The sequence below is a fragment of the Heterocephalus glaber genome, unplaced genomic scaffold (assembly GCF_053883595.1).
Source record: "Heterocephalus glaber isolate CG9 unplaced genomic scaffold, H.glaber_assembly_v1.0 deba00000071, whole genome shotgun sequence".
NCBI classification, from domain to species: Eukaryota; Metazoa; Chordata; class Mammalia; order Rodentia; family Bathyergidae; genus Heterocephalus; species Heterocephalus glaber.
The window spans coordinates 23,543,521-23,615,609 of NW_028258137.1; the positions used below are offsets into that span (position 1 = coordinate 23,543,521).

Sequence of the window (72,089 nt, forward strand, 5' to 3'; positions counted from 1 at the left end):
GCAGCTCCTCTTAATTAATACACTCTCCTCCTTCCTCATGGGTTCTTGAAGTCCTCAAATTTAACCTCAATTTGCATGCTCAGCAGCACACACTGAGTCACTGATCCCACAGTTTTTTTTTAAATCGTATTAACACTCTGCTCTACGTCTCAAATTACATCCCTTTCAAACTTACTAGTTTTTCTCCTGCTCATTTATTAATTTTCACTTGTCTTGTTTTAGGTTTGTTCTTTGCATCTTATGCTATCATTGAATTTTGTTCCTTTTTCTTGTTTGTTAATAGAGTTCAGCCTAGTCCTTCCCTCATATCTAGCCCTCCAGACCATTTTCATGAAGAGTCTTGCAGCTTACTATGCTTTTACATCAGCTATGACTCTCTGTTACCACTCACCCCACCCCCCAAAATTTATTCATTAAACAAACATGTACAGTCAGTCCTTTGTATCTGTGGGTTCTACATCCACAGATTCAACCAATGACAAATCAGAAATACCAGAAAATATTTGTGTTTGTACTGAACATGTACATTTTCCTTTAATAATATAGTAGAGCAACCATTTACATATTATTGACATTGTATTTGGTAGTTTATATAATCCAGAGATGAATGAAAGTATATGTGACGATGAACATGGTTTATGTGCAATACTTAAATGAGGAACCTGAGTATCTTCAAACATCGGTCTATGAGGTGAGGAACTGGGGACATCCTGCAATCATTCCCCAGGACACTGTGGGATGACTGTATTTATCATTAACTTTCTGTTCCATGCTCTATTGGCAGATTTTTTAGATTTCAACTGTAATTTCTCTAGACAACTCTTTAAAATCTCATGTTATCAAGTCAAATAAAGTCTCAAATCATGTCTTTTCATTTATTTACTTTAGGCAATGATAGAATAAATGCTTCAATATGAATGAATGTAACTATGAGTTATTTATGTATTTTCCAGTAGCCTAAACTTGACACTAAAACTTAGCAATGTCTTGTTTATGATCTCACCTGATTTTGACACAAGGCTTATTGTATTTTCAATACAGTTATGGATGTATAAATTATGGGGGCTTATGAAAAATCAATTTATACAAATTGACTCTACACAGTAGAAAACCTTCTTTTCAAAATGTGAGCTCTTCTATAATGTGTATGCATTTACAAAGACATTTAAAGTTTTTTTTTTTTCCAACCCCACCTTTCAAGGCACTCAACCATTACATTCTGAGACAGCTAAGCTCCTGGCTTCTTGGGTCTATACAGGTGTCATATTTGTAACCATTAATATGCAGACAGGAGATGATTAAATGCAGGCCTGATAAAATGTGACACCCCGTAATAAATGAGAATGAAAAAATGAATTTGTAACCATAAATCATGTATTAAAATTTATGTCATAGGCTTACATTGGTGAAGACAATGTAGAAATAAGAAAATATGAGATAGACCTATTTTAAAAAATTGTAATAAAAGACATTTAAATTTTATTCTCTTCTCCACTCTTTATTTAAGTTGAAAATTTGACTTCTTGACCCTGAAGACAGAATGCTTGAACTTCGTATTTTAGAATAAGACATTGGACACTCTCATTATAATGCAAATTTTTAACTTTAAGATTTTAAAATATGAATGCTCCTATGTGTCCAAGACAATGAGATACTACCATCTTTATAGAACAGAAGAAATAAAATGTCTATTTTAAGAGACACGAGATTATTGAAGTTTAGTCTTGCCACACACTTTTCCTCAAAAGAATCTGACTACACTATTGTAGACCCTTTTGTGTAAAGTTTTAGAATGAGTATAAGACCATAATCTCTCAAATGAAATGATATGAAAGCCTTGATTAGAAAAACATTTAAAGCAAAACTGAAGATTTCCAAGAAAATAAAATATAGCCCTGAAATCATTTTAAAAGCTACAACTTTTCCAGGCACAGTGGCCCATACCTGTAATCTCAGCACTCTGGAGGCTGAGGAGGATCACCAACGGTTTGAAACCAGCCTGGGCTACATGATGAGTTCAAGGCCAGCCTGAACTACATGGAGAGACCTTCTCTCAAAAAACAAAACAAAACAAAATACCCTACCATCTCCAGAACATCATTTTCAAACAACAGACTTTGTATTTCAAAAATGTTGCCATAATATTTTAATTTCTCATGGTTGTTTGTAATAATCACCCTTCTATTTCTAGGTAAAAATAGCTGATATGCACAACTTAGAGGGTGAAAGTTATATTTAGCTCATGATATCAGAGGTTTTAATCTATGATTGGCTGTCTCTAATAGCAGAGAAAAAGTGTTTACCTTACTTAAGCAGAGAGATAAAGACCCTAAGAAAAACCAAAGTCAAGCCTCCAATGACATAATGACTCCAACTAGTCCCCACTACCAAATAGATCATTTACAACAAACTTATCAATAGATTAATTCATCCATTAATATCCTGCAAATCCAATCACCTCTCTAGATATCTCTTACATCAAGTTGACAAGACTAATCATCACAGATTCACCGCTTGTCAAACTGATACCCCAACACATCTCTTTAAACCAAGCTTAGTCTTCAAATAAGCACCATCATAAAGTCATGATTCTATTTAAGATGATATAAATATCCCGTCTATAACTAAAAATACAGCCATTTCTTTCCCAAAGTCTCAACAGAACCAGCATTACTTAAAAGTCCAATTGCAAAGCCTACTTAGAGACTCAAGACAAATCTCAGTTAAAATAAAAGAATAAACAAGTAAACCTACAACCAAGATAACATGGCACAGAGTAGACATTTCCATTTCAAAGGAGAAGATTAAGGTAGTAGAAAGAAATCAGACCAAACCAAGACCAAAATCCAGCAGGGCACAGCACATTAAATTCCATGGCTCTATATCCAGCATCCTAGTCAAGCTTTGCTAAGATATGAGTCTCAAAGTGCTCGAGCAGCCCTGCTCTGTGGCCTTGCAAACCACAGGGCCTCTCATTTGTGTTGGCTCCTTTCATTGCCTGCAAAGTGCCTCAGCAGACAGCCCACATTCCTGGCACTTCAGCATTTTTGCTTTTCTTATACCCCAATTAGGAGATTATGAAATTATCCTAATGCTATTGAAATAAATTTGAAAGTCAGTCATATATGTAATAATTTTGCTGTGTTAAAAAGATGAATTCCACTGGGCATTGTGGAGCATTCCAATAATCTCATCTACTAAGGAGGCTGGGCAATTTACCAAGACTCTAACACAAAATGATAAAATTGAAAAAGTTTGGGGATATAGCACATGTGAGGCTATGGTTCAACTCCAAATACTACAAAAGAAAAAATAGATGAATTTCAGAAAAAATAATTTCTTTATGTTGTGAGTAAAGAAATTATTCTTATCCTCACTAATACCTGACTACAAGCCAATTCTTTTCCATATTCCTTGCATCCAAGGGATGTCTGAACTAAATAAATTGGGTTTCACAATATCTAGTGATTTTCTGAAGTTATATTTATTACCTATTATTATAGTTGAAATATAGCCTCACAAAAGATACATTGAAGTCCTAAGTCACAGTTCTTCAGAGTGTGACTTTGTTTGAAGATTCATTAGCGTAGTCAATTAAAAATATCATGTAGTTATAAGGATTAGACTTCTCATTAAGGGGATATTTAGGTACAGTGATAGACATTTATAGAGAGAAGATGATGTTAGCAGACACAAAAGAAAGACAGCCATCTATAAACCATGGCACAATACTTGGAACAACTTTTTCCCTCATAGCTTTCTAAAGGAAAAAACTTTGTTAACCTTGGTTTTCTGTATGTTCATTCTAGAAGTGTGAGACTGTAGCCTACTATTATTTAAGCTAAACTATTTGTGGTGTAGTTGATGCCATGTAACAGCAGGATATGTTTAGGTGATGTCACAATTTTGTGCACATTATTAATTACACTTAGACAAACCTAGATAGTATAATCTACCAAATACCTAAGATAGAAGGTATATATACTGTCTACTGTAGACTGAAACACTGTACAGGACACTATGACTGTACTTCGTTATGGAAGGCCTAAGAACCTCATTTGTCTGCTATGCTGCCCTTATAAACTTCCTTGTCCTTATATTGCTGAAAGAGTCACAGGCTTAAATGGTACATAGTTCAGTTTGGTTGTTACCCACTCAGAGTAACAGATAGTGCTAGAGAACCAGTATGTGTATATTCAATGGATATCTGTTAAACCCAAATATCAACTAAATACCATGAAATTTGAAAGCCAAATATATATCATGGAACACGCTGTATAAACTCTAATCTGTACTTATTGACTATTCAGAGACACAGAATTTAGGAAAGAGGTGTATGTATGTGTGTGTTTTGGGGTGAGTAGTATATATTGTAGTGTTTGTTTTGTTCCTGAGCTCCTATTTCTAGTACATTAATACATGGCTTCTTTTGTTTTCTCCATAGTTAGATATTGCCAACAACCAATTCTTTTCCCTATAAATTGTCGGGAGCAATGCTACATAATTTTAGGGAAAAATCATATGGTTAGCCTAGTTCTCCTGCCTACAGCCCAGCTATGGAATTCTGAGACATAATTGCATTTTGGCCTCTGGTCACAACTGAGACCTCAATGATCCGGTGATGCTGTGATTCTCCAGGACAAGAAATATCCTGGGAGCTGAAAACATCCTGGGAGGAACAAAACATCCACTCATTTCTTCATTGTTCTTGGACCTTTACCATCTTGTTTATGCGGATGTACTGAACTCTCTGCAAGCCATTTGTTACCTTTGTTTCTCCTGATGTACTGAATAAAAGGTGCACTAAACTGGGGGCTTTTGTCTTTGCTGCCCTGAGCAGCACTGATCAGATCCAAAGCTCAGCTTCTTCTCAGTCGCATTTTTTCTACCTTTCCTGTAATTCGCCATGTGCTGCTGTGGCTCACAGGAGACCAGGACTCACTGCAGAGGTTCTGGTAACATCCCCTTCCCGTTCCCTACAATAAATCTCTTAATGTTGTCAAGCATAGAGTTTGAGGTGCAGAGGAGGATTGTATTATATACTCACCATTAGAAAAAAGGCACCTAAACTGAATCATAACTTTTAGTGGACTTTTGCTCACTTTGGTTAGGAGGATTTTCTAAATTTTCTCCTTTCATTTAAAAAAATAGATTTCACACCCCTATTAACTTGTTTGCTTCTCAATTTTTCTATAATCTTATGACTTGATTTTTTCTTTCCTCTTCATTCTTCCAGTGCTGTGGACTGCATTGTCCCTTCCCAAAATCAAATACTAAAACTCTTCACCCTCAATATGATGATGTCTAGGGTGAGACTTTTGGGAGGTAATTTTATTTAGATGAGGTCACGAGGGTTGGGTTTTCGGGTGTTATTAGTGCTCTTATAAGAAGAGACTTGAGCATTATCTTTCTTCCTTTCCATGCACATCCCCCTAGGAAAGCCCACGTACAGGTACAATGGGTCAAAGGCCATCTGCATCAGGAAATGGGCCCTCACCAGAGCCCAGCCATTTGAGCTAGCACCCTGACTTCAGATTTCCAGCTCCAGAAATGTGAGAAAATAAATTTCTACTGACTACAAACCAGCCAGTTCTATGGTATTTTGTCAGAGCAGCCAGAGCTGACTGAGAGCATTTATTGGAAAGTTAGTCCCTTTTAATTTATTTGGTAATAAATTTAGGTACATAATCAACATTGTATCTGCCTATGCAAATTCCAAGAGATAATAAGAAACTCTGATTAAAAATAATGGTCCTCTTTTTTTGGTGTTATCTCTTAGCACTACAGAAAGAAAAAAAGATAACAATGACATCTAATTTTCTATATTCATCTCTAATTCTCTTCAAGGGAAATAAAGAGTACAGCATTGCATGCTATATATTTTTTAACAACATGGACTATTCCACTCTTAAGAGTTAGGAATGATTGGAGTTAAATTGAATTTTAAATAAAAATCAGGCAGGTTGACACACACCTGTAATCTCAGCATTCTGAGAAGTTGATGCAGGATCATTTCAAGTTCAAACATAGCCTGAGCAATTTAGAGACTTGGTAAGATGACCCTGTCTCAAAATAAAAAAAATAAAAAATGAACTGGTGATGTAAGTCAGTAGGAAGGTCCTGGATTTATTTTCCAGTACCACAAACAAAACAAAACGAAAGAACAAAACACAATCTTCTGTTTGCTTATATAATGTGTTACTTGAATGCATGAATTTATAAATAAATAATAATACTAAAAAAAGAAATATGAATAATATAGCCCTGAATTCAAATTCTAATTATGATTATTTACCACCCATATGGCTTCAGAGTAACATTCTCCAAAAATTTTCTTATTTTAAAAATTAAGTTAAAATGTTTCCTCCCAGGATTGCTGTGAATTAAATAACTTATTGCACTGAACCCTGTTTTCTGGCTAGATACAGATGTTCAAAAAGAAATAAAAGGAAAATAGAAGTGTCTGTTACGTTCTCATGAAAAGTCTTGAGTTCTACCACTCTTATTTAGGCTTACATTTTTTTTTTTTATTTTGGTACCGGGGATTGAACTTGGGATCTTGTGCTTGCGAAGTAGGCCCAGTGCCAATGAGCTAAATCTTGGACCTAGGCTTACTTTTAATGCTGATGATTTGAAATAGCCCAAGTGCATGCCTGGACACACACACACACACACACACACACACACAATTTTCTGTCACTTTTTTATTGTTATGAAAATAAATTGTTAGTAAGAGGGATGAAAATTTTAAAAATAATTCAGAACCATGGGCTTATGCTTCTGACTTGCATAAAGGGTGTGGATGAACACATGTACATGAGGAATCTTATGAAATTTAAAGAAGGAAACAATGTTTTCTACTGCTTCTATTTTTAACAGCATGCTGCTAGAGGTGATATTAGTTGAACAAAATAATATTATTTCAGCTACTTGGAAAGCCACTTGACAATAAGGAGTCCCTTGAGGCAAGATTCTTCCCAGCAGCATTGCTCAGTACAATATTTGTTCAAAACTGAGGAGTGATTTGTAAGATGTGTCTCTACAGGAAAAAAGTGATATTGATACCATGCAGCTAATGTACAACCCCCCAAAATAAAACAAAACAAAACAAAACAAAAACCACGAAACCTCAAATATTTTGAACGTATCACTACTTCCCATTTTTCCTTTGAGTGAAAATTTCATTCACATAGCATGTGAAGTAATCCCCAGTGCCATTTAGCTGATATGTAATAGAGAAAAAAATAGAAGAATTCATCTTCATAGAAAGATCTCAGCTAGCATGTGTTACTATTTCTTCAGCATTTTGAGTTCTCTTGGTTCAAAGAGGGTACTTTATTAAAGAGCAGTGCCAAGTCCTGTGTTACACAGGGTAGGAACTATATCCAACCATATTTTCTGCACACCAGTTCAATGAACTGGTTGATGCTTTTCTTAGCTTACTGGAGAGAAGTCAAGGGTCAGATAATTTAAGTGATTTTTTTCCATGCTACAAACTCTTATCACCCACGGAACTTGGTCTAAAGTCTCATCAATGTGTTGTTCTCTTTCAGGTTGCAAAGGTCAGAGGAAGGGAACTATAGCTATTGTGAGTATAAGTGAAGAGCACAAGGAAATGTTTGGTCTTGAGGGCTCTAGCAGAACATGTCCAAATTCATGGCAGGAGGCAATGCTGCGGCATGGGCAAGAGGAGGGACTCTGGAGATGGACTACTTGTGACCCAGGGTAGGCTCTTCTATGCACTCATTCTTTGTTGTTTTCAGTTGTTGTTCTTGTTTTATATTTTAGTTTTATTTATTTAATTTTCTTTTCTGAGACAGTCTCACTATGTAGTTCAGGCTGGCCTTAAACTCAGTGTATACCCCAGGCTAGCCTAGAATTCAGTTATCCTCCTGCCTCAGCCTCCTTAGCTGTGGGATTACGGGAATGTACCACTTTGCCTAGATTGTCGCTGTTTTAGCAGCATTGGAGATTGAACCCAAGATCTCCCCGCTGTGCTACCCAGTTTTTCTTTTTCTTCTTTTTTTTTTTTGAGATAGGGCCTAATTCTGTGAGTTGTGCCTGCTGAGCTCGAACTTGCGATCCTCCTGCCTCAGCTTTTCAGAGCGCTGGGATTACAGGTGTGTGCCACCACATCCAGTTTCCCTGCGTTCCTGTGTGTACTGCCATATCACTGTATGTATACTTGGAATGATGAAGTAAGACTGCAAGCTTCATAGCTTCTCTGAAATAGATTAGCTAAATTAATAAGTGTTTGCGAAAGGATCTGGCATTCTATTGTAAAATTTTCTCAGTTGTTACTACCAATATCATTATTATTAACTAATATGATTAACATAGTGTGACTGTTAATTGTGATTTTCAATTTGACTGGATTAGGAAAGGCCTAGCTGATTAGTAAAGCACACTTAGCGCTGTGTCGGTGGGCGTTCCAGAGATGATTGGCATGAAAACCAGCAAACTGAGGGCCGAAGACCCTCCTCCATGTGGGTGGCAGCAACCAATAGGCTTGCAGTACACATGGAGCGAAAGGGGAGAAAGAGGAAGTTGGTGAGTACTTTAAGAAATGCCATTCGGCTTCATAGGGACATGTTTTTCTCCTTCGGTTGCCTGTGGCTGTTAGACTCCAGCTTCTTAAGCCCTTCCACGCGGGCTCATCCTAGGGACTGTTCAGTTCAGCGTCGGGCTGGTACTGTCCCCAGCTCTGCTTCCCGGGGGGCTGAGAGAACTCAGCTGATGCCTCACCAAGCGCTTCCGCCATGTTTCTGCCTTGGAGCCTTCTGAAACTGAGCCAAATTAAGCTTCTCTTCCTTTAAGATGTAGGTGTTGGGTAATTTATCCCAGCGATGGGAAAGCCATGTAGTACATGTAATTTTGTTATTTGACTTTCTCTGTCACGACTGTCTTACGGTTCTGGCATATTTATGGGTTCTACTGTTAGGCTTTTGCTTACTTCGTTCAACCATTATGTCTCCCAGGTTCTGTGGACCATCTGTATCTTTCTGTATGATTCTCATTTCATTTCCTCAAAAAGAAGATGTGATGGGATTGATTGATACTGTTCTGTGTTGTCAGTTTCTTTAGAGCAAATTATCTTAACTTCTGTAAAACATTAAGACATTCAGGTCCTAATGGCAGGATATTCAGCTTTCACATGGATTGTTCTACTTTGTGAACTTAACAGGGCCAAGTCTAGATAACTGGAGCCAGCAGGAGATTCATTTCTTTCTTTCTTTCTTTTTTTTTTTTTTTTGGTACCAGGGATCAAACTCAGGACCTTGTGCTTTGAGGCAGGGCATAGTGCCACTGAGCTAAATCCCCAGCCCAGGAGATTCCTTTCTTAATGGGCAGCATGCTTGAGGCAGGCAGGGGTGCCATACACCTGTAATCCCAACACTCCAGGAGGCCAAGGCAGGATGATCACAACTCCCAGCCCAGCCTGGCCAGTTTAGCAACTTAGTAGGACCCTGTCTCAAAAAAAAAAAAAAAAACAACCCAAAAAACCAAAACCCAAAACAAAACAACAACAACAAATCAAAACAAAACAAAACAAAAACCTAAAAAGATTTGAGGATGTAGCTCAGAAAGAAGGCCCTGAGTTCAATTGTGAGTAACAATAAGAAAAAGCAACTTGAGCTTTGATGCTTTTCCAATATATTCTACCTCCAGGTTTGATAATGTAATGTACTTTGCAGTTAATATTCTTCCCTAATGGACATCAGAGAGGAGTCAAGTAGTTTTGTCATATTTCAAACACAAGATCAAATCATTTCGAACAATGTAAGAATGAAAACATGTTAAGGCAAAGAGATACTACATTTCCAAAGCAAGTAGTGAGAGTGCAGATTAGTGATTGGATTTATTGCCTGTGGAATTTTATCTGTAGCAGAGACTGCAGTGATAGAGATTTTGAATATTAAATTCATGGATAAATTCAGCTTGTTTATAGCCCTCTAATTGACTATGAGAATAAAACAAGGCATTTCTCAGGTTTCTCAGTTAACATCCCAACTTCATAGACTCAATCCGGCAGATAAGATAAATGGCCAGGGTGAACCCACCCACTTTCTCACAGATGCTGTGCGCAAGCAGATCTCTTGCCTCACACTTCATTATTTGCAGCTTCCAGAGTCACTTTTAAGGTTTCATGGTAAGTAACTGCATTTTCCTAACTACTCTTCATGTACCTTCACTTTCTAGTGGATTTGATACTCATTTTTTCTTTATTTTTTTCTTTGTCTACATGTAAAGGAATTGACTGACAAACTGTATAAATGGTAAACAAAATGATTGTGACCATTAACAGTAACCAGAGGTAAATCCGTATGATTCAGTTAGAATTTTCAACATAATAGTAAATTTTACTTTAAGTGGCTTAAACACAAAGTGATATATTTTTCTGACTTAGCAAGGAGCCTGCTGGTAGATGATTGCTGACAGTAGTTGAGTGAGTTATTGATGTATGGGCTGGCAGTTCTGATATTTGTGGTCTTTTCTCATATTTGTGTTTCATAGTCATAATATGACTGTGAGAGTTCATGTTTAAAGCTAAAAGGACTTAGGGGATATAGTGATATTAGATACTGGTCTCCCTGTTGTAAAAAACGAAGATGGTTTTCCAGAAACTCCACCTGATTTAGAAATCAGGACTATGTCCCGTGGGTTCCTTCTTATTAAGAAAGATAAGTGGAGAGGTTAAAATCTGCACTGGGGCCCAGTAGGTCACTTTCCTGAACCAAATAGGTTTCTCTTTTCAATGAAGGAGATAATAATTGTTGGTGAATACGATTGGCAGTGTCTAATATATTTGATGGTAGGATTCCATGTAAGATGAACTTAGGTTTAGCATCAGCTTGGTGAATAATAAATGGCCAAATCTGCATTAACAACTGAAAATGTGCTAGAAATTATGAAGAGCCCATTTTTGATGCCTAAATCATATGGTGAAATCTATATTAAAAATATAGGCTTGCATTTATCTGCACAAGGGATAGATTTGCATAGAATGTGTATGTTTCTATGTGTGCTAGTGTTCATTGATGGGTAGAAGTTGTCTGGATTCATCTATTAATGAATGCTCTGAGTCTCTAGTTAAGGCTCAAGAGAAAGGATGCTATGATTTGTTATCAGTGGTAGTCACTGGTGAAAATATGATGAAGAATAGATATGTATACCATGTCTGTATAATTAAGGGATTTTTAACTCTGATGTAATCATAACTCCACTGACAGTACATTGACTGAACACATATGACAATTTGGGCATCCACATATCACTTCAGAGAGAATACAATACTTTGCAACACAACATAGTACAATAGAATTGTCTTAGTCTAGATTAATCCTCTGAGTTTGAAAATGCTGAGTATTTTCTCCTGAGATAAAATTTCAAGGAAAATTACTGTGTGTCTTATTGTGGCAAGGGGCAGCTTGTAACAGTAGCAGATATTATATGCAATGTGTAGCCCTATAAATGTTTTGGGAGCCTTGTAAATAGCTTGGCATTTCAACAGAGGAGAGAGAAGAAATTGCTGTAGGAAACTGAGTAATTAGAACTCTCAAATGCTTTTGTTCAGAATTCTACCTTGGTGGAAAGATGCTAACCAAGTGATTCTGTCTTTGTCCTGCTGATGTTGCAGCTCCGAAGCCATAGTCTCTGATGTTGTTTTCAATGGATCTGATCACTTCATATTTGTCGCTGGGTCTCTCAACATGACTGCAATAAGGGCTTTCTTCTAAGAAATCACAACCTTTTGTAGAGACATTGCAAAAGCATATACAAATCCTGGATCATTTATTTGTGCTGATGCTGTTTTCTTCAGTTTAAAGAAATTAATTTAGTACTTGAGGTATACCAAACCCTCTGCTACACACTATATAAAGCTCACAGCTTCTTAATCTGAATCCAGAACACTGAACACACTACACACACACACACACACACCCGGCTTAAACTGACCAGGATTGCAGAACATCCTTTCCCCATGGCCAAAACCTCACAGTAGGCTGTCATACCTGAGGCTGAGTAACCGTGCCCCTTTATTGACTATATCTTTCCCTGCCTTATTTGTTTTGATATTAATTCTGTGTGCCCTTTTGATAACTTACTGAATTCTTCCCTCACAACTTCAAGCCCCCACGGTGGTCCTGTTGTCCACAGACTTTTTACCCTCCTCTCGCCACTCCTCTCTCCGTGCTAGATGTGGCCACCATGAACATCGTCGCGGCTCCTAAAGAACTGGCCCTCTGGGAGTTCCATGTCCACCAAGAATGACAGCGTCGGCAAAGGCGTGGCCGACTAGGGCATCGCAGAGGCTCCCGCCCTGTGCCCACTTCCCAGCCAGCCCCCACGCCCCCAAAAACTTCATCCCAGATCAGCAGGAAGCAGATACGGAAGAAGAAAACGCCGCCCCAATTCCATAACAAAATGAAGGCTGGGATGTTAGGTATTTCAGATCCCCCACAGAGTTTTCCCCCTGCCCCACTCCGGCCACAGGGAACAGGGAACTTCCGCATAACTAAGGCATGACCTCCCTTTGTTAGTGACTCCCTGCCTAGTTAAGGTCTTTCTGCCCCGCCGGTTTCGTGGTCAGATGTTCCAGTAAGATAGAGGCTTCCCGAAAGCAGTGACTCCATCCCCCTGACCGAAACCTGTTGCTACATACCCCAGCCCCAATCACCCAGCCCCACCAATGGCCTAGTGCTCTCCCACCTGCAAGATCCCTATATAAGCTTCCAGCTCAACCCATGCAGTTGCTGGTCTCCACTCTGTGAGTCAGCCCGGCAGGCTGCAGACTGTCGCCCCAATAAAGCTTGCTTGAACGTCCGTGTGTGCCCCCCTTCTTCGGCGACCCTTTCAGTCCTTATAAAGTATGTACCTGAAGAATTCTACTTAAACATCAGTGAATAATTTTAAAGGTAACCATTATCGAAGTTATTTGTTTACTAACAATAAGAACATAATATACCACATATAGCCAATTTCTGGTTAAAAAACAAACTTTATAATGACGTGTAGAGAAATGACATTGACTTAGAGTTCTTAAAATAAGAGACTTATAAGCTTAACCAAATCTGTACAGTTAGGGGTAATTTATATTCTATAAAACTTGTGAAGTTGTGAATTGTTGAAGTTGTTTTGCCATAAATATCTTTGAATATCTTCAGTAAGACTAATGTAAATGCATTAATTTGTTTATTTTGGGTTTATATACTAACTACTGATCTGAAGAACTTAAGAGACTTTAGAATGTTTACAGTACATCTCTGATATGACCTGGAAAGGGAGGTATGGTGGCCACAAGGGTGCTTTTGCTAGGGTGAGGCTCATCCAAATGTAGGATACAGTTTACCCAAATGCAGGTACCCCCACCCCTTGTAAAATTAAAGCTTAAAGATATGTTTTGGAGGGTTCTGAAGCATTGTGAGTACAGTGATTAGGCTTGTGTTTACACTTGTAAAGGCTTTTCTATTACGAGGGTCACAAATTCAAGCCCATCGGGGCAGGATAGCATGACCCTGCCTAAAAATAAAAAGAATAAAAAATGGCTGGAGGTATACCTTGGTGTAAAGGAGCTGGATTCAATAGCCAGTACTGAAAACACCAACAGATTTTCCAAAAAAAAATGCATCTGAGACTCTTAATTGCTTCCACATTACATATTTCAATTTTTTTTGTTGATGAGTTACTTTAAAAATATTTTACTTACAAACTCAATATAGATACAGTCACACACGCACCAAAAACAAATGATTTTAAAAAATAATAGGTACTAATATGCAATGCATTCTATTTTTTCTTGTTTCTCTTGTTTCATTTCTTTTTTTCTTTTTATCATGTTTTAAGAATGCTGGTTCATACCTTTAAACTGATTTTATGACTCAGCAATTCAAGAGATGGTTAACTTCTTTTTAAAAAATAGACGCCTAGATAGTAAAATTCCGTAGACTTTGTCATAGAATAACAGAGGGAGTGTATGTGTATTCAGTGTGTCCTATCTGCTTAAGTTTGCTGCAACTTTTCAACTCTACCATTGTGGCTGGAAGTAGGCATAAAGAATATGTAAAAAATCGAGCATATTTGTGTTACAGCAAAGCCTTATTTGCAAACCAGTTGGTTGCCTAGAGACATATCATAGTGACTAGGTTATAAGATCCCTTTTGAAAAATTTTGCTTAAATGACTATCAACCTTTTTGGCCTCAGGACCTCTTTATACTCTTAAAATTATTGGGCCCACTAATAGGTTTTAAAAATATGTGCTGTAGGGCCGGGGATTTAGCTCAGTGGTTCCACCGCCTGCCTCGCAAACTAAGGACCCAAGTTTGATCCCTGGTACAAAAAAAAAAAAAAATTTGTGCTGCATCCATCTGTATTTATTATGAGAAATTAAAACTGATAAATTAAAAATGTGTTTACAGAATTATTCAAAAAGTTATATTTTAAGTGCATGTTAATGTCAATGAGATATTTAATAAATATAATTGTTACACAAAAACATAATTACTGATAAGAGCAATATGTTTATACATTTCACAATTAATATCTTTAATATTCAGCTTAATAAAATAGAAAAAGAATATCATTTCTATTTTGCACTCAGTCTGGTAGACATTATTTTGATTAAAGTGTGTAAACAGAATCCAGCCTACATGGATAAGTATTGAAAAAACAAGAAGCATTTTAATAGACTTGTTAGATAACTTTGGGTATTCTTTGATACTATATCAAAACTTGATAAGTGATAGTTTCTTAAACGTTAACTGTAAGTTAGAATCTGAAAAATTTTAAATTTGTTTCCTTAAAATCTGTTAGTCTAAAAAAAAAAAGTCTGTTAGTCTATCTTTCACTTTGAATGAGTCTTTTACTATTGCATGGTTTTGTAACAGCATGTATTAGTCGTCTGGGAAATATTGGTTCTTTGAATTAAACACATCTTATGTGTGATGTCACTTTTCATTTGAAAATAAGTTTGAAGATCATGTGTGTTAATATTATCACTGATCTTTCCACAAAAAGTGTTTAAATAATGAGAAGCTCTTAAACTCTTAGTACTGGAAGCACATTTTCTAAATTCTGATGATTACGTCAATGTTGAACTTTTTCCATTAGTATTTCATACTTTCTATTATTTACCTTGAAGTCACAAGAATATCTTATTCCTTTTGGAGAGAACATCTGCCAAACTTCCAAATCTGATTAACCATAATTTGTGTATAGTAAAAAATTTTAACCTCGTTCCAAAAGAGGTCTGACCTATGTTTTCAGTATCTTTGACTTAATCTCTAAATCCTTGGAATGTTAGACTCACAGGAGTTTGTTAACCTTAGAGCCTGATGCTAGATCAGCAAGTGTATAATCGCGTTTCACTTTGAAGACAAAAGAGTAAGTTAATGTATGAATTGTTTCTTCTAAGATAAAACCTCGGTATTCAGATTTAATTGGAAAGTTGGCACTTTTCGATAAATAAGTGGGTTTTGCGTTGCAGTTTGGCACTCAGGCTGTACAAGGTCTGCCATCGCTGTGCCGGAAAATAACATGATTTAGGAGGAGGGCTTTTGCCTCACCGCTAATGTAATTCAGAGCCCTTTGGGTCATGCCATATCATCTTGACCTTTAGAGAAGCTGCAGCTTGATGTTAGCCAGCCATGTCTTCGTGATCAATCCCCAATAAAATCACTGAACACTTAGACTAAGGTGAGTTTCCTGGTTGAAAATATCTCAGGTATATTGTCACATATCAGTGCCTAAAGGTAACGCCATTTCTGACAAAAGGGGAAGCTCTCAAAAACTGTAACTGAGCCCGCCGCCAGCTTTCATCAAATTCTTTGAGTAATTGCAGACAATATTTACATGTCAGGATGAGTCAGGAGACTTCTGAAATTGAAATTTATGAAAAAGGCTGGGGGGAGGTGTTGCAGGGAGCACAGTTTATCGAATTTCAAATTTTGTTCATCATTTTTTCAAGTAAAAACAGTGATCCACAACAAAGGCAGCTAGTTCAGCTCAAGGCTATTGCACAAGAGTTTTCCTTGGGGAAACATCATACTTCTCGATGCAGCAGAAGTGTTTCATATGTCCCACAATGTACTAAATCAGGACTATGTCAAGTGCTATTCTTAAATGACTTTGGCTTGTTAAACTGTAAATGCATAGCAATAAAGAATGTAATAACCACTAACATAGTTTGATGTCACTGCCTTGTGGTAAGGCCCCAGCAGTATTACTGTTATTTTTACAATATCAATGCAAGTGCTAATATAATGAAAAGAGAACTTGAAGTCTTAAATGCATTATGAATATAATTCTGAACTCATTTTAATATGAACTGTTTTCACAATAATGGTTCTCCAAATAACATCTCATACACATATTTTAAGAATTTTCTTCTAAGTAGCCAGAATTCCACTTAGTTATGAGAAAATCTTAATTGTAAGTTCTTTGATTAACCTCATGTCTCTTAATTTCACTATGGGCCTGTATCTTTCAATTCAGTACCTTTAATTTTATGGAATATCTCACCTGTCTAATGACTTTGTACTTATGGTTACAAGGTATTCTCTTAACTCCCACAACACTGCATAGTGATCCATTCATAATTAATCTCATATTGCATACACTCATTCATGCTCTAACATACGTCATTACTTACATTCTTCTCACTCTTCCTATCTCCTCTTTATTCTTTAACTGATTTTTTAAAATACCTCCTTCACAAAAAGGTATTCTTTAAATACCTCCTTCTGTGATTAATCTGTTCTCTTTTTCTTTCGCTCATTGCTATATTCTGCATTACCTACCATAATACTTGGTAGGTAGAATATATAAAATCAGATGAGTTAAAATGATCAAATGCAAGGACCATGATATATTAAAATGTAAATTGGAAACCATGTTACAGGATTTAAAGTCCAACATGCATCTGATTAAAACTGTATGTTTTCATTTCTACATAGATTAAAAGATTGATAGACACGTGTACGTATGTATTGTCTGGCACAGAGTAGGTATTTAGTATAGACTTGTTGAATATGTGAAGAACTGTTTAAAGTGTACGTTAAAGTATATTTAGTTTTATACTTCAGTTGAAACTTCAGTTATGCCTATAGAACATTCCCTGGTAGTTGGTTCTTGATGTTCTGACATGTAGAAGTTCATTGTTCACGTTCATAATATATTTTCTCCTTTAAGATAATTAAGCCATAATGGTTCTACCATTTTTTCATAGACTGTAGACTTCCTTCATCTAAGAACTAACTTCTAGTTATTTATTAGGGGTTTCATCTTCGATCACCCTGTCTTGGAGTGAGTGTGATAGGGAGGATGTATGGGGAAACAGGAAGTGGAATGGTTGGGATTTATTATAGTTTCTGTCTAGATGTCCCCTCAAAGCCTCATGTGGTCATAGGTGGCTTTTTCAAAGGTGCCTCAATCTAGAGTGTGTGATGCTGGGGTTAAGGGCTTGTGATTACTAAACCAATACACTGATTGGTTTGGCACTGCCCGAATCCCTATGGTCTGGATAAAAGGGGCAGAAAGACACTGTTAAGGTTCCCTTATTACTTTTGCTTCCATGTGGGCACCATGAATTGTTTCTCCTCTGTGACATCCCTCTGCCATGTTCCACTCTGCTGTGGAGCCAGCCAATTATGGACTGAAACCTCTACAAACTGTGAGTTAAATAAACTCTTTCCCTTTTAACTTTGGGTGTTGCATATTTTGTCTCAGCAACAAGAGAAAAGTAACTAACACAGAATTAGTGGGTCAGAAGTGTGGAGGAATTGGTCACACATCAGATGAGATAAAATCTGAGAAAATAGAAGGCAAAATCAAGAGAAAATTACTCTTGTCCATAAAGCTGTATGTGAAGCTGCAGATACTTGTATAGATTAATCTAAGTTCCTAAATTTATAGATGGCAACATGGTGGCTCAAGAGAAAGCAAGTCTATTCATAAATAGCTAAAATCAGTAGTCTTGACCCCACATCTGAAGAAAGGCTGACATTGACCTCCTGTTATTCCTCGTGAGAACCACGTCAGAGAAAAAGTTACAGATGAGACAAGGGAAAAAAGACCATTGGTACTCAAAGTCAGGTTACCTCTAACACTCTGTCTTATGAAAATAAAATGGAGATTTTTTTGGTTGCAAATTAGCAGGCAGGAGGCAAAGGTAAGAGGAATAGTGAAGAATCCTGGGTGAAGCTATAAACATTTCTTACCACTCCAATATTTATTTTGTAAATAAGTTAGCTAATGCCCCAAAGTTGTGCAGCAAACCTAAAACCTGGATATTTTTTCCCCAGAAGAGTGCTGTCTTCACTCCTGAAAGATCTCATTACTGATCCACATATGTTAAAAGACTGAGACATTCCTCTGCCCAAGAAGAGTATTTTATTTCCAAGTGTGTAAATTTCTCAGTCTCTCTGTCTCTGTCTCTGTGTCCCTCTCAGAAAGAAGGGGTTAGAGCCCTAAATTTTACATAAGAATATTGTAAGTTTAAATACAATTGCATTAGTGTCTCAGTTTGGTCCTTTAAAAAGTACAGCAAAATATTTAAATTATACAACGCCTTGCTCTGTGCATTCTTATCTTGGTTGTGTATGTTATGGTATTTTGCTGTAGACAAATAATACAAATAAAAATAATTGGGCCTGTTTGCAATATTTTATTTTTCTTTCTCATGCTGCTGCTTTTCCTCAGCTTCTTTTTACTTCATTTCAATTTTATATTTCTATTTCCTACTAGTGTTACCCAATTGTGATACTTCCCACCTTTAGCACACTTTTTCAATACCATCTGGGTACCCTGAACTTCATTCATTTCCATGCAAACAAATAACAGAAATCTAACACAGCTTTCAAAACCTACTTTTTAACTGCACCATGAACTTGAGATAAATCCTAATGTTCATTTACCTCCTCTGAGAAGTAAAAATGAAATAAACTTCAGGTCTAAGAAAACTGACACTGGATATGAACACTCCATAATTTAACAAAGAAGTCTATCTCTTTAATTTCTCTGTTCCTTGAAGAATAAACTCTCAGTCTTTTATGCAGCTTATCCTTGGATGGTTAGCGCTTGTTAACAATTTGTGAGAAACAAATTTTTCACCCATAAATAATAACCTTATTAAGATTAATGTGTAGATTAATGTGCCCTATCTACTTAAAGGATTACAGACTATTAATAGTGTTATCACTTGTCCTTTAGGCAGAAGAACAAGGAATCTGTCTCTCTCAAACATATATGTGAGTATATACATATTATAATGTGTATATGTGAGTATATACATGGTATAATGTATGTGTATATATGTATATAAACATAGGTATGTTTATATAGTATCTTTTCCCCTACGCATACCCCGCAAACGCTTGATGCACCAACAGGAGAGTGTAGGTGAGGAACCTATGGACATGTGTTATATTATGATTTTCTTTGAAAACAAAAGATGTTAATGTATGAGTTTTTTTCCTAAACTAAAACTTCAGTATTCAGGTTTATTGTACTGTTGGCACTTTGGGATAAGCAAGTGGGTTTTGGGTTACAGTTTGGGCAGTTGATCTCAGAAAGTTTCACCATCACTGACTTCAAACACTGTATTTGTAAGTTAGGATGAGGTGTATCACCCTATCCAATCTCAGGTTTGGTTGAGAAGCAGGAGAGGGTGAGTTGGCAGAAATTGTCCAGAACAGTAGGTCAGATCTAAATCTATTAATGACAATAAAGTGGCAGTGTTTTTACTGAGTTGTTAAGTTGCCAAGGATCAGCTCAAACTTGTGATCTTTCTGCCTCAGTCTCCTAGAGTATTGAGATTACTGTGTGTATAACACCCAGTGTGATTTCCTTTTTAATGTATTGTCTAAAGAGCTCAGAGATTTATGTAGGGTTGCTGAGAGCAACACACTCTGCCTGAACAAATGCATTAGTGATGGAATGTTTGTGACAAATTATTAAGGAAATGTGGCTATCACAACAGAAAAGAATCCAATTATTTGGCATCTCTCTTCTTTCCTGAGTGGATTCTTCTCCCATCTCCCAATACTGAGGAGCTATTTCACATGGTCTTCATTGGCTTAAGATTATTTTCTTCACTATTGGCCCATGGATGGATCATGTCAGTAAGTAGCTTCCAGACTAGTCATCTCTGGTCAGTTCAACTCTGGTGAGTTATTAATTGTCATCATGTCTGCTTATATTACCCTGGGACCTCTCCAAAGCCATCTACAGATTGGGATTGCTAGAAAAGGAAAGCTCCTTCAGCAAGCAGACAATTATGTAATATATTGAAATGGAACTTTGGGGCAGAGAAATTTCTGTAACAGTTGAAGTGATTCGAAAGGGAACAATAAACTGAGCTGTGTTAGTCTGGGTGGTGTGCTGTTCTGGATGAAGTAATCCCCGTTCTCCCATCATGCCTGCCCCATTAGCTGTGGCCATGAAAGTATAGGGAGTCCTCAGTAGTGTTATGGTTTTCTACTTAATGCAGCTGGTCTTTATGAATTGTACTTTACTTACTATAAATGAAAAGGAAAAAGATACATCCTAAATGTAAACAAGGTTTACAATGGTTGCCTCTGGGTGTTGATATTACAAGTATTTTTACAGTTGTATTTTATCTGCTTTCTAAAATTTCCAAAAAGAAAAATCATTAACAATCTAAAGTAAATAAAATTTAAAAATAAAACTACGGAAGACAATTTCAAACAAACTTCGTAAACTTTTTGGTGTTTGAGTAAAGTTGTTATTACTACCTCATTTCACACTTCAAAAATTAGTATACCCACAGAGAACACTACTGTGTTTAACTGGATTTCAGTTATTAACAGAAGCAATACCTCAAAGTATTGTACAGATTTTCAGTTCCATTATGTTCTTGTACATATCTCTTAGCTAAATGCCTGTTACATTACTGTTTATTTCTTTCATTCAAGAGGGATGACTTGACTCTGGTTCCCAATGCTGTCTGAGAGAATACTATATGGAGACTTCAAGTGCATTAAGAACAGACTGCCCAAGAGCAGTCAAAGGATTTCAGAAGGGCCATGCATTTGGGTCCTATTCATGTGCCTGTACTTCTCTTTGTAAACTCCTCACCCTACCTTGCTTATCAATTCTGTGATTTTTAGAAAGTTCTTAATCTTCTTCCACTTCAAATTTATCAAAAATGATGAAAAGTATTTGCAACACATATAGCAAAAAACCGACATATTTGTATACACATATACCTACATATAAAATATTTCTGAAAAGAAATATCCCTCACTACCAAAAGAGATCTAAAACATTATGAATAGGAAATGTACAGAAAAGAAAAAAACAAAGGTCAATAAAATGAAAAATGTTAATTTCCTCAGTGTAGATCTCTCACCAAAGAATTACTTTGCTTTGCACATATGTTGGGTAAATCACAGATTTGTTGTAACAATTAGTTCATTTCTAAGACAGACCCAGACCAATAGCTAATGTATAAAAGTAGTTTTGTAAATGATTTTTGCTTTTCAGACCCCTTTGAGAAAAGGAGATACATGTTACAAATAGTTTTTGTGGGCCCAGGAATTGAGATCTGACTCCTAAGAAAGAGATGGACTTTGGCAAGGGGAAGGGGGAAGAGGAATATACCATATCCTGGTTTCAGGGCAAGACTCTTGGGGGTTAATCACATTCTAAAACCAAGCCATAAAATCATTTATGCAATGATTAATCAAAGTGTAAGTTCACCTGCTAGCATTGCTTTGTAAAACAGTCATCTTTTTTCTACTTTTCTTTTTTATCTCTCTTGTTCCCCCCTCCTTCCCCCTTATTACCATCAGTATATTCTCATCATAATTACTATTAATCGAAAACCTTATTCTTGACTTGTACTGTATTAGACACTTCACATCTATCAGCTGGTCTTCACAGCAATCTTGCAAGAAATATACTAATATTCTAATTTGTGGTAGATAATGAAATTACAGTCCACAATGGTTAATCAGCCTTCTTGAGTTCACTCAGTTGTAAAAAAATATGGGAAAGCTATGATTAAAACCTTAATTTTTCTGATACCAAAGCAAATTATTTTAGGTTGGAAGGAAAAATGTGAGTTATACTAAATTGCTCTAATGCAGCTGTGGACACATTGGGGAACCCACAGGTAAGAGCAAATGTTTTATTACATTTTAGGCATATTTCAGGCATAAGGTGAGTCAAGGGTGGCCCCAGGACAAGGGTACAGATGATGTGATCTCTTCTGGCACTAGGAATCTCAGCCCTTCACAAGCTACAGACTTCCTCAACTTCTAGGGCAAGGTGGGATTTTATTATGTTCTCACTTAGAACTTTCTGGTTTTTTGTATTCTTTCCTGAGCATATGTAAACTGATTCTTCAAACCTGCAAGTGAGCTCAGTAAATACTGACAGAGTAGCAGCAGAAAGCAAAGAAAAAAGGAAATGTTAATCCCTTATATATGAAAAATAAATTTAAAAAATCTTTTAAGACATTCTTAAATGTTTCCATATTAGCAGCTCTCAGAATGTAGAGTAATGTTAACCTATGCATGCAAAATTCACAGCGTATTTCCTGTGGTTTCTTCCTGCTGTTCCACAGCAGGTGGAAAGGGGAGAAAGCATCTCACTTATGAGTTTTCAGTGGGAATTATTTTTAACTCAAAAGTAAGTATGTTATTGATAAAGGTCTTAAGTTTTCTTTCAGCTTCACAGATGCCCTTCATGAACCCTCTGTTGTGGCCATGGACTATTTTTACCCTTCCACAAACATACCACTTTTGTATGCCATGATTTTGCATATGTTGGGTTGCTAACAAGGATACCCTTGAAATAAGTTCTGGCCACTCCAAAATTAAGATGTAGAAAAAAGGCCATTTTCTCTGTGAGGCCATTTCAGATGCCTTCGGGGCATTGGAAATCCCTGCTTCCCTCTGTTTCTACGTCTGCTACAGTATGTTCATTTTTACACCTGACAGATATCATATTTCAGTAAGGCTGTACTCATTAATTTGAGTTCCCTGAGCCATAGAATTGTATCTATTACATTATCTATCTTATGAGGTTGAATATATATATTCAATAAAAAGTTGAATGATTGAATTTCAACTCCTCCACAGTACCCTTTTTACTTTCTGTTCAGAAAACTATTTAATGAAATTTACATTGTGTAGTAAGCTCCTGTATAGAAAGTTGGAAAAATACGAAGTATTGACCAGAAATAAGTGATTTCAGTGTGTTTTCTCTCTCAGAGAAAGTAGACTATTGATATTCATAAAGTGTAATAATTTCACATTTCACTTTTATTCTCAACTGTGAATTCCAATTCCACATCTGTTCTTACTACCTGTAAGAGGCTGGCTGATACCTGATAGCTAATATCTCCATCTAAAAATCTGAAAGTCCATTATAGATCATAGAAGTTTGATGAAGGTTAGTTGGTGCTTGATACATAGCCAGAACTGGATACTTTTTACTAACAGTTTTGCTAGAATATTCAACCTTCCATTTTACCAATAAATATTAGAATTGGACATGAGCTGGGAATCTACTGATTAGTGTACCTAATGAATACTTCCATCTTGTTCTGCTAATCAAGTAGAATTGTAGTGTAGCCTGAAGAATTCTGGATTGGGAGTCAGAAGGTAGTTGCCTTATCTGATATAGATAACCTATGAGGAAGGCTCTTGCAAAGAGCTTTGCACACCTGACCTTGTGGGTTCTCATCCAGACTTCCCCTAAATTGTATTTGTGTTCTTGGACAAATGACTTCTTTTTATTGGGTCTTTCCTTCCACTTCTAAAATGAAAATAACAACAACTAACTCTGCAATAATTTAGAACTTAAATGTCCCCCCAAATCCCATGTATTAAAGGCATGACTTTGATTCAGTCTGTGGCTGTAGCGGAAGGTGGTGAAACCTTTAAAATGTATCACCTAAACAGAAACACTAAATCTGCTGGAAGAGAGAATAGAATGCTGAGGACATAGGAGTAGACCAAGCCTTCATGAACAAAACTCAGACCATGTGGGAAATACTACAAAGACTCAACAGTTGGGACCTCATCCTATTAAGCTTTTGCACAACAAAAGAAATCACCAACAGAGTGAAAAAACAACCCACAGAGTGGGAAAAATTTTAGCCAGCAGTTCTTCAGACAAAGGAATAGTATCTAGAACATAATAAAGAATTAAAAAAATCAGTCCACCCAAATTTAAAGACCCAATTCAAAAATGGGCACCTGAGATGAATACACATTTCTCAAGTGAAGAGGTAGAAACAACAAATAAATACATGAAAAAACATGGAACATCACTGGTCATTCGAGAGATGCAAATTTAAACAACACAGATTCTACCTTACTCCAGAAAGAATAGCTGTTATCACGAAATCAACCAACAACAAATGCTGGTGGGGCTGTGGGGAAAAAGAAACCATTATCCACTGTTGATGGTAGTGTAAACTGGTGCGACCATTGTGTAAATCAGTGTGGAGATTCCTCAAAAAACTAGGATTAGAGGTCCCATTTGATCCAGCTATTTCCCTTCTAGGTATTTTCCCAAAATAATTAAAAGCATCATATTGCAGTGATACATGTGCACCCATGTTTGTAGCAACACAGTTTATAATAGCTAAATCTTGGAAACATTGCAAAGGCCCACCAACTGATGAATGGATAGAAAAGATGTAGTATTTTTTAATACAATGAAGTACTATTCAGCCATAAAGAAGGATAAACTTCAGACATTTCTAGGTAAATGGATGTACCTTGAAAACATACTTTAAAGTGAAATAAGTCAAACAAACGTGTAAATATTGCATGGTCTCTGGTGTGAGAAACTGAAAGTGAAAATAAGGACCAAAAAGAATAATAAATACTGCAAAATAGGAAGAAATTGTTCAAAATTATTCAGAATGTGAGATACTTTTTCAGTGTTTAAAATGTTTTATACAGGAAAAGATGTAGCATTATTAGTCAATGAGCTGAGAGATAGATTAGCAAATGAAAATACATTCTTTTAAGATCATGATACACAGTGTATTTACTGTGGTTATTCTCTAATAATTTTGTTATAAAAATTATTTTTTCTGGGCCGGTGATTTAGCTCAGTGGTTCTGCCACCTGGCTCACAAGTGCAAGGACCCGAGTTCGATCCCCAGTACCAAAAAAAAATTATGTTTTCTTAGAATGGCTTTTATATTTTCCCTATTAATATCTACTTCTAATATATTAAAATAAAAAATTTTAAAAAAACGACAAAGTCAACATCCCAAAGTCAATAAAGATGTAGGGTGTAGTAGTTCACAATAAAGTACTATGACATTAAATAAATAAATAGATAAATAAATAAATAAATAGAATGTGTGGTCTAAGGACATTAGGTTGTTGGGTATGTCCTTGAAGGGAATATTGATAACTGTTCCCTTCTTGTCACTCTCTTTGCTTCCCTGCTATCTTGGGGTAAACAGGCCGCCTCAGCTACACATTCCTACCATAATGTACAAAGCAGGAAAGCCAAGTGACCTCGGACTGATGCCTTTGAAAATGTGAGACAAGATAAGCCTTTCTCGTTTTTAAGTTGATTATTTCAGGTATTTTCTCTGAGGAATGGAATGCTGACTAATACAACTTTGTGCCATTATATTAGATTGCAGTAGTGCTGTTTACTGAATATTTTCTGAGTTAAGGGTTAAGCATGAATCACCTCATTCAATATCACAAAAAGTCTATGAGGTAGATGCTACTTCCTGTTTACAAATGAGGAAAATAAAGTTAATGGGATATTAATAAAATGAAACACACTCCATCTGTTTTGACTGAAAGCTCACACTTGTAGCTGTTAAACTGTGTTGCTTCCTTTTAAATTTAGTTTACTGGAGAAAAAAATAATTATTAAGATTTCTAAGTGTAAGATTTGGGGGTGAATAAGACAGTCTCCATTTTTATGAGAGTTGTACTCTAATAAGAAAACAAAAATAAAAATAATATAGTTTCAGTTAATGACAATGAATTTTGAAAAGAAAAAGAAAAATACAGGACAACATGATGGCCTGACAAAGGTGGAAGGGTTTGTTTGGATAGCATGGTCCAGAAAGACCTTTCTAGCGAGATAACATTTATTTTGAAACCGTAACAACGAGAGGACTGCGTGTTAGAGAAACACAATTGCTTTTGAACTATAGTTCCACATTATTTGCATCTAAAGCATACCCAACAGTTATAGGCCTGATGAAAGTAGAAATCAATGATGATCCCTTCAGTCAGTGTGCTGATCATTCAACCGCCATTAGGCTCATCCCTTTCACCAATTAGCTGTAAGGTCTAAGTGGTAGTTTTTAACCTTCACTGCATAAGAAAAATTCTGTAATCACTGATGTCCCCAGGAACTCTGATTTTATTGGTCTGGTACGAAGCCTGTGCTTATGATTTAAATATTCCTCAATTGATTCTTATCATCAGCCTCACTTAAGAACTACTAATTTACGGAAGGGGATTTTGTATCTCTTCCAGTCTTAGTTTCTTCATCAAAACCAGAGGAAAAGGGTGCACAGTCTACAGAACAAGCTGGACTTTTGCTCCTCACAGTGTACTCTTGGGGACAACAGCATCAGCATCACATGTTAAAAATTCACACTGGTGAGTCTTAACCTAGACCTATTGAACTAGCACCTGGAGTTTTATAGGATCCCTGGATGATTTTATCTGGAAGCTTGAGATTTGGTAGAGTAGATCATGCTATGAATTCAAGATTGCACATAACCAGTGAGAGGAAAAAGCTAGGACCTCTTTAAATCAAGGATGAGCATGCAGCATACCCTTATTGTCAACATGGAATTCTCTCATGTTAAAGAAAGTGTTTAAAATGTCTCCAAGACAAGCTTGATAGAGACTTGTGTTTTCATGTTTCAATACACTGCTTTGAATTTTAACCAAAACTTTATCAACTTAGAAAATTATGAATAAGGTCATGATCTCATTAAAATCTAGTATTCAGCAAAGCTGCCTAGTGTGTATACTATGGAAAACTGGATTTTACGGTACATAGAGGCCTATATATAATATTGCAAGTAAATTACAGAGGCTACTTTTTCAACATGTAATGATAGCTTGAACAAGCTTAGTCTCTACTACCATCAAAATGAAAGTGCTCTTAAGAGGCAAAATTTAATAATCATTCACCTATTGAGGTTCAGAAGACTAGACATTTCCTGGATAAATAGTAATTTACATCTTTTTGGTACAGAAAAAATTAACAGATGAATAACATCTTTATACACACACACACACGTACCCCACAGAGGAATCAGTTCTTACAAAATATACTAAGTCCTCAGTTTTAAAATTCTCTTACATCTGGCTTAGCTGCTGATTTAAAGGATTGGGAAAATTGCAGTTATTTGGTGACTCAGGTAGTCCCTTAGGGTGTTTGTACATGTTTGTCTGGCAAATGGTTAGTCAATCTGTACTATTTGATTTGATGACATAATCACAATAATTTTGTTGTTTATGTAGAGTACAATCAAAATGAAAAGAACCAGGTAGCAAGCATTAACTGATTGGGCTTCATTTGTCTATTATTGAAGGAAACTAAAAATAGCACTTTCTTCTTATAAAACAGTACCTGTATTACCATAAACACATAGAGAAATGTGCACAAGCACACACACACACAATACGACACATACCCTAATACACACATGGACTCTTTCTTCAATAGGAGAGGAGTCAACAAAATGACAGAATGCTGTGTCTGTGTTTTGTCTCCTTGGATAAATAAGTTTTTGGTTCTGTTAAATCAATATACTAAAGGATAATTTAATGAAAAGAAGACACAAATTATGTTTTCTTATTTCTCTGAAATAAATTAATTCACGGGGTGCTTTATCTTGTTGAGAAGTTGTCTTAACCCAAGAGATATCACTGAATGATCTTTAATGTAGAAAAATAAACTCGGCCTTGTGCAGATATACATTTAAATAGCATTGATAAATCAAATTTAAACATCGATACTTGTTAGCATTCCTTTAAATATGCTCTCCTTGCAGCTAATGAAAACCTCAGAGAGATTCAGAATGCCCTGCTGCTATTGATCACCCAGTGTTCTAATTTCCCTCTTGAGGTTGTACTTTGGCCAAAACTTTCACATTCATATTTTGTAACTCAAGAAAGTAATAATTATAAAATTAATGATACCAGTTCTCCTGAAATGCAATTATTACAATCTCATTGAGGCTGGAAAAAATATCTCAGCTTTAGCAAAGTTTCAATCAACATCTTGATTTCATAAGGTTATTTGTATTCATGCTAGAAGCGGATTTTGAGCTATTGGAATTGTGCATCAGGCTTTTCCTTTTCATCTCCAGCTTTGCTCACTGGTGGTAGAAATATTAATGGATTATTTCTGAAATCACAATGAGAGGCTAGGCAGTTGTTGGTTTATATAATAATGAAGCCAATTTCATATATTGTGTCCTTAGAAAATTGTGCAAAGACAAGCCAATAATGTGTGAGAGTGTGTGTGTGTGTGTGTGTGTGTGCGTGTTTGAGTAAGACAGGAGGTATCTGCAGCTGCTTTGACACAAGTGTACAAGCAGCAGTTGGGTGTATATTTGTTAAGAATCCTGACTCTGTGTATGCTGGTTCTAGCCATTCCTGGCCTATTTCACAGGAAGTGGTATGCAGTTCGCCAGTGTTTCTAGGTCTTTTCACATGTGCATTCTAAATAGATATAATAAAAAGTCAAAACTATTATTTTAAATCCAAAAATTCATCTGCCATGCTCTTCAGGTACAATCAAAGTTCCTTCAAGCATTTTCAATCTACAAAGAAATTCAACTTTATTTAGCCTCAAATCCAATTTTTAAGGATCCTCTAAAGTTGATATGAATATGTTAATTTAGTTTTATCATCATAACCACATAAGTGCTTATAAATATCTGCAGGATCCACGTGTAAGCATACATATTTTAACATTATCAAAAGCCTTATGAAATTATTGAGTTTTTAGACTCGATTATAGTTTCCAAAAAACTCAAAATTATTCACAGAAAAAAATACTAATACATTAAAATCCAACATTCTCCCAAATACATTTATCATGTTATTAGAAGCAGTTTATGCATTTAGCATGTGAAACTAATAATTCTATTCAAAAGGAAACCATACATTATTATATGTTCAAATATTTTAAAGGTAGTGTTTTTTTCTCAGCACAAACAATTCCTTACACACATTCTAAAATAATTTACCTTTTTGGAAAAATTCATTATTCAGTTAACAATTCATCTCATTGAAGTAATCAATGACTTTGAAAATTAAAAGATAATTAAAACTGAAGAACTGTTTGTATTTAAGCAAATCTTATGAAAACTAACCCAAGAAAACACAACTCATGTATTCCATTTACACTTTAAAGCATTGACTTTTGTGACATATGTTTACACTTTACAATACTGTAGCGTATCTATTAGCAAATATGCTTATAAAATTGCCCATTTAAAGAACATTCTTCCAATGTACATGGGCTTATAAATCCCAAGATGCTGACAACATGATATGCCAGCTGCAGACAGAGAAACTGATGAAAATGCAGTAATTTTGAATTTTAATATAATATAAACCATGTCAGCAACATTTTTGAAGAGCAGCTGCCAAGATTTCAATTCAACTGAATGGATAATGTTATTTTTATATTCTGTTCTCTTCCAGCAAATTAGACTTTTCCCCTTTTTCCTTGTGATAAGCTTTGCCTTATCAACTACAACAAAACTTTGACTGAATGTCGTGCAATGAATTATCACTCTGTTTAAGATGAAAGATTAATTATAGGGATGAAAAATATATAGACCACAACATTGCCAAGGAGAGAAACTGCAAATATTATTTGTTACTTGAAATTTGATATATTCCATTGCTGGGATAAGTAACATTAAAAAAAATCTGTTTTCTCTTCAAATTCAAATCGCAATACATGGCATGTTGCTTACTAACTCAATTTCTTGTAAACCCAAGTGAAAAATAAATTTGACAGTATATTTTGTGTTGAGTCAGATTTCCCTCGTGTTAAGATAGTCTCCTGAGGATGTCTAAAATGCAAAATAAATGAAATGTGGCACTACAGATTTGGCCAAAATCATTTGCCACAGCTCTTGGAACATGCTGTGACTTTGAGACTCCATAAGCTGATCTGAACTTAAGAGGTCCAACATTTCCCCTATCTGACCCCTCCACACAGAGCTCACAAGCCCCGCTGTGCAGTGATTATTTACAGTGACTATTTTCCTCCTCACCCCTTTAGTATCCCTTCCAAAGTACTTTTGGAATGATCTTTCTAAAACGCTGGCAGCTACAACATGCTGGTTCAAAGCTATTCAACAACTTACATAGATTTTGAAGTAAAACTGATGTCCTTTAGCCTAGCCCCTGCCTACCTTTCATATCATTCCTCATCTTATTCTTCCCTGAGTTTCCCACAAAGGATATTGTTGCCATGACTGCTTCTCAATTTCAGAAATTCACTCTGTTTGGCTAAATGTCTGTACCCTTGCACAAACTTCACTGCTTGAAAAGTTTTTTTCTTGATTGCCTCATAAGCACCTTCTCCTCTACCAAGCCCGCCTGCACGTCCTGGTTGGGGTCATCCTTTGTTCCAAGTAGGATCTTCAATTATGATACCTCCATTTTCTGTCACTTATTGATTGTTATATGGAAGCTCTATAGCTAAGGACACAGGCCAGGGTTTCAGAATATCTCTTTATCATGTCAACCTACAGGCTTAAAGAAATCACTTACCCTTTCAAAGCAACGGTTTTCTCATAAAATGAAAAACAGTGTTGAAAGTGATTTCCCGCTTGTTAGAGATTTGGGGAGCACAATCTGAAGTAGTCTGTAAAGTGCCTGATGGCAGAATGAATATTTCTGTTATTTTGAGTGAGATTATGCCTTTTTCAATAAAATCTGCAAGTCCATCTCAGGATGATTTTGTACTTTTAAAAATATCAGATTGTGTCAAGAAATTACTCTTCCAGAAATTTGGATGAGTTGATAATAAGCATACGTGCTAGACATATAGACACAAGAATACAAACACACACACACAGAAACTTAAAACAATGTGAAGTTCCAGCAGTGGGCAGCCATATGACTTCAGAAAGATTATTTTGCTTTGTGAAGTTCAGTTTTTTAATGTATAACTAATGGTGAGTTAAATGATAATACAGCTATGTTTTAATTCAGTCATGAGACTAGGATCATGAATTCAATAATATATCAGTATAGGCCTTCTAATGTACTCACCTCAAAACTTTAGCTTCATTCTTATTTCATTTTTCATCGTTTAAGGTATAAATTACTGATCTTTGATTTTTGCCATGGGAAAATGTACTTTAACAAAAAGTAACACATTGTTTTCATCCATAAGATGAAGAGTCTACTCTGGATTTGAGAAGAATGACCAAATTTGTTAAAGTTGAATCATGTTGAGAACAGCAACTTCTTGGGTCTGCAAATGGAGACTTCCAAGAATGTATGGAATTATGTACCTCAACACTTCCATTTGGCTGTTAAACCCTTCAGAAAACTGATTTTCAATGTTATTTAAGACAGCTCTGAATAACAAATTAGGTATTTTGAAGAATAATTATTGTGGCTGTAACACTAAGCTAGTATGTCTTGCATGATGTTTCAGTTTCAAATATTCTTAAGAGGCCTGATCTCCTTTCTGTGTCCCTAACATTAAACTTTAAGAAAAAAATCATTCCAAATAGCATTTTGAATTGCAGGAAGCACTTCTGAAGATAGATGCTTTCCCTACGGAGCTCACAGCCTCTAATTTCCCTCTGCAATGTTCACTCATGCACCAATCACTTAGAATGAATGACTTTGCCACAGCTGGCTTTGAGTCACCTACACCATGTGAGGATTTTTCTGTATCCAAGTTCAAATCCAGTCTTTTAAGTAGAAACTCAAACATTTAGAGATTTTAATTGAGTAATTTTTACTAAATCATCAGAATAATAGAATAGGTTCTATTATATCTCCTTTTACAGAATTAAGAAATACATTAACCACAAACAAAACACAATGCAAATTCAATTGGACCACAGCATACTATTTTTCTATAAAATTTATAGAAGTAAAGTTATAAGAAAACATAGAAATCGATTTTGAGATAAACTGACAATCCAATGTATTCAAAGGGAACTTACAGCAAGTGGGACTTGCTTCTTTAGTAAACAGGCCTTGATCTGTGCCTTGCCTTCCTCTTCATCCTCATCTCCTGTTCCATCTTGCAGTCTATGCTGTTGTTGCAATGAATGTTTAGAGTTTCTGAAGTAGCCATGTTTTTAATACCATGAAGCCTGTATGTGTTTCTCCCTCTACTGGAATAAACATTTGCAGTCTTCTGTCACACATATTCCTACCCATACTCCAAAACCCATTTTACATATCTTCTTAGTTAGATAGAGTTCTACCTCCCATTAAATGTAAGAATCATACTTCATTCATTTTCATGATTGTAATGTCAACCTATTCCCTGGGAGAAAATATACATGCAGTGACATTTTTAAATGAATGAATAGATGAACAAATGAATGAATGACACTGAGAAGACAGAGGGGCTGGACATTCAGTGGGAGTAAGAAGGTGGGGAAAAATGGCCTGGGGATAGTCTGACCTTAGGTTCAGAGATGTGTGGGCTCATGACTGAGAAAATTAGTGAGCAAAATGACAAGTTTGCCTGGCTATTGAATATAATGAAGCTACATCAAGGATCAGTGTCTTAGGCTCTAGGTAGTCAAAGAATATTTCTAAGAATATTTAAAAATAAAAAATATTACTTTTGAAGAATTCATTTTTCTTCTTTAATAAAGCCCTTGACCTCACAGAGAAAATCAGACTCATTTAATAAAATCTGAAATGGGACAATAAGAAAATGATAGGGTTGATATCACATGACAATCACCTTAGTCCTGTTGCATATAAAGGGTGGCTCCTGCTTTGATGTGGCAATTTATAAAATGTTAGCCTTGAGACCCGGGTGAGTGAATGTCATTCCCAGGGCATAGAGGCTGCACTCTGAAACTCTGTCTCATTATGGCAAATAACAGAGCAAAGACGGAAGCACAGACAGCCCATGAGCGGGGGTCAGAGTTCACAAGCAAAGTGCCTGCATGTGTTTGTCATTGCATATTTGCATTTTCTGTATCATTTTATTTTTCCACTGTGCTTTAATAATCATTTTAGCTATTTACCTTTACACATGCAAAATTCACAATTTGCATCTGCAAATATCTCCTAGATACATCTGCCCACCTGCAGCATAATTAACTAACTGAAATTCTTTGACATTCTAAGATGTAAACAGTTCCTAGAACTGATGTTGGTAAGTCTGCAAATATTAAAAGTTGATGCATGATTCTTTCTTTTAAGATAAAGCTTTACCTCTTCTGCTTGTATATTCAAGAATAATTTTCTGGTGGTACAAATCTGAAAATGTTTTGGAAGTGCAGAGGTTCCTTAATCCTCCCCTCTTCACAGCAGCACTAAATCCCTCAAGTGAAGACAATGTAGCTGACCGATGGCATGAGGCTTAATCTCCGAAATCTGCTCTAAACAGTAACATCAGCTCCTCAACTCACTCATCTCATGATATCTTCCCCAGGCCAGGCCTCCTTCCTGAGATTATCCCACATGTAGCAACAAGTAGACAAAATGAGTCAAGGCCTTGCTCCCTTTGCTGTAATGTAGGATAATTCTACAGACTGCATCAGATCAAGACCTTCCTGTGGAATTGATTAGGACTTTTCTAATTTGTCATTGCAATCCAACTTCTTTTGCAGAATCATGATTAAATTTATGAGGAAGTGAAGAAACACTCCCTAAAATGCTCTGCACACTAATTTTTGCCCCAGAATCTGTCCCCAGGAGAATTTGATCTACAAGAATAAGTAAGAATACTTTGTCAACCTGAGAGACCAAATTTAGAAGAACTATGAAGGCTAAATTAATACATCAAATCTCACAGAAAGGCTGGCCATCCTTTCACAGAAATAATCAAGGAATACTGAGCAGCCATCAGCATCATCATTAAAAGAACTTGCTGAGTACCTTAAAATACAGTTAGAGTGGTCATGTCTTTTTTTTCCCTGGTATCTACTTTTAGACATTTACTTCATGAGATAATGAAGAATATGACAGATTTTCTTCATGCCAACCTCTTACAGATTGCAATGTAATCAAAACTCTTAAAATTTACACAGCTATCTATACAGAAACCTTGATAGACATTTTGACAGGCTAGAAAACTGTATTACATTGTTTCACATGCATGTCATATTATACCTCCCGCCTGTGATCCCTCACTGCATCCACAACTGTAACTTTAGTAAGTGAAACTAGTGCCGCTCTCCATTTACAGGTGAGCATAAATGTTTAGCAAAGACAAATTATTTCCTCAGGTAAATAATTGCAGATGAGTAAAGGCTAACCTGTGCTCATTCAAATCATTAGAGATAGGGGTTGATATGTTAAGTGCTGGATTCTCTCTCTTTTTTTGTTTTTTTGGTACCCGGGATCAAACTTGGGCCCTTGCGCTTGCGAAGCGGGCAGTGAAACTACCGAGATAAATCCCCGGTCCACCTGATATGTTAAATGATCAGAGGAATGAAATGAGTCTTAAGTAAAGGATTTTTGGTTCCTACTCTGGTGGTCATATTTGTCCATCTTCCCATGTGTGAAACAATCACTTTAGGTTTTTAGCTGGTGCTGTGGCTGGCTGCCAAACACTTAGCAAAAGGAAATGTTTTAAACCCAAAGCCAAAAAGGAGCCAGAGAGCCCAGCAGAGTCCAAGATTCTTTTCTTTATAATTACTGGTATCTTATTTAAATGTTCCCCAAAAAGCTGACTGTCATTAAAATGAGTTTCAATAAAGAGTTGGCATCACTCTGGTCTGTAACTGTTTTTGCCTCAAAGGTCTCCAGAACTACTTAGCTGACTTTATCAAGGGAAGGAGAAATTGTTTCTGAATCATATCTCTGGGTGTTAGGAATGGTCAGAGTCTGATACTGTATAGGCAAAACTCGCTTTGCACTGAAGCAGGGAGAAATTTTTTGTTTCCAGATTCAGAAAGATTAGAGTTAGGCTAATTGCTTCTTGTAGTGATCATCACCATACCTGAAGATTTCCAGTATTGCTTAGAGAAACCCTGTTGTTTGAGAAGATATTTGTATATTTATACAATATGGAGAAAAAGAAAAAAAAAAAAAGAAAAAGGAAAAGAAGCTGGCCAAGAGTGGAATAGAGAAGTTTACCTTGTATTGATTTTTTTCTATGATCAGTTAAGCATCCTGGAATTATTTGGATCTAGAATGTCCCCCATAAGCTCATGTGTTAAATGTTTAGTCTTTTTACTGTCATTATTAGGAATTCATGAGTACTTTAAGACCTAATCAAAAGTTGTAGGTCATTGAGGATGTGCCTTAAACAGGATTGTGGAACCTTGGCCTCTTCTATCTTTCTTGGGTATTTTGGCCCTGAGGTTATCTGCTATGTTCTGCCAGGCATCTCTGCCATGATGTGTTGCCATAAGCCCTAAACAAAGAGGTCAACTGATCACGAATTGAAACTTTCAAAACTGTGAGCCTAAATCAAGATTTTCTCTTTATCTGTTGACTATCTCAGGTATTTTGTTACAGTAACTGAAAGCTGGCTAACACATCCCCCATTTTGAAAGCTACTAATCTTCAAATAAGGAAACACAAGGGACAGATTCTGCTTTCCCAAACTAGCTTTTCTTTTTCTAGTTTGTTTAAGTCAAATTATCTGACCTTTTTAATCACTTAATTCTTTTTAGAAGCAGTAGTAATACATATCAGTTCAGACGTGGTCAATCAGAAAGAGAAAAGGACTTTTAAGTATTTCACATAGAAATTTGAGTGAGAGATGGTAACAGGAACACCTATGACTATGAGAAACCCAGAATATGCTGGATGTTTGGATTCTTACCCCTTTTTCTCTATCTGCTACTATGAATGTGTGTGTATCTGTGTGTGTGTGTGTGTGTGTGTGTGTATTCATTAAATGTTTTGATTTTTACTTTTTACTCCAAAGAAACATACAGGATTTAAATAAATTTATGAGTTACAGTATTAGATTTTGCTGCATAGCAAAAAAGTACAAAATCTCAGTGAAATACAATGATAAACATTTATTTTTCAGTCATGGTCTGAGGATCAGCCAAGGCTCCAATTCCAGGCACCTGTCTTATTCAACTTCAGGTACTATATGCTGCACCTGTCCTATTCTAGGCATGCACTGGAGAGGCAGCAGCCACCTAGGGCACCCCCACCCACCCACCCACCCACAGAGGTGAGTGGAAGCAGTGCAGGCAGAAACTCACAACACTTTCTCACGTGTGTGCTTGGGACCAGCACACTTTTACTTTCAAGTTCACCCCAGTGGAAGAAGCAACACCTCTGCTTCATCCAAACATCAGTAGGTTGGACAAGTGAGCTTTTTAAATGGAGAAGTAGAGTAAGAATGAATATTTGCAGAATGGTTGTCTAGTCTACTACAAATGACAGAACAAAGTTAGACATTTGAAAATGGCTGGATAAGAAGAAAAATTAAAAAAAATAGCAATATTACAAAAAAGTAGACTATATTTTAAAGATTGAAATTTTGTTCAAAATATATATTTTTTTTAATGAAAAAAGTTTCTTTTCATGGCAAACCATAGAAGAAATAGAACGCAAAGTATCCAACAGGGGAGTAGACTTCAGAATTTCAAGGCTTAACAACAACACAGGAAATGCAACTATTTGGTTATAATTGAAATCAGATTAAAAACAGTACATTTAGCTACAATCACACATTCATAATTTCAGAATAGAGGCAAGACTATCCTCAATCCCTTTGGAACAGCAAATGAAAAGGGTTTTGAATATTCAAGGGGAAGCTATTATAAAGCCCTTAATTCTCCTCTATACGTACTTTCTTCTTCCAAATTCCTCTACTTGTGTGTAAATGTACTATCATTTCAGAGTCCAGAGGATGTGTATCTGGGGTGGAAAGAGGTAGAGGTAATCACTACACAACTGATGAATAATTACAGAGTCCACATACAGCTGTAACCTGGCCTATGAGGCCAACATCTCTTACACTCTATTTAAAAGGATAAGAACAGAGTGCTTATCCAGGAGACAGAAACTGGAGTAATCCACATCTGAAGTCATTCTAGATTTTAAGAAAAGGACTTCCTTGGATTAAAGGCTAGAATTCAGGAAATTATTAATTTCAGATTTTTTTTTGGTGCTGGGGATTGAAATCTAGGGCTTCATATACTCTACTACTGAGCTATATCCCCAGGCCCCTAGAAAGTAATTTGTTTTCTTTTTTAGTACGGGGGCTCGAACTTGGGTTCTTATGCTTGTGGGGCAGGCGGCAGAACCACTGAGCCAAATTCCCAGCCCTAGAAAATAATTTTTTAAGGAACAGTTTTTTTATGGTAAGATTTCACTCTTAGCAAATATGTAAGAAAGGAAAAAAGGTTCATGTTTAGGAATGCCCACTAGCGATTTTTTCCAGGTACTTGGACATGAAATAGCCTTTAATACATGAAGTCCATCCTTTAACCAACAGAAAGGAAGCTATACAATAGAGCTGTACAGTTCCAAAAATTTCTTTGAATCTTGACACAATGGCCCTGTTTTAGGGTAACAGGAAGGATGCCAAACTTAAAGCAAAGTGGGAAAGCATTTTCTGACCAAGCGAATGTTTGGTTCTGAGTTTCCTGATGCAGTTAGCATTCCAAGTGAATTCCACAGGAAGTATCTAATCTTCTTTCCTGCATGATCACCAGCTTAGCTGCAGTCTACTGCTTCACCTCTCATTCCCAAGGAGGGGAAAGGGGCTTGCTGTAGGTCAGGCAATGTTCAACCAGAGTGGTGAGATGCTCCTCATTATGCCAGGGCTTCTGGAATATAGTCCAGCTACCTTCTTACTGGATGGATCACATGGAGTCATGAAACATGTACCATGTTATGAAAAGACAAGTTTTTGAGAACTAGAAATGCAAAATGGTCACAATTTTGAGTGCCGTGAGGAAGATGGTTGAACATTTAAACAAACATTAATAAAAAAAGTCTACCTAGTTAGTGGCAAGGCATGAGGATGAGAATTAAATTTTCAACCATGAAAGGGATTTGCTACCACATAAGGACTGGGCTGCCTGCTGGGGAACTGACATGAAAACCAATTCTATTGAGCATCTGTACTTGGTAATTGGCAGGACACATGATAGAACAAAATAAAATACATCAATTATTTTCTTTTGGGGGAAATGGCTTCAAGGAGCAGCTTGATGTAAGTCCTTTTCCAATGGCCTTGCCTACTCAGCCACCCAGAGCTTGAAGGTCCTATCATACAAGCAAGTGGCTATGAGCTGCCCATCGGAAGATATGTCCAGGACCATCACTTTGCCTTCAAGGCCTGCCAGAGTCTTCAGTGGGGACCAGCCTGGGTGGGTTCAGATCTTGGCTGTGTTATCATAGGTGCCTGTGAGCAAGAAGTTCCCATGGATAGGCTCAAACTTGACCCCAGTCACTAAGTTCTGATGGGCAGGGATGGTATAGATTCAACGCCGCTGTCGAAGGTCCCACACTTTGCAGGTGTTGTCACCACTTCCAGTTACAATGTGGTAGCCATTGGGGGAGAAACTTATTCCATAGATTTCCTTGAGGTGGCCTTATAGGAACATGATGCAACGTCCTGTGTGCAGGTCCCAAACTCGGCCAAAAGCATCCAGTCCCCCAGTGCCAGCCAAAGAGCCATCTTGATGGAAGGCAATGTCATATACACCCAAGCTATGGCCTTCCTGGTGCAGGATCTCCTCTTGAGCCTCCAAATCCCATAAGCGCCATGAACGATCATAGCAGGTGGTGCCCAGGAAACGTCCCGATGGATGCCACATTACTCAGGCCACCCACACTGTATGGCCTTCAATACCTGCCACTGGTTCATCACTGTCAAGACTCCAAAGTTTCACAGAACCATCAGCAGCACAAGAAGCCAGGTTGACATCTTTTTGGTCCAATGAGACAGTGGACTTGGAATGAAATACAATTACTCCTACACGAAGAGTGTGAAGGAGGTTACAATCAGGAACAGACCAGAGCTTGCAAAGCCCACTCCAACAAGCTGTGGCCAGCATTTTGCAGTTGGGACTAAAGTGACAATAGGAGATAGGCCAATCATCCCCAATTTGGCTGCAGAAATTATTCAAAGACTGGAGGGATTTGTGCAGCTCTTGCATCTGGGATGTTCTAGTTGTCTCAGGAATCTCTTTATGGAGAGGGGCTTCTTCCAAGCCTTTCATTGCCCTAGGCAGTGAATAATTAGCGATCCACAGTCTAGCCACCTTCAGGCTGCTTGGTCCTTCATGGTACCAGGTTTGCTGATACTGTTCTTTGGACTTCTTAGACTTTTCATCATTTTTTTTTTTTTTTGTCTTTTTTAAGGCATCAGTACCGACCACTGAGAGAATAATTCTTAACCTTTCTCTTCTTTCAGCAGGGCCCTCTCCAAAAAGTGTGATGGGTCCCCCCAAGGCTCTGAGGCACGCCTTGACCTCTGAGTCATCTGTGGAAACGTTGATTTGTCGAGCTTGCTTCCTTCTCTCAAATTCAGCCAATACTTCTGCCTGTCGCTCACTGATGTGCTCTTCAATTTCAAATACTTCTCCAGAAGTTATATTAATATTTCCTGCTTCAATGCCTGCTTTAAGTCCTTTTTTTCCCCAAATCCCAGACTCTCCCTTGTCAAGGCGTTCCCTTTCCTTCTCTTCCAAACTTCCATAATGTGTGGTTTCTTCACAACGGGAGCGACTAAGTCATCAGGTACTTTAGTTTTGTTTGCCGTGGAGGAGGCTAGTGAAGAAGCCATGCTGAGCTCCGGGGCGGGGCGGCGAAACCCCAGTGAAAGCCGAGCTCTAAGTTTCAGGTAGTCCACTGCGGCGCGCCGCAAAGCGGAATTGCGTCACCAGCTGGAAGTGAGTCAAGAGGGACGCGGCCCAAAATGTATTATATTTATAGAATAAATAGTTCTCTGGGTTTCTCAGTAGCTGACGTCCGGGTGTCTGGGCTCTAATATCTGCTTTCACAATCTAAGAGCTAATTGTCTCCTCTTAAAGACTTCTTGTTGCCAAACAGTAATTTCTCTCCACTCTCCGGATCTCAGCATTCTTGTGTACTCATGTCTTCTGCTCATTTATAACTGGCTCTGCCCCTTGGATATTTCTTCTTTTTCTTTCTTTATCCCTCTGGTCATTTTCCTTCTCTTAATCTCACTTCCTTAGTTTCTCTGTGTGTTTTTTATTCAGACTCATAAATGGGAATCTTTTTCATCACTGCCCTCCCTACTGGGCAAAGTTTAGAGGCTGCTAGTCCGTGGAGAAAAACCTGCCTTCAGTGACACAGCTATTTCTATTCCAGTCATCTCTACATTGCGAATGTGATATGGGTTAGGTTACAATGCATCATCAGTCCTCATAAGCAACTTACTTTTTGGAGAGGTTTAGGTGTGTCAGTTTCTTTGAGAAAAAGGCTGTACACCTGGTAAAGAATTTTGATACTTCTCAGAAAGGAGTGCTTTGAATTCAAAATCTTTAGTTTGTCTTACAATTGCAAGTAATGAAGATACAGAAGAAACGAAAGAAGGAAGGAAATGTTAAGAAATGGTACGGCTGAAAATGTCTCCCAAAATGGGTCTTTTATGCCACCTTCTATAATATTACTTCAGTCTCACTCTCTCTCCTCCTAAACATCTGTTCCTGTAAAAGATTTTGCTTTTTTTTTTTTTTCCTATTTCTGAACATTTCTAAGTACAGAGAGGTCTGAACTTCAAAAGATCCATTGTGTGTCGACAAAAAATTATCAATGGGACATCTAGAATCCTCAGCTTGTGGCTTTCTCTAAACAATAACCACCTTTTGGCTGCTTGCTTTTCTAACAGGCTCTTATGTTTTTTAATTGAGAACACCAGTGGTTTTCTCAGCAACTATATGGTCTTGTAATTCTGCCTCTTGATCTAGCATCAGTGTCCCTTTTCTTCTGCATTTTCATAATTGTAGTTGCTTTTCAGACTGCCTGCCTGCCTGTGAAACAACTGTTAGGCTGTAGATCTACATAAAGGACTTAAGATGAATACCTTAAATAAGAATCAACACACAAAAAAATTACTTCTATTACGCAAGAAATAAAATGTGCATACTGTATTCCAATTAGTTGAAAAATTCTAGGAACCTTATTTGCAATACGTGAATCTCAATGTAAGTGCTAAATTTCTAAAAATACTGTCTTAGATATATAATTATCAATTACAACAGCAAAGCAATAATAACTACACGTTATTGAGTGATTTATTTGTGCCAGGAACAATGCTCCTGTCTTAAGGTGTTTGATCATATTTAATCCTCACAGTTACCTTCTCCTGGGTGGTTATAATACTTACTTTAAATTTACCATAAATTAATGTTAAGGTATGATAAAAAACCTGTGCAGTCTACTGTTCAGCAGAGTTGGGAATACATAGGTGTTTAATAATTGCTTTGATTTAACAGGTGCTTAAATAAATGATTAGATGAATGGTTGAATTTGAGTCAAATAAAAGGTTTGAGTAGGCAAGTACTGGCATGAATAACCGAAAATACTAGAGGTCTTGAATGACATGTTAAGCTTTAATTTTTTATAATTGTTGGAGGAGATACTTAGAAGATTTTGAGCAATAAAGTGACACCTTCAATATTTTTTTTGCTGAATAAAATTTACATTTTACATGATGAACAAAGAAATAGGTTTGAGATGGTGAAGTCAACCTGGAGAGTTTTGCAAAAATCTACATGTGGTAAAGGGTTTGAATTGCAATGACAGCAGTGAGACTGGAAAGAATAGGATTAAGTTGAGAAAATATGCACAGCATCATTCATTTCCACAACTGGGAAACTGATAGACTCAGTATCCAAGGGAAATAAAATAGGTTGAACAGTACTAAAATTGCCTTTTGTGTAACGTACATTTCAACATAATCATTTTATGGCTGTAATTTTGAATATTAATTGTATTTGCTATGCCATAAGGCATATTCTTATCTGGCATGGAAATATCTAAGAGCCTGCAAAGTCTTGATTTGGCCAGGGCCAATTTTTTAAAAAAATATACTATGTTCGGGGAAATTGTCTTGATATTTACAATATTATATTCAAGTTATTCTCACCATTCTTATACCCACAATCTAATGAATTTTTCAACATATATACTCAGTAAATAATCATTAAATGAATGTATGAGGAAATCCCATAAGATGACACAAAAACAGTTCTTTGAGGTGGGGAGAAACTTGAATTTCCTTCTAATGGTAAGGAAATAGCTTGAATACATTTCTTCTGTTCTCACCCAAAATGTGACTTAATGAGACTTGAATTGAGGTAGCTTTTACTATGCCAAAGTCTCATGTAAGTATAAAAAAGGATGGGCTTATCAACCCACCAGTAAAGATTAACTGTATTTATAAAAACCAGTTAGGTAAAGTCAGAGAAAATAGTAAAAAAATGTAACATGCTGATGGCTCAAACTATAAGTATTCATCTCATGTAGGTGTAAAATATGCTGCTTCATCTCATGCGCTTTTGTTGGAATGAGAACAGTGGGAGATGTGCCCCCCTCAGCTATGACATACCATGGCAGATGTTCACCTGAGTGCTCTCCAGGTGAGAACCTTAACCACCTGCAGCCAGAGTAAGAGGGAGAGCCCCCCAACTGAGACTTAACAACTGCTTCTGCTGTCTGAGGGGACTCCTGCCTACATATCAAATCAGAAGCAAATAAGCAAAACAGAAGCCAGTGTCTCAAAGGTAACTGTCCAAATCAAAGAATCTTTTATGGATAATGCAATTCTTAGAATAAACAAGTATGCCCATAATCCACAGCTTGTACTCAGATGCTATGTTTTTAACTACTGTGCTCTTTGATATTGATATTCCACCCAAAAACCAAAAACAACAACAACAACAACAAAAATCTGTGTTTCTAGAACTGTGATATAGTAGAATAAAGATATAGTCGGAAAGCAACAGTATGCAAGTCCAAAGACATGGCTTTAGGGCTGATTTATTTCTGTTCTCAAGGGCCTGGTGGTTTTGGTTCTAAGTATTTCTAAGCCACAGCATTAATATCTCTAATTGAGGGAAATGGAGCCAAAGTATTTCTACTCTCTGCAGTTCTAAGATACTCTGAGATCAACAAAAATATTAACTGGTTATTTACTGTATCTTTTGCAAAGACTGGCAATGTTTAAAGGGGAGAAAGGATGCTGGACATACACAGGGCTGTGTGGGTTTGAAATAAGTGAAGGGCCATTATGACAAGGCTAACCAGGGAGTAGAGATGTCACTTCTTTAGCTAGTCCATGTTCTGCCTGGCCTTTAACAGTAGACACACACAAGCACAAGTGCACACACACACAGGCACACACACATTCATCAAGATGAACTAGTGTTAGGGTTCAGAAGAGGAACAAACACTAAGAGCAGCAATATCACTAGTCATTACATTTCCTTCTTATAATATGGTGCAAACAATTAAATATTTATTGTGCAACCTAGAGGAATACTAACAGAATTAAGGCACTGTAACTATTCTAACGTTGCTTCAAGACCTGAAAGATTTAAAAAGATGTAAGCAGTGCTAACAGAAAAGATATAGCATGCAGATTTAGAAATCATATCTCTTCTCAAAATCAGTTTCATTACATCATGAGAATAAAGGAGTTCCAGTGCCTTGCCAGTTATAATTGTCCTTTTGTAGTTAGGCAGTACTCAATAGATTCTAATTTACTTGCAAATTAGTCAGTTTGGTCATAGTTGCCAGATGAAGGAATAGAGGAAATCAGAGAATTTTAGTTATTTGTGCAGCTTGTTACTCACTGAGCCAGACGCCAAACCTGATGCCTATAACCAGTGGACACACTGTCGTTGACCCAACTGCACTAAAAATTAGCATATTTCTGAGTTATCTGTTATTAGTACTTTAAATTGGTTCTCAGATGCTTAAACATGAAAAAGGAAAGAAACAATCGTTTCATCTGCTGAAAACTTCACATACAATACTGTACTACCTGGAGTGTTGTTGCTTTTGAAATGCTCTGCAATCAAGGCAATTAAGCAGACAGTCCAACCCGCATTGCTGACCACCCTGGAGTGATTTTCCCATTGAGCTTATAATAAAATCAAAATCACTTAACTAAACTCCAGTGTGCTTGGACATTTTTAAATACAGAAAAGTAATTAGGCCAACCTTCTTAACAGCCTGTTAGATGAAAGAATTGAAAGTTTAGACCTGTATTGTCTATAGTGTGTACCAAAATTTTTTCTAATTTACCAACTGGTGAATTTGAAAGATTAGGAAAAATTGAAACTTTTAATGAACTCAACAAACCCTAGACTTCTGTGATGCTGCTTACATGGAATATGACAGTTGACACTAAGCTGGAGCACCTTCCTAAACATAATCCTTTGAACATGTATGAGATTTGCACAAGAGGATAAAGGCTTTGATAGAAACAATATACCTTAGTAATTAGCCTAACTTTATTTGAATGAATCAAAAAAACTTAATGCATTTAGATATAATGGTGAATTATCTGTAACGAAATAACCTGGGAGATTAAAAACGTTTACCCAATATCACCTTGTTGTAAATATTGGGTAACAAATCACACAGGAAGGAAGGAAGAAGTGTTTCCAGAATAAAGGAAAGGAAGAAGTGTTTAAAGGAAGGAAGGAAGTGTTTAAAGGAAAGAGTGTTTAAAGGAAGGAAGAAGTGTTTAAAGGAAGAAGTGTTTCCAGAGTAAAACCAACGCTTTGTCTTCTTGGTCTGAAACTATAATACAAAGAGCATTTGGAATAAATATAGAATATTCAAGGACAAAGGTACAGTCCCACAGAATATTACAGGATAAACATAATGGAGATTGATAACTTTATTCCTCTGTATTTTTAATCTCTTCCCAAGAGCTCCAATGGTCTATTTTTGAAGCAGTACTATACAACTATAAATTATTACCAGTAGTAATATCTCTAGTATTTATTGAACATTTATTACATCAGACAATGTGTGCAGATTTGTTTGCGCATTAAATCTTATTGATAACAGTATTGAACAGGCATCCTGATTCTTTTGCTTTATAGCTTGAAAGATTAAATTTCTTATCACCAGTCAAAGGAGAAGTCAGCCATTGAAATTAGCTCTGTTCGACTCCAAATATCATGCCATTATTCATAATAGTGCCTGTCTCAGCCTCATTATTAGATTATGTTTTGGGCTTCCCTCCTAGAAGTAATAGATTTGGTGTTAATCTCTATCATCAGAGAAAATTCAATTTGTTTTTCTGACGTAATAAACTACCTTACACCTGGAGAATGAGGGAGATAAAGAATATCAAAGTTCTTCAACATGTCTTCAGACCATGGCAAAATCCTTTGGGCTTTACAGTACCTAACTTCTCCTATACTCTGCCGCTGTTCTCACTTTGTTGACAATTAGATTTTCATATAAATGGCAATATAAAGGATGGGACTGTAAATACAAGTTATTCTGTGTATAAAGAGCTATGGTTTCAAATTTAGGTCCCTTGATTCTAGTTCAAGACTACTAAATGTGTGATGTTGAGTACATCAATTTTTTTCTCAGACTCCCATTGCTATTCTTGACAAGGCTCTTACAAGTTCTTTAGTGTTGATTACTTGTGTTTCTTCCCAACTCTGCATTAATGTCATGATAGTAGCTTAGGATCTGCCAGGTGGAAAGCATATAAACAACAGAAATTGTCAAATGATACATATTACATCCCACTCTTTCCCCACCAAGCAGTTGATAAATACTTACTGCCACATCACTGATCGATTTCCTTTTAGTAAAATATTTTGCACTAGATTAGGGCTGGCAATCAATTTTCAATTCAGAGGTAAACTCAAGTTGGTAGTGGCATAAATGTTCAAGAAGGAAATAATTTCAGTTAATTTATAAAATATTCTAAGAGAAGAGATCTCTGTTCTCTTCTTCCTATCCCTGAGATTTGCTTTAAAAATATTATTTGATCTTATGACCAGTCAGTCATCAAAAAGAATTTGTTAGAGCTGGGAATGCTGGCTCACACTTATAATCCCAGCATGCTGGGAAGTAGAGGCAGGAGGATCACAAATTCAAGCCCAAGATGGCCAATTTAGCTATTTGGAGAGATCCTGTCTCAAAATTCTAAAGGAGGAGGTCATGCTGGGAATTTAGCTCAGTGTAAAATCTGTGGGTTCAATCCCCAGTAGCAAAAATAGATAGATAGATAGATAGATAGATAAAAATAAGGTTTCTGTTGGAACCAATGTTCTATGGCCCAAACTACTTCCTGAATATGGTGCTTCAGCTGATAAAATCATGGGCATCGTTTCCTCTAGCTACCACCCCAAACTAAAGATTCTATCCTGCTTCTTCACCAGAGGAGAAGAAGCTGATCTGAACGACTGCCAATCAAAAACCTGCTTAGTCTGTGCTCTCGCAAATTTGAGTGAGGATAGGGACACCTATTAGCCATCCTCTGCCGAGAATACATTGTTAGGTAACAAAGACTTCAGATGTTTAAAGGGGAGCTCTAACACAAGAGATTCCTTGGTTCAAAATCAGACTCTGTCACTACTGCTTTGACCTTGGATAAGTGAAACACAGATATAGCTTAATTCATACATATCTTTTTGGTACCAGGGATCGAACTCGGGACCTTGTGCTTGTGAGGCAGGCGTAACTCATACATAGCTATGGTATGACAACAGTAGTATGGATTCCCTATGCATTTGCATAGCACTAAAGAAGGCACTTCCTGAAGAAACTTATTCATGTCTGCTACACTAAAAATATTTTATAATTAATACTATTATTAACTTATTAGGAAAGGTTTCTTTTCAACTACTCATCAGTGTTTTACTAGATATTAATTTCTCTTGCAATCTCCATTATAAAACCAAAACTTTAGTTCTCTGCTACCTATACCAATCTATATTATATCTATAATCTATAATATATTAATGTTATCTTAAAAAATAAAGAAAGGGGGTTTTTAATGGGGGGGGGTAAAATGGATAACAGCCGCAAGGAGATAAGCCAGTGAGTATGGCAGTATGTGAAGAAACTGAAAATGCACTTTCTACACTGGGTGATCATTAGAAATCTTTAATAGATAGGTTTTCCACAATAAATGTTGTGGATTTGTGAGCCATTTCAATTGAATAATTAAGCAAATGGGGTGATTTTCAAAAGCTGAAGTACTTGGCATTATCCATGCATGCGTTTAACCATGGTTAAGAAGTTGTCTACAGAAACATATTAGAATCCTACAGTCAATAAAGTCAGACCCTACCTCACTTGAAGAATAAAGACAGATTGTTTTTCCTGAACACATATTTCAATAGTGAGAAAATGAAAAGGGAAATTGAACCAAACAAAGACTGACTTTATAATTTTGCTTAGAGCTTACTCTGTTCATTTTCTTAATAATATTCGAACATTTGTCATTTTCTTTTCTTCTAAGGCTCAAAATGGGCCAACAGTTCTTAATTGTTTTTCTGATAAATGGCAAAAGGACACACTGACCCAGATGACCAAAATGGGGCTGGGCAGAATGTTGGCTGCTTTCTGATAAGACAGGGATAAATATAGAAGCTTAATGATTTGTCCAGGTTGTGAGGGTGGGGAATGCACTTTTCTGATCTTGTTACTTTATTTTGGATTTCTGAATAATGAATAATTTGTTTTAGGGCATTTAAAAGGTTTAAATGTCACATCCAAGTCTATGACCTTGTCATTTGAAGTGTCTGGTTAGATAGAATAATCATTATGAAGGCCAATGGGTGCTTTCTTTAAATTAAAAGGTTTTTAGAATATGTTTGAACTTGATAATATTTCCATAATTGTTTTGTGAAAAATATTTTAAAGAATTATTACTTTAATAAATGTTAAAGATGAAATTAAAATGTGTATCATTATGCAGAATGAACACTGTGCTAAGCTTTGTCTTATAAATGTCACTTTTAATGGAGTCTGGTGTTGAAAAAGTACAGTTTATGATTACATAAATGCTCTTGTTGCATAGGTATGGCATTTATCCACATTTATCTGATGCCATTGGATTAAATATATTTCTTATTTTTTAAATTGCTTACTATTTATCCAATCTACTTATAGAGGGGTTTGAAATGATTCAAAGCAAAATAAAACAAACATAATATCAGTCATTTGAAATAGTACTAAATGGGCCAGAGTCATATAGTTGGAGAACTGGAAAACTGAGAAAAATAATGGGACTTGAAACCTTTTCTAAAGATGACCACAGCTAAGAAATTAAAAAATTCACGACAATCTAGGTACAAAAAAAATGTGATGGGTAATAGCTCTTAAATTTTAATAATAAAATGATCAGATTATCAAATACAATGTTTTCATGTTCTGAGTGCTAAGAGATTTTATTACCCAGATTAATATATCAGTTAATATTGACACCCCACCCAGAGCCCATTCCTATGGTGGTGCCCCCACCCCAGAGCTACTTACATGTGCATCTTTCTCTGGAGCATTTCCTTTGGTTGATAGGAATCACCTAGCTGGGAGATGCATGGGAACTTATATTAGCTTCTTCCTGGGATGGTACATGATAAAAACGACAGGCTGGTATAATATGTAACACCCCAGCCACTGCTTCGTAGTGGGCAACCTTGTAGAATAATTCACGCTCAGCGTCTCTCATGAGACCAGGTTGAATGAAGCGAGCCTGCTGCTGAAACTACATTTTCACTACCTTTTTCCCTTGCCCATCTATATCATTCACTTTCTCCATAGGTTTCGCTTGAGAATATTTCCTCAATAAATCATTTTCTCAAGAATCCACCTAAGTCAAGGCAAAATACCTGTTTTTAAAAGGAAGAAAATCATTTTCAATAAAATACTTTTTATAAAATTTAAAGAGGCATTTTCCACAGATAACTAGCTGTTGAATCTTTAATAAAACCAACCTGAGGAAATAATTTTAACTCATAATAGTTTAAAAGCTCGATGCCCAGTATTCATTATCTTATTTCTAAGTTTATCTTAGATTTGCTTTACTTGTCTTTTAAAATTTTTTTTCTTTTATTAGTGCATATTTATAGTATATAATGATTACATTCACTGTGGGGAGTTAGTGCATGTGCATTACACATCTTAATTCTGATTACATTTCCTTCCCCTCCTTTACTCCTCTTTCCATTTGCAAAAGATACATGTCTCTCTGTCCTTTTTTTTTTTTTGGTACCGTAATTGAACTTAGGACCTTGTGCGTGCAAGGCAGGTTCGGTGCCACTGAGCTAAATCCCCGCCCTCTGTGTCCTATTATTTTTTATTTTGATCTTTTATTTACATTTTGGGTTTCTCATACACTTGTCTTTAATTGTATAAACCTCAGATGATTTTTATTTTCTGGCTTTGAAAAGTTGGAAGATTGTTTTATATCTATCTAAAGGAAGAAACAATCTGGATGTGGAGATCCAGCCAAAACGAGAAAGAATGAGTTAAAAGAGTTTGATGGGAAGGTTGAGCAGGAAGTGGTTTCTGAAAAGGAAAACAAAAAGGGCAAACAGATCTGTAGACATGTTTTATAAGATTAAAGTTAAATTGTATGGAAAGCGATCTCTAGACCTATGTTTAATTGTAAGAATCACCTTCACATGACCTCAAATTTTTAGCCAGAAAATGAAACCCTGTGTATCTGTTATTCGCCATTATAAAATGAGGTGGTAATAATAACTAACTGCTTGGATTGCAGTAAGGATTAAAAACATATTTGAAGTCTCATAAAGTGAATAATTAAATGGCCAGCTAATAGCACAATCATTTCCTCAAACACCTCTTCTTCAAGTGAGCACCTATAATGTTAAATATATAGAGCCATTTCACAAGGTGTTTCTGAAAGAAAACTTGTAGATAAGAAAGGTGTCTTTGAAGAAGAGGATAAAAGAAAATATGGGCATGTGTTTATGTTTGTGTGTGTTTGTGTTTGTGTGTGTGTGTAAGAGAGACAGAGATAGAGAGACAGAGACAGGAGGACCAGGAGGAGTGGAAGGAGGAGGAGGAAGAGTTCATAATGGCCTTTTATTAAATTTGCCTAAAGATTCATAAATAAAGCAGCAACCCAGTCAAGCAGGTTTGTATTGTTTGCTGAAAATATTCCATGCAGAGGGTATTAATATAGGAAAAGAAAAGGTCATATTCCTTTACAGTGAAACATACTCCAGGGGATATAGAAGTTTAGCACATGTGGCTCTCTGAAATGAATATTTAGTCTTTAAAGCTGTCATCCAAGTTAACAATTCAATTATGAGTTGAAATTTTAAAAAATGAGATGCTTAATAAACTTCAACAAGTGAAAGTACTTATATCTATTTCTACTGTAAGAAAGGCTATGGAGAAAGGAACCTGAGTAGGTGGATAGCCATAGGAAACACAGAAAATGAAAGACTTTGAGTTTAATACACAGCAGCAGCCTAGCAAATTGCTGTGATGAATATATGCTTCATAGCCTCACCGATGGCTAATGGAGAACTCTAAAAATAAATAAATAAATAAAACCATTCCTTCCAAAGCATGTGTCCTGAGATCATTTTATAAGGAGGACTCCATGATGGTATACTAGGAACTACAGCATGCTTTATAGTTGAGTGTTTTCAAAGATGTTTTAGCATGTTTAATGTTTTAGAAAAGTCCTTTATTAAAGTTAAATTGGTAATTATTTTTGAGTTTATATTTTGGGATAAAAATTGCTTATCATCAGTAGCCTTCAAATCATACTGACAGCTGATTACTCATTACTTCATTGTGTGCCAAAGATTTTTTTGAGCTTACAAGTTCTCAACAGGGAGGAGAATTCAGCCTGGTTTATTTCAATTGCTGTGTAGTGTATGGGAGATGTCTTGGAAAGTAAAACATGACAGGGGAGGAAATGAGTGAACCCCTGATTCCCTTAGCAGTTATGATATTTGTTAGGGTAGGCAGCCTGTTCTTGTAAGTTTAGTAAGATTCCTTCTTTGAAGTTTGAAAACTTGTCAACTCTTTAGGTTCTTATAATTCCCCTCACTATTTTTAAAGGTCTATTTGCTGATCTAGCAGAATGAAGATGTATAAGGTTTATATCTATTGTCCTTAAAATTAATGATGTTAGAGAGATGCTTGCTGTATCAAATATGTATTCCTGAGCCCTGAAACCCTCACTTTCAGAGCAAGTGACCAAGGAGTGAGGAGGCACCTGAATGTGCCTGTCAAAGTAGATTGCACTGCTCAGTCAGGTAAGAAGAGTTAGACTCTCGTGTGGATATTATGGTCTACCAGGAACTCATTGCACAAGCTGAGCACTCCTTTGAGTATCATAGTGTAGCTTTTCAGTGGTAACCAAAGAGAATGGCAACATAACTTTAAAAACTGCACTTTTGTTTTTGGAACTTCGGATCGAACTTGGGACCTTGCTCTTGAGAGGCAAGTGGCAGCACAACTGAGGTAAATCCCTGGCTAAAAACTGCATGGTTAAATGGTAGAACTGTTTGAATTCTCATGTAAAACTATTTCTTTGGCTATCAACTAGCCCTAATATCAGTATGTCCGTCTTCAAAGTCAGGTATTTCACAGAGCCAAAACAACCCCTCCCTGCTACCACACTACCATCTTCTTCTCTGATGGCCAAAAATCTCCAAGGTTAGAAATATCTCTTAATTTTGCTATTCATCTTAAAAAATTTAAAGTCTGCACTCATTAATCTCAGGTAAGTGAAGCCAACTAAACTTATGCATAAATATTTTTAAAAAGTCATTCAACTTTTTATTTGCAAAAACTGGAAAACAAGAAATCTATTTCAAGGTTATTTTCGTCCTTGATTATTTGTGAAGCTTCGCCAACTCTTCTAGCTAAGAAAGATAAAAAACAATTCAATCTAGGATATCTTTTTAGGACCCCCCACATTAGAGCTTAATTATATTTTTACTATAGTTTTCCAAAGTTATTTTGGCTCTTTTAATATCCCTTCAACTAAGGTTCTGCAGAGCATAATCTTTTAAGTGCTTGCCTGAAACATGTATTATTTGGTATTTGCATCTTATAAAACTGTGTAAAGTAGAAAAATGAGAGCAAATAACTAAAAATTCCCCTGCCTCATTTCCCCCATCTCCTAAATTGGATTAATAAAATCTGTCGCATTTTTTTTTGCCTTATGACCTTGTGGAGATTTAAGTAGAAATGACCTGGAACAAGTTTTTATAATTTGTATATTTAGTTGCTGCTTCAGGCAAGAAAGTTAAATTTAAAAAAAATATATATTGCATTTGTAAATCTTTCTTTAATCATTATTAAATTATGATTTTTCAGATGTCTTTCTGTCAACATGATTTTGCCAGGGAAGCTGAGGCAGAGCCTACCTACCTGCTCAATCAATGCATACTCCTAGTTATTAAAGAATGAATCAATACAAGAAATTGGATTATTTTCAAAGGATTTTAGTGACTTCCAAGATTCAATATAATTTAAAGTAAGAGATGTGATCAAAATATACAGTGAATGTTTAAATTTTAAAAAATATTACAGTAAAAGGCACATTACCATTAATAACCATTAAAATACCACCCCTCACTTCAGCCATGCTTATGTTGTCACTCTTGATAAATGCTGAAGCACTTTGGGAAGTCCTTTCTAAAATAGGTGAATGCTGCTGCTGAGCTCTATCCAATAGAAAAGCAGGCTTGCAAAAACATCCTCATCCACCTTATTCACCGGATCTGGCACCATGTGATTTTGGTTCTTCCCTAAAGTCAAAATGACCATGAAAGGTAAATGTTTTGAATCAGTTGAGGACGTAAAGGCAGCCACAACAGCATAACTGAAGACAGTCATGAAAGTGGCGACTTCCAGATCTGCTTTAGAAAGTGGTGAAAATAGTGAGTGTTATGGCTTAGATTAAGAATGACCCCCCAAAATCTCATATCCTCAGAGTCAGGGCTTGTGGAATTGGAGCTATACTCACCAGTAGATTAATCCATGGATGAACTCAGAACCTAAGTGTGCTGTTGGAGAGCCTGGTTGGAAAAGGGGGGTTACTGGGTACATGATTTGGAAGGATATATCTCTCACCCTAACTCCTCCCTTCTCTGCCATAGTGTGAGTAGCTTTCCTCCAAGTAAGCCCTTCCACCATATGCTTTTTTCTTTGGAGCCTGCTGACCATGAACTGTAACCATGAGCCAAGATAAACCATTCCTAAATTATGGGTGTCAGGTATTGTGTCTCAGCAATGAGAAAATAACTAAGATGGGAGAAGAGAGTTTTAAGTGTGTGCGTTTGTGTGTGTGTGAGTACCTTGAGGAGGATTAATGGTAGTGTTTCTCTTACTGTAATTTAAATTTAAATATTCATCCTATTTGTCGGTCATAGCTTGTATACCAAAAAAGAAAAATAGGTTTGTCAAAGCAATCTTTTAAAAATTTTATTGCTTACCTGGCTTTACTCCTCTTCAAGTAACTGCATTTTGACACCAATAAGTAACTTTATTCAGACACCTACAGGTAGTATCTTGGTAAATCTGAATCTTGAAATTTTGGGGGATATATTCCATGTACCACATAACCTAAATCATTCTTCTTGATTCAAAGTCCCTAATATTATTTGGAAAGTGGTTATCATTTGCAAAGTGGATATCATTTGGAAAGTGGATAGTATTTGAAAAGTGGATATCATTTGGATAGTGGATTAGTTTATCAAAACAATCATGGGCCTGGGATTTAGCTCAGTGGTTTTGCCAACTGCTGTGCAAGTGCAAGGACCCGAGTTCGATCCCTGGTACCAAAAAAAAAAAAATCATAAATTTCTCCTCATCAGAATTTAATATGGCATGTCCTAAGGGATCAAATATTTTGACAATGAAAGGAAGTATTGGGCCCAATTTTGTAACACAAAGGCTCATATGGAACTCCATAATTATGTATTTTATTAACACTCATAACAGTCTTTTGCCTCATGTTTCCATAATCTGATTATGAGACTTTTTTAGTTTTTGTTTTTAAGGGCTAGAACACAAAAGATTTTTCAAGAAGTATTTGTTTTATCTGACATTTCATCTACGTAGTTCCTATAGGGAACCAAAAATAGTAACAAAAAGCAAACAAAGCAAAAATGTGAGAATGAGCTTTGAAGGGGACATTTTCATGATTTAGAATAAAGTTGCTCCAAACACCTGTAATTGCTTGGGTTGTGTACTGGAAGACTTCCACCACGATGATGTAGTGTATGCATTCAGTTTATGATAAGTGCTATTCTCTGTATTCAACTTTCAAAACTAAAAGTAACTCTCAGCTCAATGCTTCAAAAAAATCACAGAAATCATTTCCAACAGTGACATCACACCTTACAACCACAGCATTAACTAGAACAGTTTGGTTATAGAAATGTCTGTAATCCTGAGTCTGCATTTTACCTCCTTCATCTAGTATGTAGTACTACTTAATATGGACGTTTGTGATAGCGTCTCTTTATTCCAGTCTTCTTGCCTATAAAATGTAGGAAATAATACAATCCTATAATGACCTTTTATCCAAAAACTCAATTTCCCATAATGAAACTAGCATAGTACTCGAGAATGCAACTGCCCAACCTCATTTAAACAGGTCTTTCTTTGTAATTACATGTGAGTCACCATTCCACAAAATTTGGATTTTAAGCAAGGCACACTAAATATCATTTCTCCACAGTCTGCTTTCTCCTGAAAATATGCAGTTTTAGGGACTGATTTTACGTCATTTTTTTCTGAGGTATAATATGGTCTTGATGAGTCTCTCAGTTGAAATAGTTATTGTGATATCAAGATGACAAAATATTTGCTGTGTGACAGAAAAGAGGGGTATTTTTCATGTTCATGAGATACTATGATAAACATTCCACTTTTCTTCCTTGATGTTAAGGAATTCGATCATTCAGTTTATAATGTATCCCCATCAATATTTTGAGATTTATGAGCAGTGTACCCCCATCTATAAGAAAACCACTTTTAGGTTTGGGTAAAGCTTCAAAAGGTGAAACTGACACAGTCCAGCAATTTATCCAACTTGATAAATTTTTATTCTTCGAAAACGTGTTTATAGTTATGACCTTTACTTCCCATTTTCTCAGCAATCACTTGCATTTTACCTCAGGAGTGAAGCATCACACCACAGAATTGGCTTGCTTTAGACAAAATCTTTTTCTGAATTCTATAATTTTGTAGCTCAAATTCCCCTAATTTTCTTTTCTTATGGATTCACCTAAACTTAACCGTGAACCACAGCAGTAATGCAAGAATCAGTGTGAAGCAGAGTGAGCTGGGCTTGGGGGACTGGTTTTCCTACAGCGCTGGCTTCCAAATTTTAGGAGTTAACTATGGTGTGGTGAAGATTCCATTTTTCCTCATGCCTCTATCTCTGTGCATAAGAAACTAGTGGGAAAACAGCCTGACCAGCATCAGTTATCTCATTTAGGTATTTGCCAGCTAAATGGCTCTGAGACTTCAATTTGGTTCAAGAAAAGACTCGTTTTTCTAACAAGTAAAAAATAATCAAGAAATGATGACATATTAGTCAAGAGGTTTGAGTTCTATTCATGACCTGAAGGTGATAGGAATAGATAGATGGTGAGACCTGGAGTGGAATGAGAAAACCTTAGCAAATAAAAGGAGAATGAGAAAGGAAAGATCATGGAGGACTGATAGTGGCTTATTGTGCAAATACTTCTTTCAAAGAGAATGTTTTATTGCATAATTAAGAAATGGACCCAAATTGATAAGAATGATTCAAGTTTTCAGTAGAGTGGAGTTTAGCGGACCTATAATTTTTAGTATTTATGCAGTATGGCATCATTTCTTGTTGTCAAGAGTGACTCTTGGACTTGCAGCTATTCTAATACATACAATTCTTTAAGCAGTGTTTGTGAATTAAATAATTATTTCTTTTTTATATTAGTTCTTACTATTCAACTATTGAATGCTTTTTCTAACCTGTTATTGAGAAAGCATTAATGGTGAGATTTTCAAATCGTTGATCCAATTAAACCTTTCCTATCCCAGAGGTTGATTTACTTTTATTTTTTCTGTTACTGTTTTTCTTGGTTGCAGTCCTTTCAGTTGCATAAACTGGTTTATACATCCAAGGAGGAGCACAAGTCATTCTGTGTGTCTACAAAAATATCATAAATGTCTTAGAGGTAGCACACAGATCATGTATTCTAGAAAATAAAGTTTCTTGAACAACAGAGCTGACAATATTGAGTATTATGTGCTAGGCCCTTTTACTCAATTTTAGTCTCTGTTTTCCTTTACTTTATGGTATAAACCTTAAGCACTTATAACTCCAGTATATAAGATGTCTACTGTTATTGCCTTTTATTTTCCAACATCTCTAAGCTACAATTCTATTATTGTCCACAAGGGCTGGGGATTTAGCTCAGTGGTGCCACACCTGCCTGGCAAGTGCAAGGTTCTGAGTTTGATACCCTGTACTGACCCCCCCCCCAACAACAACTACTATTATTGTCCACAATTTGACATTTTCCTAATACAGTGCAGAGAGATAATGATCCATATGACTACTCTGGCTCTGAAATAAAAATTTTTGTATCGAGAAAGTGTCTTTTGTAGTGGGAGATAACCTTGAACACTTATGTGCCTTTCAATCATGAATGTTCTGTTTATTCCCCAATACAGATTTAATTGAACATATTATAACACTTGCTGTTTGAACATATTTATTTTGGGCCATGCTTACTTTGAGCGAGAGTCCAATTTTACATTTACTACCATGGATTCTCCATGAAAATCTTCTGAGGTAATTTCTATGCATCTTTTTCTGTGCTTTGGAATTTACACAAGGCTCAAATCTTATCCCATATAGATACATCATATTACAATGGATCTGAGCTTGGGAAATAAAAATAAGAGTATTAAAATCTTCCTATTTTTAATTTTTAAAATTTTTATTAGTACATGTTTACTAAGTATACCATCATTATATTCATTGTGGAGAGTTGAATAGCACATTTGAATTCTCTTTATTTCCCTTTCCCCTCACTTCTCACCCTTCTCTCTCCATCTCTTGATCATATAATTTTTTAAAGGGACAATTCATAAGAGGTCACATGATTTGGATGTTTTATTACACCGAACTACTGTTGTGCTACATTCACAAGTATTTTCAGTGGATGTTTATGATCCTTGATATTCAGGATTCCTCTTTCAGAATTTTAAAACAGTATTTTACTTTAATAAAATTGTCATCTCTTCCATCTCAGTTTTGAAAATTCACAGGCTATGGGTTAATCTTGGACTAATTAAATAGAGTTTTTTTCCAGCAAGTGAAATTTTGTTTCATAGTTGGAATAGAAATTCACTTAGTTATCCCTGTATGACTTTTTTTATCTACAGAAAAGTATCCTGTTTTGATTCCACTGAGACAAAGACCCCAGTAGATACGTTTCCAACCTAATACCCCCCAAAATTAAATACTCTTCTATTTAATGAGTTGATATATACTATTCTAAAAATGTAAAGAAATATATATTCCCTGGGCATATCTCCCAAATGAAATGGAAAAATGTTTGAGGGCAAAGACCTTAGGAAGCACTTCTTTATATTTTTCTGGAGCATTATATATATGGCAAGCCTTCATCACATTATTACCAAAATGAATATAAAGAAAAGCTTATTTTTACTTTAAATCTCCAAATTAGATTTGCAGTTGTCAACTAAACTATACTTCCTACTGGAAAACATTACATTTTCAGAAAACAATTAGTCATTAACAATATCAAACCCTAAAGGGCAGGAAAAAAGTATTTAAATCTCACTACATGTGGCTTGAAACAGGATTTTCTAACTAGGGAGACTAATCAAGCACACAGAATGTTCTAAATGTATTTTCTATTAAACAGGGACTGCTGTAAGGCCAACTGCTTTGCACCTGTGTCTTTAGACTCAGTAATTAACCAGCTGCTGAGCAAAATTTATTCTAAAAAATAAGTTAACTCAAGATAATCCAAAAATGAATTATCTTTGAAGACTAGACCCTGTCTCCTTAATACATATCTACATTGTAAAGCTATAGTAGAGCTCTAAGGTTAGTATTTTATGAAGCATAGGAGACAATTGTGACAGAGGATATATGCCGCTACCCATCTACAAAGATTCTATCTTCTTGATTGAACTAAACAGTTGGTTCAGTTAAATTTTTCACATTGTTTTGCTTACTTAACTTTATGATTAATTCATTTAAAATGTTGGAACCAACTATGCAGTATGAGCTTTAGTAAATCTAAAGAAAAATACCAGCTATGACTGAGCTTGTCTTTATATTTCTTTTCCGGCAATATTTTAGTATTTACCTATTGTTGTATCTTTTTTCATCATAAAGCTAAAATTGGATCTGCTAGTGAACATTTCTTTTTACACAGGGCTATACTTATGGCAACAAATTTTTGCATCAGATTTGTTCAGCACACAACATCCATCAATCCTTACCTTCTGTATTATCAAGAAACTAAGGTCACAACTCACACATGTGTATTGACAGGACTGAGAAATTTGCCCTAGCAGTCAATCTGACTTTGTGTACGTCTCCAAAATTATGGCATCTCTTCTGTTTTTTCCACAATTTCTCATTTTACTATAAACTACAGTGTTTCCTGAAATTGGCTCCATACTCTGTTATAGTTTAGATCTAATATAAACCTTCAAAAGTCTCATGCATTTAGAGGTGGGGCTTTTAAAAGGCTGCTGGATCATGGAGTGCTTTACTCATTGGTAAATTAATCTAATTATAAGTTCATACCTCAATATGCTGTTGGGAGGCAGGGGCTAGTAGGAAAATCTGAGCCAGGAGGGTGTGACTTAGAAGAGTGCATTTATATTCCTGGCTCTTCCTCTCTCTGCTTTCTGGCTGACACTTATTGCAAAGCTTCCCTTCACCAGGTGCTTCTGTGTCTCATTTCTACCTTGAAGCTAGTGAACTGGGGAAGGAACTTTTTGAAATTGTGAACAAAATAAATCTCTCCCCCTTTAAATTGCAGGTGTCAGGTATTTTGTACCAATGATGAGAAAGTGAACAATACAGAAAATTGGTGCTGGAGAAGTGGGCTCAATGCTGTGGCTGCACCTGACCATGTAGTTTAGAAGCCTTTGGAACAGGTTCATGGGAGAAGTTTAGATAGGTTTGTAGATATGAGCAAGAGAAGTCCTAGAATGCTGTAAAGACAAGCTGATGAGTGATTCTGGTTGAGACTCAGAGAATCAGAATGCTGATAGGAATATAGACAGTAAAGACCAGGCTCACAAGGGTGCAGTTGGGAACAAGGACACCATTGGCAGTTGGACTAGAGGCCATGTGTGTGATACTCTTGTCAATTTTTTTGTAAAAGAAGCCATGCATAAAGTGGGGGCCAAAGGAAGTGTTGTTAAAAAGATTAACACCACTAAAATGAAACCAAATACTTGAGGCAGAGGCAAGAAAAAAGATACATTGAGGGCATTTCAGGATTGAGTAACCTCATCAATTTTTGGCTGAAAGCAATATAAATGTAAGAATTTCATTTGAAAGGAGAGCCTGTGGGCTTCCTGCTTGAAAAGAGCCACCTAGGTAAGTGGTTCCCCATGACTCCTTTCACATCCTCAGCCATCCAGTCACTCAGAGGCCACTACATCCATGGTTCAAGGGGGGCATGGCTATTGCTCTTGTTGGCAGAAACTTGGTACCTTCCACATGATAATGGTTTTACAGATATGCAGAATGCAAGAGTTGTTGGGTCACAGAAGCTTCAAACTAGATTTTAAGGGAAGGCCTGGGAGTCCAGGCATTGAGTCCTTTAATGGGCAAAGCAGAAAGCTTTGGGAATGAAGCCCAAAGTGCAGTGGAGACCTAAGAGAGTTGGGGATGCCATCAACATCTTCTGCAGAAAGATGCAGGCCTTGAGTGGAGCCAACCCTAAAAAGGGGCCTTGTGGGCCGCAATCAGCAAGGCCTTAGGGATTGGGCTCCCCACACCCTTTGGAACTCACATCTCACATCCTTGTGCTCTGTACAACAGATATGGAGCAACAGGAATTAATGTTTGACTTGGTGGGTTTGGTCTTGCTTTTTCTATCTCTATTTTCTCCTTTCAGGAAAAGGAATATTTGCTTTGTGCCATTGTACCTTGGAATGCTTTTTATTTTCACAGGGGTTTAAAGCTAAGACTTGCCTTGAATCTCAGGGAAGACTTTGATTTGGACTTTTTATCAGTGCTTGTACTGTTGATACTTTGGGGAAGGGATTGTGAGTAGAATAGTTGTATCATGTTAGGCAGAGTTATGAGCTTTTGTGTTTAGGATATTAAGCATGGTTTAAGGAGATGTGTTTGAGTATCAGGTTGACAAATGGTGGAATGTAATGGTAAACTTGTCAGCTTGATTGACTTGGAAGTCAGGCAATTAGTGGGTATTTATGAGTGAGTCATGGAGGTATGATCTTGATGTCTATGTCTGGTTCCTGACTTCTTTCTCTCTGTTACTATTTCCCTACTCTGTTTTGCAGCCACCATGAACTAAGTGGCTTTGCTCCATTCTGTCCTTTTGCCGTGTTTCTTAATGGAGTCAACTGACCATGAACTGAATCCCCTGAAACTTTAAGCCAAATTTAACTTCTCTTCCCTTAAATTGTAAGGGTGTTAGGTAATGTGTCCCAGCCTGAAAAATGCAGACTAATACATACTTTAAACCAAAGTTCTCTGGTGTTAGACTGTGGGACTGAGATACTGATAGCTCTTATCATAGTTCTGTTTTGGCCTGTGTGTGTGTGTGTGTGTGTGTGTGTGTGTGTGTGTGTGTGTGTACACAGGAGAAGTTAGGAGATCAGAGGCTAAATGTGACTCTTCCTTGGCCAACCATTCGTGAAGTCTTGCTGTAAAATAACCTAAGACTTATGTCCTGGAATTTCTTGCTGGTATATGCTAATGGAACTTGTGAAAATGGAGCTTGTTGATGCTATACCGAGGCACCTTGGTTCACAAACAATTCCTTCCATGATTCTGGAGAAGATGGCTGCATTTGTGTTTGTCGCCTGATGTGGAGATTGCGCGCAGAAGCACAATTTTGCTGAACAGAAGCGTTCAAGAACTGAGGTACCACTGTAACTGGGAATGGGAAAAGCTCCTAACATACATAGCTATGTTCACTAGGTAAGCAGGAACTTTCATATTATTGATACATGAGAAGAAATATATCAGATAGCCTTGAAATCACCATAGTCTCTTTTCTTGGGTCATAATTTCGAATACTATGGCTACTTAAACTCTTAACCATTTAAGAGAATGAAAAATAAAGCTATAATAGAACATATATATGCAGTACCAGATGGGATGCACTTTTCAGAATTTTTTTTTCATTCTTTGTCCTAACACTGGCATTTCTTTTTCCTTAGACACAGACATGTGAATTACCATCCCCATATGTTATCTGCTTGAGAAAAGTGTGAGCTGTATTACACACATTCACTAATTCACAGAGACTATAGAGATCATTATGCTGGGTGTTTTGCACGTATTATCTCATTTATCTGGAAATGTACACAACATTTTTATATGTAGGATTTCCCTAATGGTAGGAAATATTGCCCAGATTTATCCATTTATTTGATATGTTTGTGTACTAAAAAAAATTCTTCTTTTAAGATTGGGAAATTCTCTTTGGAAGAGCCAGGAATAACAAAGGGCATTTGTGGTGATAGAAAGGCAGAAAGCATTTGAGACAGAGGAAAGAATCAGAGAGCTGAAGAACAAGTGAGTGTTTTGGAAGGAGGTGCTAATTTTTTTTTAACACTTTTCTAGATGGAGTTAGCAAACCTAAGACTAATTTGCTTAGATTATGATATTTCATTCATATGAAGAATTCATGATCATTTTCTCTTAGTTATTACTCATCTAATCATCTATAAAATAATATACATGATTATCATCATCACTGCATCCTGGTTACATATAAAGCTCATGCATATATGTATATTTTTATTTATTTATTTATGTATTTTTTGGTACTGGGGATCGAACTCAGGTCCTTGCACTTGCGCATCAGGCGGTGAAACCACTGAGCTAAATCCCCGGCCCCTATATATGTATTTTTAACACACACACACATATATGTGTATATGTATATATAATTCCTGTTTCATACTCAAGATTTTTAAAAAGTTAATTATGGAATGATTTCAGTGGAAAGACTTCTACATTTGAAGAGTGATAATGTTTCTTTTTGCCCTCAATTTTTCAATGGACTCTGACTGGAAATATCAAAACTCCAATGAGGCCTACAAAGTTCTTCATGATCTTACCTTTTTTATCCACTATTTCTATATATCAGTTCTATATATATTGCAATGCTGAAGGTGATGAAACATAACTGAGACCTACTCACTCACCTTTAATACTCTTCCTTGTGCCTAAAATCAGTTCTCCCTTGTCAATTGGGAGAACAAATATTTCTTGTACTTGAAAACCTTTCTTGATATCTGCAAAAAGATTGAAGGCCCTCAATGCTGCTATTGTGTGTAATAGGTGCGTGTCAATGTTTATCTAGTGTGTAGTGGTTTTAATATTTTGCAAATCTGTTTTACTGTTAAAGCCTTACACTAAATCATGAACACTACCTTTTGAAGCTAGTATCTCTAGAGCTTTGATATTGTATCTGTCATATAAGTGCTTTATGACTTGTTATCAAAACAAATGCATAATATACAGATGGATGGATGGATGGATGGGCAGATGGGTGGATAGATAGATGGAGACTTTGAATATGTAAATGATTCTAAGAAGATAGTTTTGTAGAAAGTGAGATTGCTGCATTTGCTGCCAAGAATAGATGGACCTATGGTTTAGTTAAAAAATTGTAAATGTGGTCATATTGCAAAAATCACAGATTTCAATATTATGAAGATGAGAAAAAAGCAAGTATAAAAAGTAGTTTCACTTGTGTTTTGACCTAATGCTAGAATCTATCATCCTAGACAAGTAAATTGTTGGGCACTTACATTTTAATTTTAAATTATTTTAAACTATTATTTTCTCTCCAACTGAATTGAGAGTACATCTCTCCTTAAAAAACATTTCTAACACACAATCCTAAAAATTGTTAAATAACATTGGGCTCTGTTCTTGGAATTAGCAATCAATCCTCCCATGCAATGAATAACTAAAAATTAGAGAAACAGTATTCATATCAAATAATGGTCATATATGCTGCAATCAAGATCTCCTTTCTTTCTTTTTCTCCATGTGCATTTTCTCTCTCAAAATACATTGTTTTATTGCCTCTTTCAAAGAAAATTAATGCACATTTTCCCTGTGATTCTTAATTTACTTTGGAAGTCTTTTAAACATTCTAGCTATTTGCAATAATTACACACAGAAAACTGATGTGAAGGTCATTCTCTAACATCTGGAAATTGACACAGAGATCCCTATTAATTAGGATAACAGAGGTGAAGCCGAATCTACATTGCAAGCAGATATTTGTCAGTGTTGTGAGAACAAGGGAGGGGTAGAGTGGAGAGACACAGATTAGGGTGAAAGCATGAGACAAAAAGAGGAGAAGAGATGCCAAATCTGAATTACTTACAAAAAATGAGCAATCCTCAATATCACTGTTGTGGAAAAAGCAGAGGATGGATTAAAAATGCTATCCCCTTGAATGTCTCTTTCCTCCAGGTGAGGTGAGTTACATCTGTGGTGATGATAATGGTGATACGGGAGGAGTTAGGTTGCCTGCAGACTGTCATGTTTGTGTCCAGAGCATCAGCCAATCTTTTAGTAAAAGATTCCGTGTAACATTAATCCACCAGTTCTCCTTCCTCAGTCTGTGACTTTGTGCAAGGCTTGAGGCAAGCCCAGATTCCCAGTCACTCACAGAGGTGTTTGTCACTCCTGGGGTGCACTCTGCCTCTGGCCTAGCAGCTGTTGTTTAGTGATAGATCAGTGAAGCAAAACATTATGCAGCGATGAAAAATAGATCTTCAGCCACCGTTCTTGTTCTTACCCCTTTGTTCTACATTAGTGACAAACCTCTGGGATTCATTTAGCTCTAATCATTTGTTACTGAGGGGCAACTGTCTTTCAGACAATGATGATGGAGTCTCCTTTGAAACAAGTGCAAATGAGGAGAAATCATTTTCTGAAATAACCTCTTAGGACTGCTTTTGATAAAATAGTACTTGCTCAGAGAGGCTACCCAGAATGTAGATTATATGCATCAATAACAAATGAGGAGTTTTGACTTCTCTTTCCTTTTCTTTTTTTTCTCTCTCCCCAGGAAGTTAATTGGTTTATCTTCTGGAATTTCTAATAAGATACAATTCAGGAGATAAAGGGGTCCAAAATAGATACCTATGTTTAAAGTTTCTGGCTACTTTTTGTGTAACGACATCTTAGTATGTTTTGTCACATCTTATTTTATTTTACTTTATTTACTTTTGGAAAAAAAAACTCAGTTAAATCTCATGCACTGTGCTGAAAATACAAGTTTTGATTACAGTCTTGTATTCCCTAGGTTAAATTGTTTGCACATTTAATAGGAATATTTCCTTTCTGTTTGTGCAACTCCCTCTAAAGTCAATGACTTTGGTACAGTCTTGCAGATCTCAGTATAAGTAATTTCCATCTCCGCCTTGGAATGATGATCGATAGTTTGTGATTTCTTCCATATAATTTAATCCATTAGATTTATTGGCAATACCAGTGCCAAACATCAAATCTTTAATGAAAATGAAGATTAATATTTGGCCAAGTAACCTCAAATCAACAAATGTCTGAAGCATTTGTGTTGCCTGCATTGAACATTGATTTCTTTCTCCTGAAAAACAATCTCTCACTGTGGAGAACACTTGCCTGAATCATATTCCTTTCCACAGGAATAGGAGGAAAATGCTTTGAAACAGTCACTAGGGAACAGGCTTTCTTTGAATTTCAGTTATGCCTGCCTAGCACCGCAATCTCATGTCAGAGACATGCGTTACATTTTACATGCACAAACCATTTCTTACCTCAAACAGCTCATTGGATTACTATAGACTTTACTTTGTTTTAATTTACTGTATTGTGGTAAAATTTATATACATAGTAAAATTCAACATTTTCCATGTGAAATTATAAGAACTTTGACAAATGTATACATAGTAGAACTATCGTAACAAACAATATAGAGACTGTTTCCATCATCTCAAAATATCCAATATTGTTCCCTTGCAATCAGTTCCTCTCACTACCCCTAGAGCTGTGACAAATATTGATCTTTATATCACTATCATTTTACCCTCTTTAGAATTTCATATAAATGGATTCATGCAGTATGTAATATTTGTGTCTGGCTTCCTACATTTAGTATAATACCTCTGAGATTCATCTGTATAGTTGCACATATCAGTAGTTACTTGGTTTTATTGTGAGAAGTATTCTTTTGTGTGGATATATTACAAAATTTTGCCCTATTCACCAGTTGATGAAAATATGCACTGTATTCAGATTTTAGCTGGTATATTTGTATTCAGATTTTAGGTAATATAAAGAAAGCTGCTATAAATTTTTGTCTTCCCATGATTATTTCTCGTGGATAACTACTTAGGTGTAGAATATCTGGTCATATATCAAGTGGATATTTAGCTATATAACAACCACCCAACCTAGAGTTCTTGCATTGTTTTCATTCCCATAAGCAATGTGTGGAGCAGATGTTCAGTTACTCTACAGCTTTGTCGAAACATGATTTTGTCTTTAATTTTAGACCTTCTAATGGATGTATATTACTATCTAATTGTACTCTTTATTTGCATTTCACAAATGACTAACGATACTTTTCTGTTCTTAATGGGTCCATGTGTCATTTGAAAAGTTTCTGTTCAAATCTTTTGTCCATTACAAAAATCAATTGTTTTATTATTAAGTTGTGAGAGTTGTTAGGAATTCTGGATGTAAGTTCTTCATCAAATATATACACTACACTTATTTTTTCCCTTATTGTAGTGTGCATTGTCCTAAAAGCATCTTTTGAAGAAGTAAAAATTTAATTTGCAGGACTTTAACATATCATTTTTATTGTTCATGTTTTATTTTATTTTAAAATGTTTTTCCTAACTCACAATCCCTTTACTTTTTCCTATGTTTTCTTTTTTAAAAGTCTTATAATTTTCAGAGTGACAATTAGGTTTATGATCTATTTTTCATTTTGAGAAAGGTCTCTTTAAATTGCCAAAGCTGTGCTAGAGTTTACCATCCTCCTGCCTTAGTCTCCAGAGTAGCTGTGATTATGGGCGTGTGCCACCACTCCTGGCTCCACTTAGTTACTTTTTTGTTTGTTTGTTTTAATTTTTTTTGTATTAAATTCTTTTATTGGTACATTGTAGGTATACAACACAATTACATTTCTCATTGGGAATTGTACCTTTACATAATGCATCTTAGTTCTTATCTTTTCCCCATTCCTAACCCTCCCTTCAGGCCCTCTACTCTTCCCCATTTACCAAGACTTTATTTCCATTTTTTCCATTTCTCATCATTTTTCCTTTCCCTTCTTTCCTTTCCCCTGCCCCTCCCACTACCCCTACCCCTTTGGACCTTTTCTTCCTATTTTACATTATCAATTATTCATTCTAATCATTGGTACATTTTAGGTATACAATATAATGACATTCATCATTGGAAATTTGCACCTTTCCATAGTCTCTCTTGGTTCTTATTTTTCACCCTTGCCCAGCCCTCCCTTCAACCCCTCCAGTCCTCTCTATTTACAAAGATTTTGTTCCTATTTTTCCATTTTCTCATATTAATCCCATTCCCTTCTATCCTTTCCCCTAGCCCTCCCACTTCCTTCCCCTTTGCCCCTTTTCTTCCTATTTCACATTACCTATTATACATTTAGTCCTTGTTTACACTTTCAGTTTCTCACACCAGAGAAACTATTCGGTATTTACACGTGTGTCCTATTTACTTCACTTAAGAGTATCGCCTCAATGTGCATCCACTTAGCACTTAGTTACTTTTTCTTGAATGACATTTGGTGCTTTGTACTTTTCCAGAAACTTTTCATTTCATCTAGATTGATGAATTTACTGTACGCTTTTGTTCATGGTATTCCCTTGTTATCCTTTTAATGTTTGTGGGTTTGTGGCTATGTTTTCTCTTTTATTTTTGATTCCAGTAATTTTTTTCCTTAAATTCTTTTATTGGTGCATTTTAGGCAAACAATACATTTACATTTATCATTAAGTACTTGTACCTGTGCATGATGTATCTTGGTTCTTATTTTTTTCCCCCATTACCTGTGCGCCCTTCACCACCTCCACCCTTCCCTATTTACATAGACTTTGTTTCCATATTTTTTCTTTTCTCATAATTTTTCCTTTCCCTCCTTTCCTTTCCCCTCCCCCTCCCACCACTCCTACCCCTTTGGGCCTTCCTGTTTCAAATTATCAATTATTCATTTTAATCATTTTAATCCTTATTTACACTTTCAGTTTTTCACACTAGAGAAACTATTCAGCATTTACACATGTGTGTCATATTTATTCCATTTAAGAGTATGGCCTCAATATGCATCCATTTAGCTATAAATGTCTCTAATTTCTCATTCTTTATGGCTGAGTAGTACTCCATTTTATAAAAAAAATACATCTTCATCCACTTTCCAGTTGATGGGCACATGGGCTGTTTCTAAGCTTTAGCTATTGCAAACTGTGCTGCTATAAACATGGGTGCACTTATATTGCTGTGGTATGATTCTTTTAATTCTTTGGGGAAGATACCCAGCAGGGGAATAGCTGGGTCAAATGGGACCTCTAGTCCTAGTTCTTTGAGGTATCTCCATATGGATTTCCACAGTGGTTGCACCAGTCTGCACTCCCACCAACAATGTAGAAGGGTTCCTTTCTCCCCACACTCCCACCAGCATTTGCTATTGGTTGATTTCTTGATAGCAGCCATTCTTTCTGGGGGGAGGTAGAATCTCGGTGTTGTTTTCATCTGCATTGATTCCAGTAATTTGTATCATCTCTCATATTAAAGTATTTAAGGGTGCATTTGTTTTATTGTAACCTCTATTTCTATTGCCTCTTCTTTGCTTAATGTGGTCCTCCTTTTGGTGGCAGAGTTTTCAGAAACAGATCAAGCAATCCACAGGACACATCCTAACCCCCACCTATACTGGGCTATTCACCTGCCCTGATTCACAAGGGCTAGGTACCAGACAGTTAGGAACAGTTCCTATGATCTAGGACCCTCTAAAATTATTTCATGTAACCAGCTCTAAGCTTGCCTACCCTACTTTTCTTGTCCCTTCTGTTTACAGCAGTTACAGCTCTTGCCTGCTACTCTTCTCTCTCTCTCTCTCTCTTCTACCTTGATTTCAGTGCTTCTCCATATGCTTCCTTCGGAGTGTGGCCATGTCTGCTCCTTGGGACACTGTAACAAATTAGCTTTTCCACTGAAATTATCTACCAATTGGTTGGCCTTGCTGTTCTTCATATTTTGTATTAGGATCCTATTTTTTCAACAGGTTTTTGGACTTTTCTTGTTTTTAAGACAGAAGGATAAATAAGGTTCTCCATCATGGCTGGGAAAAGGAAATGACACAACTTTATCACCATTTCAAACTTAAATAAAATGATGCTCAGATAATTTGTCAGTATTAAAGTCAAATAGCTGTTATTCATTTATGAACTCAATATTATTTGTTCAGTGTTTTCATAAAAATGAAACAACTGTAAGTTACGTTGTATTACTACTATATATGAATTTCCTGAAGTTGCTGTAAAATGCTACCACAGAGTTGGGACTCAGAATAGCACACATTTATTCACTTAGAGTTCCGGATACAAGAAGTTGCAATTAGTACCTTGGACCCAAGTTAAGGTGTAGGCAGGACCTCCATTCCACTTTTTTTACCCTGGAAGGTTCCGGAGAAAATCGGTCCCTTGCCTCCTTTAGGTTCTGGTGGCTGCTGACTCTGCCTGGCACATGACTGCTACACTATTCAGGTATAGCTCTTAGATTTTCTCTCTGTTCAGCTTTATCCAGTCTTCTCCCTTGCTCATATATTAAAGTTCTCTATGCCTTTAAAAAAAAAAAAACACTTGTAATTATAGTTAGGGGTCGCATTAATGATTCAAGATAATCTCCCCATTTTAAGTTCTTTAAGTTAGTTATGTCTAAAACTATTTATGTTGTTATTACATAAAAGAACATTCACAGGTTCCAGGTACCATGACATGGATAATTTAGAGGAGTCATTCTTTTACTCAAGCATATTTGCCTTGTTGAATGTTCTGTCCTTTCTTGCTTGTTTTTGTCAACACTTTACCTTGCCTACATTCACCATTAATTTCTGAATATAACTTATTGTTCCCCCAAATATGAGTAATAACTCATTGGTAAATCTCTAGGGATTTGAGGAGAACATGGTAACTGAAAATATTGATGATTTCTCAATATACTAGAATGAAACACAGTTTAAATCTGTTTAGCATATTTTTTCTAATTTTCAAGTTTCCTACTTTCTAACTTTCCCTCTTCTTGTTGGGGGAAGGGTCAAAAGGGAAAATTTAACGTATCTGTTATAAAGACAAGCACATTATATATTTCTTTCTTCAAATGTGGAAGATACTATTTAAAGGATAAAGGCCCTTGAGATTATCTACATGAATATATGCAAACTTCATAATTGTATGTGTGTGTGTGTGTGTGTGTGTGTGTGTGGATGTGTGTGAAATATGAGACCATTACATCATATGGTGAAAAAAATGAACTAATGTGTAAATAAAGAAAAATATTGCTTCTTATTAACTAATAATATCATCTGCCATTCATAGATGCAACTTGGGTAATTAGATGACAAATATCTTCCTAAAGTGGTGATTCTAGAAGGTGATTACAAGAATTTCATGATGAACTCATGATTACTTCTCACAATTTTCAACATATTTAAAAGTGGGCTTATGTTTTACATTGAAAAAGTAAGCATTCTTGAAAAGAATATATAATGTTTCTCAATATTTCATTTTCATTTAACACTAGAGCCATTTGCTGTATTGGAAGTGTATAGCATTCAGAAGAAATCTAATCATCCTCACCAAAGTTCTAGTTTAGTCATACAACTCATTGTGCATTTTGACATTCACAGATTGTGGAATATAGAATGAACCCAAATATGACAGAACTAGTCAATCTATACTAGAAATCATTGTGAGACAGAAACACTGTCCTTACATTATTGTTGTCTGGAGATAGACTCTGATCTTTAGGTTCTATGCAGCCACTTCCTAGATGCTTGATCTTGAGTCAGTTGCATACTCTTTTTATTAATCTATATAATGATGAAAATGCAAACTTTACATAATTCACAATAGTGTTTCTAAGAAATGAGGATAGTGGAATACCTGATGTAGGAGAACTAAAACTTGAGTATTTCTGTATCCTATATCCCAGGAATACTGCACAGTACCTGAAAAAATAACAGAAAAACCTATTTAATAGTACAACAAAGTAGTAAGAAACCTGTGTTAAGCAAAGGTATTCCTGAATAATTATACATATAGAAATTATGACTTTCACTTACTTCAAAGCAAATCAAATTGGAAAAAAAAAGCCTAGAATGTCTCCAATTTCTTCATTGTCAGATAACTGAACAAATCTTTGAGAAAAACAAAACAAAACAAACAAGCAAACAAACAAGTCAGTGATAACCCGAGGGAACAACATAAAGCCCGAGGTTTGATGAGGAAGCACAGAGTGAGGTCATTGAGGAAACAGATGCAGATACTAATTGCTATTTCTGGTACCAGGGATTGAACTCAGGACCTTGAGGTTACGAGGCAGGCATGGTGCCACTGAACTAAATCCCTGGCCCAGCAGATACTAGATTTAAAAGGAGTCCTGAATGGCACATAGGAATAAAAGCCAGAAATCAGACAAAAGCTAGTTGAAAAAGAAGTAGGAAAAAATAATTAAGAATGGACGTACACCAGTGAGAGTTTTGTTAGGTCTAATGTGTAAAAGCTTTTTGGCGTGATCTTCTGATTCTGCTAGGCTGGACTGAAAAAAATATGGCTGGTGCTGTGGATTAAAAATCACAAAAACCTGTTCAACTAGGTTGTCTCTGAAATATTAGAATTGATAGGGTTTTGGAAAGAACTGAAGTATGGTATTCCTTTCAAAGCTCAAGTGACCACAGGATTAAATGCTTGACACGGCAACATTATAATAGAAAGTAATGCTTCTGTTAGGAGAAGTTTCCTTTTTTATTTCCTTTCCCTATACAATCTCCTTTACACCTTGAAATAGATAACCCCTTGTAGAGACATTTTGAGTGGCAGGTTTTGTGGTGCTATTGTAGATCTGAGGGAGGAAATCTACTGCCAATTCAGGTAATGTTTGGCTGGCACATAATGGCCATGCAGGTGAGCAGAAAGTGGGAGATCAATAAGATACCCTGTCACTTAAAAACCTAGGATGTAGGGCAGATTTACTTTCTTCACCACATAGATTTCCAGTTCAAGTCACTGCAGGATGTGTTTAAAATCATAGAGCAATAATGTGCATTGTATATACATTCTAAAGGAGTGAAACTTGCCAAGAAAATGAACAGTTTCCAAATTTAACAAATGATTGGTTGTGAATGGGCTGCATTTTAAAAAATGAAAGTGTCAAAAATTTTAATATGCAGTTATTGAAATAATAGACCATTTTTCATAATTTAAAAAAAGACCAATTCCTGGGAAGTATCAAAAACTACATAGGCAGTTATGTGTGGGAATGTATGTATTTGTGTGTATGTATGCATAAAAGCATTTTATTAGTTTCTTGTGGTTAAATGACCCCAACTAGCCTGAAGTTTCTTTACTTGCTCTTCTAAATTATTAAGTGAAGGAGTGAGAAAAAACATTATCACCATACTAATTAATATATAATGAGAGAAGCT

The 72,089-nt window shown here is 36.1% G+C and overlaps 1 long non-coding RNA gene and 1 pseudogene across 1 annotated transcript; one reads left to right on the top strand and one right to left on the bottom strand.

Moving 5' to 3' along the window:
* Nucleotides 1-8,552: 8,552 nt before the first annotated feature.
* Nucleotides 8,553-23,039, top strand: LOC110348790 (uncharacterized). The gene is made up of 3 exons (XR_015448994.1): nucleotides 8,553-8,819; nucleotides 12,200-12,917; nucleotides 19,208-23,039. It is a non-coding gene; the product is annotated as an uncharacterized LOC110348790 (long non-coding RNA).
* A 15,336-nt stretch (nucleotides 23,040-38,375) lies between these two features.
* On the bottom strand, nucleotides 38,376-39,937 carry LOC101709106 (U4/U6 small nuclear ribonucleoprotein Prp4 pseudogene; annotated as a pseudogene).
* Between the last annotated feature and the right edge of the window lie 32,152 nt (nucleotides 39,938-72,089).